This window comes from Mytilus trossulus, chromosome 14, assembly GCF_036588685.1.
Source record: "Mytilus trossulus isolate FHL-02 chromosome 14, PNRI_Mtr1.1.1.hap1, whole genome shotgun sequence".
Taxonomy (NCBI): Eukaryota; Metazoa; Mollusca; class Bivalvia; order Mytilida; family Mytilidae; genus Mytilus; species Mytilus trossulus.
The window spans coordinates 65,670,279-65,742,367 of record NC_086386.1 but is presented as its reverse complement, the minus strand read 5'-3'; positions in this window follow the sequence as shown (position 1 = coordinate 65,742,367).

The window sequence follows — 72,089 nt, the reverse complement described above, 5'->3', positions numbered from 1 at the left end:
TTTCTTATGATATATAGGATATACCTGTAATTAGGGGATACGAGGGGTCAAAACTCGATCGTAACGTAATTTGTGGTGTATTTTTTCTTAGGTTCGGCCGATTTCACTTTTCGGTTACTTGTTACCCCTTAAATCGCATCTGTGCCACATATTCACTATATAGGTTTTGTTCCCCCTTCTATAACCTGTCTTATGATATATAGGATATACCTGTGATTAGGGAATACGAGGGGTCAAAACTCGATCGTTACGCAATCTGTGGTATATTTTTTCTCAGGTTCGGGCGTTTTCGGTTTTCGGTCACTTGTAACCCCTTAAATCGAATCTGTGCCACATATTCACTATATAGGTTTTGTTCCCCCTTCTATTACCTTTCTTAGGATATATAGGATATACCTGTAATTAGGTGATACGGGGGTTCAAAACTCGATCGTAACGTAATTTGTGGTGTATTTTTTCTTAGGTTCGGCCGTTTTCGATCACTTGTAACCCCTTAAATCGCATCTGTGCCACATATTAACTATATAGGGTTTGTTACTCCTTCTATTACCTTTCTTAGGATATATAGGATATACCTGTAAGTGGGGGATACGAGGGGTCAAAACTCGATCGTAACATAATTTGTGGTGTATTTTTTCTTAGGTTCGGCCGATTTCGCTTTTCGGTCACTTGTTACCCCTTAAATCGCATCTGTGCCACATATTCACTATATACGTTTTGTTCCCCCTTCTATTACCTTTCTTAGGATATATAGGATATACCTGTAATTAGGGGATACGGGGGTTCAAAACTCGATCGTAACGTAATTTGTGTAGTATTTTTTCTTAGGTTCGGCCGTTTTCGGTCACTTGTAACCCCATAAATCGCATCTGTGCCACATATTAACTATATAGGGTTTGTTACTCCTTCTATTACCTTTCTTAGGATATATAGGATATACCTGTAATTAGGGGATACGAGGGGTCAAAACTCGATCGTAACGTAATTTGTGGTGTATTTTTTCTTAGGTTCGGCCGATTTCGCTTTTCGGTCACTTGTAACCCCTTAAATCGCATCTGTGCCACATATTCACTATATAGGTTTTGTTCCCCCTTCTATTACCTTTCTTAGGATATATAGGATATACCTGTAATTAGGGGATACGGGGGTCAAAACTCGATCGTAACGTAATTTGTGGTGTATTTTTTCTTAGGTTCGGCCGATTTCGCTTTTCGGTCACTTGTTACCCCTTAAATTGCATCTGTGCCACATATTCACTATATAGGTTTTGTTCCCCCTTCTATAACCTGTCTTATGATATATAGGATATACCTGTGATTAGGGAATACGAGGGGTCAAAACTCGATCGTTACGCAATCTGTGGTATATTTTTTCTTAGGTTCGGGCGTTTTCGGTTTTCGGTCACTTGTAACCCCTTAAATCGAATCTCTGCCACATATTCACTATATAGGTTTTGTTCCCCCTTCTAAACCTGTCTTAGGATATATAGGTTATACCTTTAATTAGGGGATACGGGGGTTCAAAACTCGATTGTAACGTAATTTGTGGTGTATTTTTTCTTAGGTTCGGCCGATTTCGCTTTTTGGTCACTTGTTACCCCTTAAATTGCATCTGTGCCACATATTCACTATATACGTTTTGTTCCCCCTTCTAAACCTGTCTTAGGATATATAGGATATACCTTTAATTAGGGGATACGAGGGTTTAAAACTCGATCGTAACGTAATTTGTGGTGTATTTTTTCTTAGGTTCGGCCGTTTTCGGTCACTTGTAACCCCTTAAATCGCATCTGTGCCATATATTAACTATATAGGGTTTGTTACTCCTTCTATTACCTTTCTTATGATATATAGGATATACCTGTAATTAGGGGATACGAGGGGTCAAAACTCGATCGTAACGTAATTTGTGGTGTATTTTTTCTGAGGTTCGGCCGATTTCACTTTTCGGTCACTTGTTACCCCTTAAATCGCATCTGTGCCACATATTCACTATATAGGTTTTGTTCCCCCTTCTATAACCTGTCTTATGATATATAGGATATACCTGTGATTAGGGAATACGAGGGGTCAAAACTCGATCGTTACGCAATCTGTGGTATATTTTTTCTTAGGTTCGGGCGTTTTCGGTTTTCGGTCACTTGTAACCCCTTAAATCGAATCTGTGCCACATATTCACTATATACGTTTTGTTCCCCCTTCTATAACCTGTCTTAGGATATATAGGATATAACTGTAATTAGGGGATACGAGGGTTTAAAACTCGATTGTAACGTAATTTGTGGTGTATTTTTTCTTAGGTTCGGCCGTTTTCGATCACTTGTAACCCCTTAAATCGCATCTGTGCCACATATTAACTATATAGGGTTTGTTACTCCTTCTATTACCTTTCTTAGGATATATAGGATATACCTGTAATTAGGGGATACGAGGGGTCAAAACTCGATTGTAACGTAATTTGTGGTGTATTTTTTCTTAGGTTCGGCCGATTTCGCTTTTTGGTCACTTGTTACCCCTTAAATTGCATCTGTGCCACATATTCACTATATACGTTTTGTTCCCCCTTCTAAACCTGTCTTAGGATATATAGGATATACCTTTAATTAGGGGATACGAGGGTTTAAAACTCGATCGTAACGTAATTTGTGTTGTATTTTTTCTTAGGTTCGGCCGTTTTCGGTCACTTGTAACCCCTTAAATCGCATCTGTGCCATATATTAACTATATAGGGTTTGTTACTCCTTCTATTACCTTTCTTATGATATATAGGATATACCTGTAATTAGGGGATACGAGGGGTCAAAACTCGATCGTAACGTAATTTGTGGTGTATTTTTTCTGAGGTTCGGCCGATTTCACTTTTCGGTCACTTGTTACCCCTTAAATCGCATCTGTGCCATATATTAACTATATAGGGTTTGTTACTCCTTCTATTACCTTTCTTATGATATATAGGATATACCTGTAATTAGGGGATACGAGGGGTCAAAACTCGATCGTAACGTAATTTGTGGTGTATTTTTTCTGAGGTTCGGCCGATTTCACTTTTCGGTCACTTGTTACCCCTTAAATCGCATCTGTGCCACATATTCACTATATAGGTTTTGTTCCCCCTTCTATAACCTGTCTTATGATATATAGGATATACCTGTGATTAGGGAATACGAGGGGTCAAAACTCGATCGTTACGCAATCTGTGGTATATTTTTTCTTAGGTTCGGGCGTTTTCGGTTTTCGGTCACTTGTAACCCCTTAAATCGAATCTGTGCCACATATTCACTATATACGTTTTGTTCCCCCTTCTATAACCTGTCTTAGGATATATAGGATATAACTGTAATTAGGGGATACGAGGGTTTAAAACTCGATTGTAACGTAATTTGTGGTGTATTTTTTCTTAGGTTCGGCCGTTTTCGATCACTTGTAACCCCTTAAATCGCATCTGTGCCACATATTAACTATATAGGGTTTGTTACTCCTTCTATTACCTTTCTTAGGATATATAGGATATACCTGTAATTAGGGGATACGAGGGGTCAAAACTCGATCGTAACATAATTTGTGGTGTATTTTTTCTTAGGTTCGGCCGATTTCGCTTTTCGGTCACTTGTTACCCCTTAAATCGCATCTGTGCCACATATTCACTATATAGGTTTTGTTCCCCCATCTATTACCTTTCTTAGGATATATAGGATATACCTGTATTTAGGGGATACGGGGGTTCAAAACTCGATCGTAACGTAATTTGTGGTGTATTTTTTCTTAGGTTTGGCCGTTTTCGGTCACTTGTTACCCCTTAAATCGCATCTGTGCCACATATTCACTATATATGTTTTGTTCCCCCTTCTATTACCTTTCTTAGGATATATAGGATATACCTGTCATTAGGGGATACGAGGGGTCAAAACTCGATCGTAACGTAATTTGTGGTGTATTTTTTCTTAGGTTCGGCCGATTTTGCTTTTCAGTCACTTGTTACCCCTTAAATTGCATCTGTGCCACATATTCACTATATAGGTTTTGTTCCCCCTTCTATAACCTGTCTTATGATATATAGGATATACCTGTGATTAGGGAATACGAGGGGTCAAAACTCGATCGTTACGCAATCTGTGGTGTATTTTTTCTTAGGTTCGGGCGTTTTCAGTTTTCGGTCACTTGTAACCCCTTAAATCGAATCTGTGCCACATATTCACTATATACGTTTTGTTCCCCCTTCTATAACCTGTCTTAGGATATATAGGATATACCTGTAATTAGGGGATACGAGGGTTTAAAACTCGATCGTAACGTAATTTGTGGTGTATTTTTTCTTAGGTTCGGCCGTTTTCGGTCACTTGTAACCCCTTAAATCGCATCTGTGCCACATATTAACTATATAGGGTTTGTTACTCCTTCTATTACCTTTCTTAGGATATATAGGATATACCTGTAATTAGGGGATACGAGTGGTCAAAACTCGATCGTAACGTAATTTGTGGTGTATTTTTTTCTTAGGTTCGGCCGATTTCGCTTTTCGGTCACTTGTTACCCCTTAAATTGCATCTGTGCCACATATTCACTATATGTTTTGTTCCCCTTTCTATAACCTGTCTTATGATATATAGGATATACCTGTGATTAGGGAATACGAGGGGTCAAAACTCGATCGTAACATAATTTGTGGTGTATTTTTTCTTAGGTTCGGCCTATTTCGCTTTTCGGTCACTTGTTACCCCTTAAATCGCATCTGTGCCACATATTCACTATATAGGTTTTGTTCCCCCTTCTATTACCTTTCTTAGGATATATAGGATATACCTGCAATTAGGGGATACGGGGGTTCAAATCTCGATCGTAACGTAATTTGTGTAGTATTTTTTCTTAGGTTCGGCCGTTTTCGGTCACTTGTAACCCCATAAATCGCATCTGTGCCACATATTAACTATATAGGGTTTGTTACTCCTTCTATTACCTTTCTTAGGATATATAGGATATACCTGTAATTAGGGGATACGAGGGGTCAAAACTCGATCGTAACGTAATTTGTGGTGTATTTTTTCTTAGGTTCGGCCGATTTCGCTTTTCGGTCACTTGTTACCCCTTAACTCGCATCTGTGCCACATATTCACTATATAGGTTTTGTTCCCCCTTCTATTACCTTTCTTATGATATATAGGATATACCTGTAATTAGGGGATACGGGGGTTCAAAACTCGATTGTAACGACGTTACGCACAGTCTTGGTGCCACTTAGCGTTACACGACGTTCCTAATAAAACGACGATTTTCACGTTGTTCCACGGAAAGTTTCAAATGTTGACCTCATATTCTACTCATGTGAAATGCCGCTTAAAGTACAGAGATTTTCGAAGTTGCTTCTGTATATGGTTTTATTTTTTCAAGCCGGTGCAAATACAAAATGTCATTGAATTTGAACAAAATTTTAATTACATGTCATTGAACAATTTTTGATTTTTGCGAAGAATTATATATGCAACAATTACACAAAATAACAATTTGATGTCTTGTTAAATAATTGAAATATATATATAAAAAAAAGATGTGGTACGATTGCCACTGAGACAACTCTCTACAAGAGACCAAAATGACACAGAAATTTAACAACAATATAGGTCACTGTACGGTCTTCAAAAGCAAAGCCCATACCGCATAGTCTGCTATAAAAGGCCCCGAAATGACAACGTAAAACAATTAAGACGAGAAAACTAACTGCCTATTTTTTTTGCTGAGGAGGATAATAAAGAAGATCTCACTTTTGTTTGCATTTCCTTTTTCAATGTATCTTGCTTTTATAAAGTGGGGGTGCGGTCAATAGTAAGTTTTTTCTTTGTTATAGCTCCGGAGCATTGTCTTTTTGGAGTATCCAAGTTAAATATTTCGACATCTTATATCCTTGAAACAATGCAGATCTACATTTTAAGGCATATTAAACGAGAACTTTATTTTATAAACCATTTCATGAAATTATGTTATGCCAAATATGCAAGAAAAAGTCGTATACAGTTTAACGTTATTATAACGCGAACGTCAAATTACGGTTACGGGGACATTTCATTGGACATCTTAGATCGGTTCGGATTGTCCACCTGCAACTCAAACTAAAGTACATATCATATCATTTTAAAGGAAATTAAATGCATTTTCCATTCATATCAGTTACCAGGTGATAAAAATTTGAGATATAGTAGAATTTTGTTTGATAAAAAGCCTTTGAATTATTTTTTGTGTTATTTTGTCCATCGGGACATTTTATTGGACACGGGAAAAATTACGATGTTTTTAAAATAAGACCGCAGTTACATTATGATGTCTTCAGATAGTTTCTTCAGAACATGTATAATTTTTCTGATATTATTGAAATCCATTTTCGTATGTTATATATTATGAAATTGAAGACAGAAAGTTTTTTTACGGGTTGAGCAGCAAATTGGGACATTTTTTCTCTTTTTTATTTAAACTTTTCTGACGATCTTCCTACTCTTAAAGTGAAAAACGTCTATTACTTCATTTAGCGTCAAATGTATACAATGTAGTTGTAAAATTTTAAACCATTCTACTTACTAATGAGACCGCACTGGGATTTCAAGGACGCACATAAAACAAAATTGTAACAGCGGGACACCCTTAAAATGACGTTATAGACATCGAAATGAGCAATTTGTTTCATAAAAAAATAGACAAAACACAAATTCATCTATGTTATTGATTTCTATGGGTTATTTCCTTTCGAATGATATGCATAACATGGCTATTTATTGTATAGGATAAGAGCTTGAATTTGAATAACCCGCCATCTAACCCATATTTCCAAAGTGACACCAATATCGTGCGCAACGTCAACGTAATTTGTGGTGTATTTTTTCTTAGGTTCGGCCGTTTTCGGTCACTTGTAACCCCTTAAATCGCATCTGTGCCACATATTAACTATATAGGGTTTGTTACTCCTTCTATTACCTTTCTTAGGATATATAGGATATACCTGTAATTAGGGGATACGAGGGGTCAAAACTCGATCGTAACGTAATTTGTGGTGTATTTTTTCTTAGGTTCGGCCGATTTCGCTTTTCGGTCACTTGTTACCCCCTAAATCGCATCTGTGCCACATATTCACTATATAGGTTTTGTTCCCCCTTCTATTACCTTTCTTAGGATATATAGGATATACCTGTATTTAGGGGATACGGGGGTTCAAAACTCGATCGTAACGTAATTTGTGGTGTATTTTTTCTTAGGTTCGGCCGTTTTCGGTCACTTGTAACCCCTTAAATCGAATCTGTGCCACATATTCACTATATACGTTTTGTTCCCCCTTCTATAACCTGTCTTAGGATATACCTTTAATTAGGGAAAACGAGGGTTTAAAACTCGATCGTAACGTAATTTGTGGTGTATTTTTTCATAGGTTCGGCCGTTTTCGGTCACTTGTAAACCCTGAAATCGCATCTGTGCCACATATTAACTATATAGGATTTGTTACTCCTTCTATTAACTTTCTTAGGATATAAAGGATATACCTGTAATTAGGGGATACGGGGGTTCAAAACTCGATCGTAACGTAATTTGTGGTGTATTTTTTCTTAGGTCCGGCCGTTTTCGGTCACTTGTAAACCCTTAAATCGCATCTGTGCCACATATTAACTATATAGGGTTTGTTACTCCTTCTATAACCTTTCTTAGGATATATAGGATATACCTGTAATTAGGGGATACGAGGGGTCAAAACTCGATCGTAACGTAATTTGTGGTGTATTTTTTCTTAGGTTCGGCCGATTTCGCTTTTCGGTCACTTGTTTCCCCTTAAATTGCATCTGTGCCACATATTCACTATATACGTTTTGTTCCCCCTTCTATAACCTGTCTTAGGATATATAGGATATACCTTTAATTAGGGAATACGAGGGTTTAAAACTCGATCGTAACGTAATTTGTGGTGTATTTTTTCATAGGTTCGGCCGTTTTCGGTCACTTGTAAACCCTGAAATCGCATCTGTGCCACATATTAACTATATAGGATTTGTTACTCCTTCTATTAACTTTCTTAGGATATAAAGGATATACCTGTAATTAGGGGATACGGGGGTTCAAAACTCGATCGTAACGTAATTTGTGGTGTATTTTTTCTTAGGTCCGGCCGTTTTCGGTCACTTGTAACCCCTTAAATCGCATCTGTGCCACATATTAACTATATAGGGTTTGTTACTCCTTCTATTAACTTTCTTAGGATATATAGGATATACCTGTAATTAGGGGATACGAGGGGTCAAAACTCGATCGTAACGTAATTTGTGGTGTATTTTTTCTTAGGTTCGGCCGATTTCGCTTTTCGGTCACTTGTTTCCCCTTAAATTGCATCTGTGCCACATATTCACTATATAGGTTTTGTTCCCCCTTCTATAACCTGTCTTATGATATATAGGATATACCTGTGATTAGGGAATACGAGGGGTCAAAACTCGATCGTTACGCAATCTGTGGTGTATTTTTTCTTAGGTTCGGCCGATTTCGCCTTTCGGTCACTTGTAACCCCTTAAATCGAATCTGTGCCACATATACACTATATACGTTTTGTTCCCCCTTCTATAACCTGTCTTAGGATATATAGGATATACCTTTAATTAGGGGATACGAGGGTTTAAAACTCGATCGTAACGTAATTTGTGGTGTATTTTTTCTTAGGTTCGGCCGTTTTCGGTCACTTGTAACCCCTTAAATCGCATCTGTGCCACATATTAACTATATAGGGTTTGTTACTCCTTCTATTACCTTTCTTAGGATAAATAGGATATACCTGTAATTAGGGGATACGAGGGGTCAAAACTCGATCGTAACGTAATTTGTGGTGTATTTTTTCTTAGGTTCTGCCGATTTCGCTTTTCGGTCACTTGTTACCCCTTAAATCGCATCTGTGCCACATATTCACTATATAGGTTTTGTTCCCCCTTCTATTCCCTTTCTTAGGATATATAGGATATACCTGTAATTAGGGGATACGGGGGTTCAAAACTCGATCGTAACGTAATTTGTGGTGTATTTTTTCTTAGGTTCGGCCGTTTTCGGTCACTTGTAACCCCTTAAATCGAATCTGTGCCACATATTCACTATATACGTTTTGTTCCCCCTTCTATAACCTGTCTTAGGATATATAGGATATACCTTTAATTAGGGGATACGAGGGTTTAAAACTCGATCGTAACGTAATTTGTGGTGTATTTTTTCATAGGTTCGGCCGTTTTCGGTCACTTGTAAACCCTTAAATCGCATCTGTGCCACATATTAACTATATAGGGTTTGTTACTCCTTCTATTACCTTTCTTAGGATATATAGGATATACCTGTAATTTGGGGATACGAGGGGTCAAAACTCGATCGTAACGTAATTTGTGGTGTATTTTTTCTTAGGTTCGGCCGATTTCGCTTTTCGGTCACTTGTTACCCTTTAAATCGCATCTGTGCCACATATTCACTATATAGGTTTTGTTCCCCCTTCTATTACCTTTCTTAGGATATATAGGATATACCTGTAATTAGGGGATACGGGGGTTCAAAACTCGATTGTAACGTAATTTGTGGTGTATTTTTTCTTAGGTTCGGCCGTTTTCGGTCACTTGTAACCCCTTAAATCGCATCTGTGCCACATATTAACTATATAGGGTTTGTTACTCCTTCTATTACCTTTCTTAGGATATATAGGATATACCTGTAATTAGGGGATACGAGGGGTCAAAACTCGATCGTAACGTAATTTGTGGTGTATTTTTTCTTAGGTTCGGCCGATTTCGCTTTTCGGTCACTTGTTACCCCCTAAATCGCATCTGTGCCACATATTCACTATATAGGTTTTGTTCCCCCTTCTATTACCTTTCTTAGGATATATAGGATATACCTGTATTTAGGGGATACGGGGGTTCAAAACTCGATCGTAACGTAATTTGTGGTGTATTTTTTCTTAGGTTCGGCCGTTTTCGGTCACTTGTAACCCCTTAAATCGAATCTGTGCCACATATTCACTATATACGTTTTGTTCCCCCTTCTATAACCTGTCTTAGGATATATAGGATATACCTTTAATTAGGGAATACGAGGGTTTAAAACTCGATCGTAACGTAATTTGTGGTGTATTTTTTCATAGGTTCGGCCGTTTTCTGTCACTTGTAAACCCTGAAATCGCATCTGTGCCACATATTAACTATATAGGATTTGTTACTCCTTCTATTAACTTTCTTAGGATATAAAGGATATACCTGTAATTAGGGGATACGGGGGTTCAAAACTCGATCGTAACGTAATTTGTGGTGTATTTTTTTCTTAGGTCCGGCCGTTTTCGGTCACTTGTAACCCCTTAAATCGCATCTGTGCCACATATTAACTATATAGGGTTTGTTACTCCTTCTATTACCTTTCTTAGGATATATAGGTTATACCTGTAATTAGGGGATACGAGGGGTCAAAACTCGATCGTAACGTAATTTGTGGTGTATTTTTTCTTAGGTTCGGCCGATTTCGCTTTTCGGTCACTTGTTTCCCCTTAAATTGCATCTGTGCCACATATTCACTATATACGTTTTGTTCCCCCTTCTATAACCTGTCTTAGGATATATAGGATATACCTGTGATTAGGGAATACGAGGGGTCAAAACTCGATCGTTACGCAATCTGTGGTGTATTTTTTCTTAGGTTCGGGCGTTTTCGGTTTTCGGTCACTTGTAACCCCTTAAATCGAATCTGTGCCACATATTCACTATATAGGTTTTGTCCCCCCTTCTATAACCTGTCTTAGGATATATAGGATATACCTTTAATTAGGGGATACGAGGGTTTAAAACTCGATCGTAACGTAATTTGTGGTGTATTTTTTCTTAGGTTCGGCCGTTTTCGGTCACTTGTAACCCCTTAAATCGCATCTGTTTCACATATTAACTATATAGGGTTTGTTACTCCTTCTATTACCTTTCTTAGGATATATAGGATATACCTGTAATTAGGGGATACGAGGGGTCAAAACTCGATCGTAACGTAATTTGTGGTGTATTTTTTCTTAGGTTCTGCCGATTTTGCTTTTCGGTCACTTGTTACCCCTTAAATCGCATCTGTGCAACATATTCACTATATAATTTTTGTTCCCCCTTCTATTACCTTTCTTAGGATATATAGGATATACCTGTAATTAGGGGATACGTGGGTTCAAAACTCGATCGTAACGTAATTTGTGGTGTATTTTTTCTTAGGTTCGGCCGTTTTCGGTCACTTGTAACCCCTTAAATCGAATCTGTGCCACATATTCACTATATACGTTTTGTTCCCCCTTCTATAACCTGTCTTAGGATATATAGGATATACCTTTAATTAGGGAATACGAGGGTTTAAAACTCGATCGTAACGTAATTTGTGGTGTATTTTTTCATAGGTTCGGCCGTTTTCGGTCACTTGTAACCCCTTAAATCGCATCTGTGCCACATATTAACTATATAGGGTTTGTTACTCCTTCTATTACCTTTCTTAGGATATATAGGATATACCTGTAATTTGGGGATACGAGGGGTCAAAACTCGATCGTAACGTAATTTGTGGTGTATTTTTTCTTAGGTTCGGCCGATTTCGCTTTTCGGTCACTTGTTACCCCTTAAATCGCATCTGTGCCACATATTCACTATATAGGTTTTGTTCCCCCTTCTATTACCTTTCTTAGGATATATAGGATATACCTGTAATTAAGGGATACGGGGGTTCAAAACTCGATCGTAACGTAATTTGTGGTGTATTTTTTCATAGGTTCGGCCGTTTTCGGTCACTTATAACCCCTTAAATCGCATCTGTGCCACATATTAACTATATAGGGTTTGTTACTCCTTCTATTACCTTTCTTAGGATATATAGGATATACCTGTAATTAGGGGATACGAGGGGTCAAAACTCGATCGTAACGTAATTTGTGGTGTATTTTTTCTTAGGTTCGGCCGATTTTGCTTTTCGGTCACTTGTTACCCCTTAAATTGCATCTGTGCCACATATTCACTATATAGGTTTTGTTCCCCCTTCTATAACCTGTCTTATGATATATAGGATATACCTGTGATTAGGGAATACGAGGGGTCAAAACTCGATCGTTACGCAATCTGTGGTGTATTTTTTCTTAGGTTCGGGCGTTTTCGGTTTTCGGTCACTTGTAACCCCTTAAATTGAATCTGTGCCACTTATTCACTATATACGTTTTGTTCCCCCTTCTATAACCTGTCTTAGGATATATAGGATATAACTGTAATTAGGGGATACGAGGGTTTAAAACTCGATTGTAACGTAATTTGTGGTGTATTTTTTCTTAGGTTCGGCCGTTTTCGGTCACTTGTAACCCCTTAAATCGCATCTGTGCCACATATTAACTATATAGGGTTTGTTACTCCTTCTATTACCTTTCTTATGATATATAGGATATACCTGTAATTAGGGGATACGAGGGGTCAAAACTCGATCGTAACGTAATTTGTGGTGTATTTTTTCTTAGGTTCGGCCGATTTCGCTTTTCGGTCACTTGTTACCCCTTAAATTGCAACTGTGCCACATATTCACTATATATGTTTTGTTCCCCTTTCTATAACCTGTCTTATGATATATAGAATATACCTGTGATTAGGGAAAACGAGGGGTCAAAACTCGATCGTTACGCAATCTGTAGTGTATTTTTTCTTAAGTTCGGCCGATTTCGCTTTTCGGTCACTTGTAACCCCTTAAATCGAATCTGTGCCACATATTCACTATATACGTTTTGTTCCCCCTTCTATAACCTGTCTTAGAATATATAGGATATACCTTTATTTAGGGGATACGAGGGTTTAAAACTCGATCGTAACGTAATTTGTGGTGTATTTTTTCTTAGGTTCGGCCGTTTTCGGTCACTTGTAACCCCTTAAATCGCATCTGTGCCACATATTAACTATATAGGGTTTGTTACTCCTTCTATTACCTTTCTTAGGATATATAGGATATACCTGTAATTAGGGGATACGAGGGGTCAAAACTCGATCGTAACGTAATTTGTGGTGTATTTTTTCTTAGGTTCTGCCGATTTTGCTTTTCGGTCACTTGTTACCCCTTAAATCGCATCTGTGCCACATATTCACTATATAGGTTTTGTTCCCCCTTCTATTACCTTTCTGAGGATATATAGGATATACCTGTAATTACGGGATACGGGGGTTCAAAACTCGATCGTAACGTAATTTGTGGTGTATTTTTTCTTAGGTTCGGCCGTTTTCGGTCACTTGTAACCCCTTAAATCGAATCTGTGCCACATATTCACTATATACGTTTTGTTCCCCCTTCTATAACCTGTCTTAGGATATATAGGATATACCTTTACTTAGGGAATACGAGGGTTTAAAACTCGATCGTAACGTAATTTGTGGTGTATTTTTTCATAGTTTCGGCCGTTTTCTGTCACTTGTAAACCCTTAAATCGCATCTGTGCCACATATTAACTATATAGGGTTTGTTACTCCTTCTATTACATTTCTTAGGATATATAGGATATACCTGTAATTTGGGGATACGAGGGGTCAAAACTCGATCGTAACGTAATTTGTGGTGTATTTTTTCTTAGGTTCGGCCGATTTCGCTTTTCGGTCACTTGTTACCCCTTAAATCGCATCTGTGCCACATATTCACTATAAAGGTTTTGTTCCCCCTTCTATTACCTTTCTAAGGATATATAGGATATACCTGTAATTAAGGGATACGGGGGTTCAAAACTCGATCGTAACGTAATTTGTGGTGTATTTTTTCTTAGGTTCGGCCGTTTTCGGTCACTTGTAACCCCTTAAATCGCATCTGTGCCACATATTAACTATATAGGGTTTGTTACTCCTTCTATTACCTTTCTTAGGATATATAGGATATACCTGTAATTAGGGGATACGAGGGGTCAAAACTCGATCGTAACGTAATTTGTGGTGTATTTTTTCTTAGGTTCTGCCGATTTTGCTTTTCGGTCACTTGTTACCCCTTAAATTGCATCTGTGCCACATATTCACTATATAGGTTTTGTTCCCCCTTCTATTACCTTTCTTAGGATATATAGGATATACCTGTAATTAGGGGATACGGGGGTTCAAAACTCGATCATAACGTAATTTGTGGTGAATTTTTTCTTAGGTTCGGCCGTTTTCGGTCACTTGTAACCCCTTAAATCGAATCTGTGCCACATATTCACTACAAAAGTTTTGTTCCCCCTTCTATAACCTGTCTTAGGATATATAGGATATACCTTTAATTAGGGGATACGAGGGTTTAAAACTCGATCGTCACGTAATTTGTGGTGTATTTTTTCTTAGGTTCGGCCGTTTTCGGTCACTTGTAACCCCTTAAATCGCATCTGTGTCACATATTAACTATATAGGGTTTGTTACTCCTTCTATTACCTTTCTTAGGATATATAGGATATACCTGTAATTAGGGGATACGAGGGGTCAAAACTCGATCGTAACGTAATTTGTGGTGTATTTTTTCTTAGGTTCGGCCGATTTCGCTTTTCGGTCACTTGTTACCCCTTAAATTGCATCTGTGCCACATATTCACTATATAGGTTTTGTGTCCCCTTCTATAACCTGTCTTATGATATATAGGATATACCTGTGATTAGGGAATACGAGGGGTCAAAACTCGATCGTTACGCAATCTGTGGTGTATTTTTTTTTAGGTTCGGGCGTTTTCGGTTTTCGGTCACTTGTAACCCCTTAAATCGAATCTGTGCCACATATTCACTATATACGTTTTGTTCCCCCTTCTATAACCTGTCTTAGGATATATAGGATATACCTTTAATTAGGGGAAACGAGGGTTTAAAACTCGATCGTAACGTAATCTGTGGTGTATTTTTGCATAGGTTCGGCCGTTTTCGGTCACTTGTAACCCCTTAAATCGCATCTGTGCCACATATTAACTATATAGGGTTTGTTACTACTTCTATTACCTTTCTTAGGATATATAGGATATACCTGTAATTAGGGGATACGAGGGGTCAAAACTCGATCGTAACGTAATTTGTGGTGTATTTTTTCTTAGGTCCGGCCGTTTTCGGTCACTTGTAACCCCTTAAATCGCATCTGTGCCACATATTAACTATATAGGGTTTGTTACTCCTTCTATTACCTTTCTTAGGATATATAGGATATACCTGTAATTAGGGGATACGAGGGGTCAAAACTCGATCGTAACGTAATTTGTGGTGTATTTTTTCTTAGGTTCGGCCGATTTTGCTTTTCGGTCACTTGTTACCCCTTAAATTGCATCTGTGCCACATATTCACTATATAGGTTTTGTTCCCCCTTCTATAACCTGTCTTATGATATATAGGATATACCTGTGATTAGGGAATACGAGGGGTCAAAACTCGATCGTTACGCAATCTGTGGTGTATTTTTTCTTAGGTTCGGGCGTTTTCGGTTTTCGGTCACTTGTAACCCCTTAAATCGAATCTGTGCCACATATTCACTATATAGGTTTTGTTCCCCCTTCTATAACCTGTCTTAGGATATATAGGATATACCTTTAATTAGGGGATACGAGGGTTTAAAACTCGATCGTAACGTAATTTGTGGTGTATTTTTTCTTAGGTTCGGCCGTTTTCGGTCACTTGTAACCCCTTAAATCGCATCTGTGCCACATATTAACTATATAGGGTTTGTTACTCCTTCTATTACCTTTCTTAGGATATATAGGATATACCTGTAATTAGGGGATACGAGGGGTCAAAACTCGATCGTAACGTAATTTGTGGTGTATTTTTTCTTAGGTTCTGCCGATTTCGCTTTTCGGTCACTTGTTACCCCTTAAATCGCATCTGTGCCACATATTCACTATATAATTTTTGTTCCCCCTTCTATTACCTTTCTTAGGATATATAGGATATACCTGTAATTAGGGGATACGGGGGTTCAAAACTCGATCGTAACGTAATTTGTGGTGTATTTTTTCTTAGGTTCGGCCGTTTTCGGTCACTTGTAACCCCTTAAATCGAATCTGTGCCACATATTCACTATATACGTTTTGTTCCCCCTTCTATAACCTGTCTTAGGATATATAGGATATAACTGTAATTAGGGGATACGAGGGTTTAAAACTCGATCGTAACGTAATTTGTGGTGTATTTTTTCTGAGGTTCGGCCGTTTTCGGTCACTTGTAACCCCTTAAATCGCATCTGTGCCACATATTAACTATATAGGGTTTGTTACTCCTTCTATTACCTTTCTTAGGATATATAGGATATACCTGTAATTAGGGGATACGAGGGGTCAAAACTCGATCGTAACGTAATTTGTGGTGTATTTTTTCTTAGGTTCGGCCGATTTCGCTTTTCGGTCACTTGTTACCCCTTAAATTGCATCTGTGCCACATATTCACTATATAGGTTTTGTTCCCCCTTCTATTACCTTTCTTAGGATATATAGGATATACCTGTAATTAGGGGATACGGGGGTTCAAAACTCGATCATAACGTAATTTGTGGTGTATTTTTTCTTAGGTTCGGTCGTTTTCGGTCACTTGTAACCCCTTAAATCGAATCTGTGCCACATATTCACTACAAAAGTTTTGTTCCCCCTTCTATAACCTGTCTTAGGATATATAGGATATACCTTTAATTAGGGGAAACGAGGGTTTAAAACTCGATCGTAACGTAATTTGTGGTGTATTTTTTCTTAGGTTCGGCCGTTTTCGGTCACTTGTAACCCCTTAAATCGCATCTGTGCCACATATTAACTATATAGGGTTTGTTACTCCTTCTATTACCTTTCTTAGGATATATAGGATATACCTGTAATTAGGGGATACGAGGGGTCAAAACTCGATCGTAACGTAATTTGTGGTGTATTTTTTCTTAGGTTCGGCCGATTTCGCTTTTCGGTCACTTGTTACTCCTTAAATCGCATCTGTGCCACATATTCACTATATACGTTTTGTTCCCCCTTCTATTAACTTTCTTAGGATATATAGGATATACCTTTAATTAGGGAATACGAGGGTTTAAAACTCGATCGTAACGTAATTTGTGGTGTATTTTTTCAGAGGTTCGGCCGTTTTCGGTCACTTGTAAACCCTTTAATCGCATCTGTGCCACATATTAACTATATAGGATTTGTTACTCCTTCTATTACCTTTCTTAGGATATAAAGGATATACCTGTAATTAGGGGATACGGGGGTTCAAAACTCGATCGTAACGTAATTTGTAGTGTATTTTTTCTTAGGTCCGGCCGTTTTCGGTCACTTGTAACCCCTTAAATCGCATCTGTGCCACATATTAACTATATAGGGTTTGTTACTCCTTTTATTACCTTTCTTAGGATATATAGGATATACCTGTAATTAGGGGATACGAGGGGTCAAAACTCGATCGTAACGTAATTTGTGGTGTATTTTTTCTTAGGTTCGGCCGATTTCGCTTTTCGGTCACTTGTTACCCCTTAAACTGCATCTGTGCCACATATTCACTATATATGTATTGTTCCCCTTTCTATAACCTGTCTTATGATATATAGAATATACCTGTGATTAGGGAAAACGAGGGGTCAAAACTCGATCGTTCCGCAATCTGTAGTGTATTTTTTCTTAAGTTCGGCCGATTTCGCTTTTCGGTCACTTGTAACCCCTTAAATCGAATCTGTGCCACATATTCACTATATACGTTTTGTTCCCCCTTCTATAACCTGTCTTAGAATATATAGGATATACCTTTATTTAGGGGATACGAGGGTTTAAAACTCGATCGTAACGTAATTTGTGGTGTATTTTTTCTTAGGTTCGGCCGTTTTCGGTCACTTGTAACCCCTTAAATCGCATCTGTGCCACATATTAACTATATAGGGTTTGTTACTCCTTCTATTACATTTCTTAGGATATATAGGATATACCTGTAATTAGGGGATACGAGGGGTCAAAACTCGATCGTAACGTAATTTGTGGTGTATTTTTTCTTAGGTTCTGCCGATTTTGCTTTTCGGTCACTTGTTACCCCTTAAATCGCATCTGTGCCACATATTCACTATATAGGTTTTGTTCCCCCTTCTATTACCTTTCTGAGGATATATAGGATATACCTGTAATTACGGGATACGGGGGTTCAAAACTCGATCGTAACGTAATTTGTGGTGTATTTTTTCTTAGGTTCGGCCGTTTTCGGTCACTTGTAACCCCTTAAATCGAATCTGTGCCACATATTCACTATATACGTTTTGTTCCCCCTTCTATAACCTGTCTTAGGATATATAGGATATACCTTTAATTAGGGAATACGAGGGTTTAAAACTCGATCGTAACGTAATTTGTGGTGTATTTTTTCATAGTTTCGGCCGTTTTCTGTCACTTGTAAACCCTTAAATCGCATCTGTGCCACATATTAACTATATAGGGTTTGTTACTCCTTCTATTACATTTCTTAGGATATATAGGATATACCTGTAATTTGGGGATACGAGGGGTCAAAACTCGATCGTAACGTAATTTGTGGTGTATTTTTTCTTAGGTTCGGCCGATTTCGCTTTTCGGTCACTTGTTACCCCTTAAATCGCATCTGTGCCACATATTCACTATAAAGGTTTTGTTCCCCCTTCTATTACCTTTCTTAGGATATATAGGATATACCTGTAATTAAGGGATACGGGGGTTCAAAACTCGATCGTAACGTAATTTGTGGTGTATTTTTTCTTAGGTTCGGCCGTTTTCGGTCACTTGTAACCCCTTAAATCGCATCTGTGCCACATATTAACTATATAGGGTTTGTTACTCCTTCTATTACCTTTCTTAGGATATATAGGATATACCTGTAATTAGGGGATACGAGGGGTCAAAACTCGATCGTAACGTAATTTGTGGTGTATTTTTTCTTAGGTTCTGCCGATTTTGCTTTTCGGTCACTTGTTACCCCTTAAATTGCATCTGTGCCACATATTCACTATATAGGTTTTTTTCCCCCTTCTATTACCTTTCTTAGGATATATAGGATATACCTGTAATTAGGGGATACGGGGGTTCAAAACTCGATCATAACGTAATTTGTGGTGTATTTTTTCTTAGGTTCGGCCGTTTTCGGTCACTTGTAACCCCTTAAATCGAATCTGTGCCACATATTCACTACAAAAGTTTTGTTCCCCCTTCTATAACCTGTCTTAGGATATATAGGATATACCTTTAATTAGGGGATACGAGGGTTTAAAACTCGATCGTCACGTAATTTGTGGTGTATTTTTTCTTAGGTTCGGCCGTTTTTGGTCACTTGTAACCCCTTAAATCGCATCTGTGCCACATATTAACTATATAGGGTTTGTTACTCCTTCTATTACCTTTCTTAGGATATATAGGATATACCTGTAATTAGGGGATACGAGGGGTCAAAACTCGATCGTAACGTAATTTGTGGTGTATTTTTTCTTAGGTTCGGCCGATTTCGCTTTTCGGTCACTTGTTACCCCTTAAATTGCATCTGTGCCACATATTCACTATATAGGTTTTGTGTCCCCTTCTATAACCTGTCTTATGATATATAGGATATACCTGTGATTAGGGAATACGAGGGGTCAAAACTCGATCGTTACGCAATTTGTGGTGTATTTTTTTTTAGGTTCGGGCGTTTTCGGTTTTCGGTCACTTGTAACCCCTTAAATCGAATCTGTGCCACATATTCACTATATACGTTTTGTTCCCCCTTCTATAACCTGTCTTAGGATATATAGGATATACCTTTAATTAGGGGAAACGAGGGTTTAAAACTCGATCGTAACGTAATCTGTGGTGTATTTTTTCATAGGTTCGGCCGTTTTCGGTCACTTGTAACCCCTTAAATCGCATCTGTGCCACATATTAACTATATAGGGTTTGTTACTACTTCTATTACCTTTCTTAGGATATATAGGATATACCTGTAATTAGGGGATACGAGGGGTCAAAACTCGATCGTAACGTAATTTGTGGTGTATTTTTTCTTAGGTTCATCCGATTTCGCTTTTCGGTCACTTGTTACCCCTTAAATCACATCTGTGCCACATATTCACTATATACGTTTTGTTCCCCCTTCTATTAACTTTCTTAGGATATATAGGATATACCTTTAATTAGGGAATACGAGGGTTTAAAACTCGATCGTAACGTAATTTGTGGTGTATTTTTTCAGAGGTTCGGCCGTTTTCGGTCACTTGTAAACCCTTAAATCGCATCTGTGCCACATATTAACTATATAGGATTTGTTACTCCTTCTATTACCTTTCTTAGGATATAAAGGATATACCTGTAATTAGGGGATACGGGGGTTCAAAACTCGATCGTAACGTAATTTGTAGTGTATTTTTTCTTAGGTCCGGCTGTTTTCGGTCACTTGTAACCCCTTAAATCGCATCTGTGCCACATATTAACTATATAGGGTTTGTTACTCCTTCTATTACCTTTCTTAGGATATATAGGATATACCTGTAATTAGGGCATACGAGGGGTCAAAACTCGATCGTAACGTAATTTGTGGTGTATTTTTTCTTAGGTTCGGCCGATTTTGCTTTTCGGCCACTTGTTACCCCTTAAATTGCATCTGTGCCACATATTCACTATATAGGTTTTGTTCCCCCTTCTATAACCTGTCTTATGATATATAGGATATACCTGTGATTAGGGAATACGAGGGGTCAAAACTCGATCGTTACGCAATCTGTGGTGTATTTTTTCTTAGGTTCGGGCGTTTTCGGTTTTCGGTCACTTGTAACCCCTTAAATCGAATCTGTGCCACATATTCACTATATAGGTTTTGTTCCCCCTTCTATAACCTGTCTTAGGATATATAGGATATACCTTTAATTAGGGGATACGAGGGTTTAAAACTCGATCGTAACGTAATTTGTGGTGTATTTTTTCTTAGGTTCGGCCGTTTTCGGTCACTTGTAACCCCTTAAATCGCATCTGTGCCACATATTAACTATATAGGGTTTGTTACTCCTTCTATTACCTTTCTTAGGATATATAGGATATACCTGTAATTAGGGGATACGAGGGGTCAAAACTCGATCGTAACGTAATTTGTGGTGTATTTTTTCTTAGGTTCTGCCGATTTCGCTTTTCGGTCACTTGTTACCCCTTAAATCGCATCTGTGCCACATATTCACTATATAATTTTTGTTCCCCTTTCTATTACCTTTCTTAGGATATATAGGATATACCTGTAATTAGGGGATACGGGGGTTCAAAACTCGATCGTAACGTAATTTGTGGTGTATTTTTTCTTAGGTTCGGCCGTTTTCGGTCACTTGTAACCCCTTAAATCGAATCTGTGCCACATATTCACTATATACGTTTTGTTCCCCCTTCTATAACCTGTCTTAGGATATATAGGATATACCTTTAATTAGGGAATACGAGGGTTTAAAACTCGATCGTAACGTAATTTGTGGTGTATTTTTTCATAGGTTCGGGCGTTTTCGGTCACTTGTTAACCTTAAATCGCATCTGTGCCACATATTAACTATATAGGGTTTGTTACTCCTTCTATTACCTTTCTTAGGATATATAGGATATACCTGTAATTTGGGGATACGAGGGGTCAAAACTCGATCGTAACGTAATTTGAGGTGTATTTTTTCTTAGGTTCGGCCGATTTCGCTTTTCGGTCACTTGTTACCCCTTAAATCGCATCTGTGCCACATATTCACTATATAGGTTTTGTTCCCCCTTCTATTACCTTTCTTAGGATATATAGGATATACCTGTAATTAAGGGATACGGGGGTTCAAAACTCGATCGTAACGTAATTTGTGGTGTATTTTTTCATAGGTTCGGCCGTTTTCGGTCACTTATAACCCCTTAAATCGCATCTGTGCCACATATTAACTATATAGGGTTTGTAACTCCTTCTATAACCTTTCTTAGGATATATAGGATATACCTGTAATTAGGGGATACGAGGGGTCAAAACTCGATCGAAACGTAATTTGTGGTGTATTTTTTCTTAGGTTCGGCCGATTTCGCTTTTCGGTCACTTGTTACCCCTTAAATTGCATCTGTGCCACATATTCACTATATAGGTTTTGTTCCCCCTTCTATAACCTGTCTTATGATATATAGGATATACCTGTGATTAGGGAATACGAGGGGTCAAAACTCGATCGTTACGCAATCTGTGGTGTATTTTTTCTTAGGTTCGGGCGTTTTCTGTTTTCGGTCACTTGTAACCCCTTAAATCGAATCTGTGCCACATATTCACTATATACGTTTTGTTCCCCCTTCTATAACCTGTCTTAGGATATATAGGATATAACTGTAATTAGGGGATACGAGGGTTTAAAACTCGATCGTAACGTAATTTGTGGTGTATTTTTTCTTAGGTTCGGCCGTTTTCGGTCACTTGTAACCCCTTAAATCGCATCTGTGCCACATATTAACTATATAGGGTTTGTTACTCCTTCTATTACCTTTCTTAGGATATATAGGATATACCTGTAATTAGGGGATACGAGGGGTCAAAACTCGATCGTAACGTAATTTGTGGTGTATTTTTTCTTAGGTTCGGCCGATTTCGCTTTTCGGTCACTTGTTACCCCTTAAATTGCATCTGTGCCACATATTCACTATATATGTTTTGTTCCCCTTTCTATAACCTGTCTTATGATATATAGGATATACCTGTGATTAGGGAATACGAGGGGTCAAAACTCGATCGTTACGCAATCTGTAGTGTATTTTTTCTTAGGTTCGGCCGATTTCGCTTTTCGGTCACTTGTAACCCCTTAAATCGAATCTGTGCCACATATTCACTATATACGTTTTGTTCCCCCTTCTATAACCTGTCTTAGAATATATAGGATATACCTTTATTTAGGGGATACGAGGGTTTAAAACTCGATCGTAACGTAATTTGTGGTGTATTTTTTCTTAGGTTCGGCCGTTTTCGGTCACTTGTAACCCCTTAAATCGCATCTGTGCCACATATTAACTATATAGGGTTTGTTACTCCTTCTATTACCTTTCTTAGGATATATAGGATATACCTGTAATTAGGGGATACGAGGGGTCAAAACTCGATCGTAACGTAATTTGTGGTGTATTTTTTCTTAGGTTCGGCCGATTTCGCTTTTCGGTCACTTGTTACCCCTTAAATCGCATCTGTGCCACTATATAGGTTTTGTTCCCCCTTCTATTACCTTTCTTAGGATATATAGGATATACCTGTAATTACGGGATACGGGGGTTCAAAACTCGATCGTAACGTAATTTGTGGTGTATTTTTTCTTAGGTTCGGCCGTTTTCGGTCACTTGTAACCCCTTAAATCGAATCTGTGCCACATATTCACTATATACGTTTTGTTCCCCCTTCTATAACCTTTTTTAGGATATATAGGATATACCTTTAATTAGGGAATACGAGGGTTTAAAACTCGATCGTAACTTAATTTGTGGTGTATTTTTTCATAGTTTCGGCCGTTTTCGGTCACTTGTAAACCCTTAAATCGCATCTGTGCCACATATTAACTATATAGGGTTTGTTACTCCTTCTATTACATTTCTTAGGATATATAGGATATACCTGTAATTTGGGGATACGAGGGGTCAAAACTCGATCGTAACGTAATTTGTGGTGTATTTTTTCTTAGGTTCGGCCGATTTCGCTTTTCGGTCACTTGTTACCCCTTAAATCGCATCTGTGCCACATATTCACTATAAAGGTTTTGTTCCCCCTTCTATTACCTTTCTTAGGATATATAGGATATACCTTTAATTAGGGGATACGAGGGTTTAAAACTCGATCGTCACGTAATTTGTGGTGTATTTTTTCATAGTTTCGGCCGTTTTCGGTCACTTGTAAACCCTTAAATCGCATCTGTGCCACATATTCACTATATAGGTTTTTTTCCCCCTTCTATTACCTTTCTTAGGATATATAGGATATACCTGTAATTAGGGGATACGGGGGTTCAAAACTCGATCATAACGTAATTTGTGGTGTATTTTTTCTTAGGTTCGGTCGTTTTCGGTCACTTGTAACCCCTTAAATCGAATCTGTGCCACATATTCACTACAAAAGTTTTGTTCCCCCTTCTATAACCTGTCTTAGGATATATAGGATATACCTTTAATTAGGGGATACGAGGGTTTAAAACTCGATCGTCACGTAATTTCTGGTGTATTTTTTCTTAGGTTCGGCCGTTTTCGGTCACTTGTAACCCCTTAAATCGCATCTGTGCCACATATTAACTATATAGGGTTTGTTACTCCTTCTATTACCTTTCTTAGGATATATAGGATATACCTGTAATTAGGGGATACGAGGGGTCAAAACTCGATCGTAACGTAATTTGTGGTGTATTTTTTCTTAGGTTCGGCCGATTTCGCTTTTCGGTCACTTGTTACCCCTTAAATTGCATCTGTGCCACATATTCACTATATAGGTTTTGTTCCCCCTTCTATAACCTGTCTTATGATATATAGGATATACCTGTGATTAGGGAATACGAGGGGTCAAAACTCGATCGTTACGCAATCTGTGGTGTATTTTTTTTTAGGTTCGGGCGTTTTCGGTTTTCGGTCACTTGTAACCCCTTAAATCGAATCTGTGCCACATATTCACTATATACGTTTTGTTCCCCCTTCTATAACCTGTCTTAGGATATATAGGATATACCTTTAATTAGGGGAAACGAGGGTTTAAAACTCGATCGTAACGTAATTTGTGGTGTATTTTTTCTTAGGTTCGGCCGTTTTCGGTCACTTGTAACCCCTTAAATCGCATCTGTGCCACATATTAACTATATAGGGTTTGTTACTCCTTCTATTACCTTTCTTAGGATATATAGGATATACCTGTAATTAGGGGATACGAGGGGTCAAAACTCGATCGTAACGTAATTTGTGGTGTATTTTTTCTTAGGTTCGGCCGATTTCGCTTTTCGGTCACTTGTTACCCCTTAAATCGCATCTGTGCCACATATTCACTATATACGTTTTGTTCCCCCTTCTATTAACTTTCTTAGGATATATAGGATATACCTTTAATTAGGGAATACGAGGGTTTAAAACTCGATCGTAACGTAATTTGTGGTGTATTTTTTCAGAGGTTCGGCCGTTTTCGGTCACTTGTAAACCCTTTAATCGCATCTGTGCCACATATTAACTATATAGGATTTGTTACTCCTTCTATTACCTTTCTTAGGATATAAAGGATATACCTGTAATTAGGGGATACGGGGGTTCAAAACTCGATCGTAACGTAATTTGTAGTGTATTTTTTCTTAGGTCCGGCCGTTTTCGGTCACTTGTAACCCCTTAAATCGCATCTGTGCCACATATTAACTATATAGGGTTTGTTACTCCTTTTATTACCTTTCTTAGGATATATAGGATATACCTGTAATTAGGGGATACGAGGGGTCAAAACTCGATCGTAACGTAATTTGTGGTGTATTTTTTCTTAGGTTCGGCCGATTTCGCTTTTCGGTCACTTTTTACCCCTTAAATTGCATCTGTGCCACATATTCACTATATAGGTTTTGTTCCCCCTTCTATAACCTGTCTTATGATATATAGGATATACCTGTGATTAGGAAATACGAGGGGTCAAAACTCGATCGTTACGCAATCTGTGGTGTATTTTTTCTTAGGTTCGGCCGATTTCGCTTTTCGGTCACTTGTAACCCCTTAAATCGAATCTGTGCCACATATTCACTATATACGTTTTGTTCCCCCTTCTATAACCTGTCTTATGATATATAGGATATACCTTTAATTAGGGGATACGAGGGTTTAAAACTCGATCGTAACGTAATTTTTTGTGTATTTTTTCTTAGGTTCGGCCGTTTTCGATCACTTGTAACCCCTTAAATCGCATCTGTGCCTCATATTAACTATATAGGGTTTGTTACTCCTTCTATTACCTTTCTTAGGATATATAGGATATACCTGTAATTAGGGGATACGAGGGGTCAAAACTCGATCGTAACGTAATTTGTGGTGTATTTTTTCTTAGGTTCTGCCGATTTCGCTTTTCGGTCACTTGTTACCCCTTAAATCGCGTCTGTGCCACATATTCACTATATATGTTTTGTTCCCCCTTCTGTTACCTTTCTTAAGATATATAGGATATACCTGTAATTAGGGGATACGGGGGTTCAAAACTCGATCGTAACGTAATTTGTGGTGTATTTTTTCTTAGGTTCGGCCGTTTTCGGTCACTTGTAACCCCTTAAATCGAATCTGTGCCACATATTCACTATATACGTTTTGTTCCCCCTTCTATAACCTGTCTTAGGATATATAGGATATACCTTTAATTAGGGAATACGAGGGTTTAAAACTCGATCGTAACGTAATTTGTGGTGTATTTTTTCATAGGTTCGGCCGTTTTCGGTCACTTGTAAACCCTTAAATCGCATCTGTGCCACATATTAACTATATAGGGTTTGTTACTCCTTCTATTACCTTTCTTAGGATATATAGGATATACCTGTAATTTGGGGATACGAGGGGTCAAAACTCGATCGTTACGTAATTTGTGGTGTATTTTTTCTTAGGTTCGGCCGATTTCGCTTTTCGGTCACTTGTTACCCCTTAAATTGCATCTGTGCCACATATTCACTATATATGTTTTGTTCCCCTTTCTATAACCTGTCTTATGATATATAGGATATACCTGTAATTAGGGGATACGGGGGTTCAAAACTCGATCGTAACGTAATTTGTGGTGTATTTTTTCTTAGGTTCGGCCGTTTTCGGTCACTTGTAACCCCTTAAATCGAATCTGTGCCACATATTCACTATATACGTTTTGTTCCCCCTTCTATAACCTGTCTTAGGATATATAGGATATACCTGTAATTTGGGGATACGAGGGGTCAAAACTCGATCGTAACGTAATTTGTGGTGTATTTTTTCTTATGTTCGGCCGATTTCGCTTTTCGGTCACTTGTTACCCCTTAAATTGCATCTGTGCCACATATTCACTATATATGTTTTGTTCCCCTTTCTATAACCTGTCTTATGATATATAGGATATATCTGTAATTAGGGGATACGGGGGTTCAAAACTCGATCGTAACGTAATTTGTGGTGTATTTTTTCTTAGGTTCGGCCGTTTTCGGTCACTTTTAACCCCTTAAATCGAATCTGTGCCACATATTCACTATATACGTTTTGTTCCCCCTTCTATAACCTGTCTTAGGATATATAGGATATACCTTTAATTAGGGAATACGAGGGTTTAAAACTCGATCGTAACGTAATTTGTGCTGTATTTTTTCATAGGTTCGGCCGTTTTCGGTCACTTGTAAACCCTTAAATCGCATCTGTGCCACATATTAACTATATAGGGTTTGTTACTCCTTCTATTACCTTTCTTAGGATATATAGGATATACCTGTAATTTGGGGATACGAGGGGTCAAAACTCGATCGTAACGTAATTTGTGGTGTATTTTTTCTTAGGTTCTGCCGATTTCGCTTTTCGGTCACTTGTTTCCCCTTAAATCGCATCTGTGCCACATATTCACTATATAGGTTTTGTTCCCCCTTCTTTTACCTTTCTTAGGATATATAGGATATACCTGTAATTAAGGGATACGGGGGTTCAAAACTCGATCGTAACGTAATTTGTGGTGTATTTTTTCTTAGGTTCGGCCGTTTTCGGTCACTTGTAACCCCTTACATCGCATCTGTGCCACATATTAACTATATAGGGTTTGTTTCTCCTTCTATTACCTTTCTAAGGATATATAGGATATACCTTTAATTAGGGGATACGAGGGGTCAAAACTCGATCGTTACGCAATCTCTGGTGTATTTTTTCTTAAGTTCGGCCGATTTTGCTTTTCGGTCACTTGTAACCCCTTAAATCGAATCTGTGTCACATATTCACTATATACGTTTTGTACCCGCTTCTATGACCTGTCTTAGGATATATAGGATATACCTTTAATTAGGGGATACGAGGGTTTAAAACTCGATCGTAACGTAATTTGTGGTGTATTTTTTCTTAGGTTCGGCCGTTTTCGGTCACTTGTAACCCCTTAAATCGCATCTGTGCCACATATTCACTACAAAAGTTTTGTTCCCCCTTCTATAACCTGTCTTAGGATATATAGGATATACCTTTAATTAGGGGATACGAGGGTTTAAAACTCGATCGTCACGTAATTTGTGGTGTATTTTTTCTTAGGTTCGGCCGTTTTCGGTCACTTGTAACCCCTTAAATCGCATCTGTGCCACATATTAACTATATAGGGTTTGTTACTCCTTCTATTACCTTTCTTATGATATATAGGATATACCTTTAATTAGGGGATACGAGGGGTCAAAACTCGATCGTAACGTAATTTGTGGTGTATTTTTTCTTAGGTTCGGCCGATTTCGCTTTTCGGTCACTTGTTACCCCTTAAATTGCATCTGTGCCACATATTCACTATATAGGTTTTGTTCCCCCTTCTATAACCTGTCTTATGATATATAGGATATACCTGTGATTAGGGAATACGAGGGGTCAAAACTCGATCGTTACGCAATCTGTGGTGTATTTTTTTTTAGGTTCGGGCGTTTTCGGTTTTCGGTCACTTGTAACCCCTTAAATCGAATCTGTGCCACATATTCACTATATACGTTTTGTTCCCCTTTCTATAACCTGTCTTAGGATATATAGGATATACCTTTAATTAGGGGAAACGAGGGTTTAAAACTCGATCGTAACGTAATTTGTGGTGTATTTTTTCTTAGGTTCGGCCGTTTTCGGTCACTTGTAACCCCTTAAATCGTATCTGTGCCACATATTAACTATATAGGGTTTGTTACTCCTTCTATTACCTTTCTTAGGATATATAGGATATACCTGTAATTAGGGGATACGAGGGGTCAAAACTCGATCGTAACGTAATTTGTGGTGTATTTTTTCTTAGGTTCGGCCGATTTCGCTTTTCGGTCACTTGTTACCCCTTAAATTGCATCTGTGCCACATATTCACTATATAGGTTTTGTTCCCCCTTCTATAACCTGTCTTATGATATATAGGATATACCTGTGATTAGGGAATACGAGGGGTCAAAACTCGATCGTTACGCAATCTGTGGTGTATTTTTTTTTAGGTTCGGGCGTTTTCGGTTTTCGGTCACTTGTAACCCCTTAAATCGAATCTGTGCCACATATTCACTATATACGTTTTGTTCCCCCTTCTATAACCTGTCTTAGGATATATAGGATATACCTTTAATTAGGGGAAACGAGGGTTTAAAACTCGATCGTAACGTAATTTGTGGTGTATTTTTTCTTAGGTTCGGCCGTTTTCGGTCACTTGTAACCCCTTAAATCGTATCTGTGCCACATATTAACTATATAGGGTTTGTTACTCCTTCTATTACCTTTCTTAGGATATATAGGATATACCTGTAATTAGGGGATACGAGGGGTCAAAACTCGATCGTAACGTAATTTGTGGTGTATTTTTTCTTAGGTTCGGCCGATTTCGCTTTTCTATCACTTGTTACCCCTTAAATCGCATCTGTGCCACATATTCACTATATACGTTTTGTTCCCCCTTCTATTACCTTTCTTAGGATATATAGGATATACCTGTAATTAGGGGATACGGGGGTTCAAAACTCGATCGTAACGTAATTTGTGGTGTATTTTTTCTTAGGTTCGGCCGTTTTCGGTCACTTGTAACCCCTTAAATCGCATCTGTGCCACATATTAACTATATAGGGTTTGTTACTCCTTCTATTGCCTTTCTTAGGATATATAGGATATACCTGTAATTAGGGGATACGAGGGGTCAAAACTCGATTGCAACGTAATTTGTGGTGTATTTTTTCTTAAGTTCGGCCGATTTCGCTTTTCGGTCACTTGTTACCCCTTAAATTGCATCTGTGCCACATATTCACTATATAGGTTTTGTTCTCCCTTCTATAACCTGTCTTATGATATATAGGATATACCTGTGATTAGGGAATACGAGGGGTCAAAACTCGATCGTTACGCAATCTGTGGTGTATTTTTTCTTAGGTTCGGGCGTTTTCGGTTTTCGGTCACTTGTAACCCCTTAAATCGAATCTGTGCCACATATTCACTATATACGTTTTGTTCCCACTTCTATAACCTGTCTTAGGATATATAGGATATACCTTTAATTGGGGGATACGAGGGTTTAAAACTCGATCGTAACGTAATTTGTGGTGTATTTTTTCTTAGGTTCGGCCGTTTTCGGTCACTTGTAACCCCTTAAATCGCATCTGTGCCACATATTAACTATATAGGGTTTGTTACTCCTTCTATTACCTTTCGTAGGATATATAGGATATACCTGTAATTATTGGATACGAGGGGTCAAAACTCGATCGTAACGTAATTTGTGGTGTATTTTTTCTTAGGTTCGGCCGATTTCGCTTTTCGGTCACTTGTTACCCCTTAAATCGCATCTGTGCCATATATTCACTATATAGGTTTTGTTCCCCCTTCTATTACCTTTCTTAGGATATAAAGGATATACCTGTAATAAGGGGATACGGGGGTTCAAAACTCGATCGTAACGTAATTTGTGGTGTATTTTTTCTTAGGTCCGGCCGTTTTCGGTCACTTGTAACCCCTTAAATCGAATCTGTGCCACATATTAACTATATAGGGTTTGTTACTCCTTCTATTACATTTCTTAGGATATATAGGATATACCTGTAATTAGGGGATACGAGGGGTCAAAACTCGATCGTAACGTAATTTGTGGTGTATTTTTTCTTAGGTTCGGCCGATTTCGCTTTTCGGTCACTTGTTACCCCTTAAATTGCATCTATGCCACATATTCACTATATAGGTTTTGTTCCCCCTTCTATAACCTGTCTTATGATATATAGGATATACCTGTGATTAGGGAATACGAGGGGTCAAAACTCGATCGTTACGCAATCTGTGGTGTATTTTTTCTTTGGTTCGGGCGTTTTCGGTTTTCGGTCACTTGTAACCCCTTAAATCGAATCTGTGCCACATATTCACTATATACGTTTTGTTCCCCCTTCTATAACCTGTCTTAGGATATATAGGATATACCTTTAATTAGGGGATACGAGGGTTTAAAACTCGATCGTAACGTAATTTGTGCTGTATTTTTTCTTAGGTTCGGCCGTTTTCGGTCACTTGTAACCCCTTAAATCGCATCTGTGCCACATATTCACTATATACGTTTTGTTCCCCCTTCTATAACCTGTCTTATGATATATAGGATATACCTGTGATTAGGGAATACGAGGGGTCAAAACTCGATCGTTACGCAATCTGTGGTGTATTTTTTCTTAGGTTCGGGCGTTTTCGGTTTTCGGTCACTTGTAACTCTTTAAATCGAATCTGTGCCACATATTCACTATATACGTTTTGTTCCCACTTCTATAACCTGTCTTAGGATATATAGGATATACCTTTAATTGGGGGATACGAGGGTTTAAAACTCGATCGTAACGTAATTTGTGGTGTATTTTTTCTTAGGTTCGGCCGTTTTCGGTCACTTGTAACCCCTTAAATCGCATCTGTGCCACATATTAACTATATAGGGTTTGTTACTCCTTCTATTACCTTTCGTAGGATATATAGGATATACCTGTAATTAGGGGATACGAAGGGTCAAAACTCGATCGTAACGTAATTTGTGGTGTATTTTTTCTTAGGTTCGGCCGATTTCGCTTTTCGGTCACTTGTTACCCCTTAAATCGCATCTGTGCCATATATTCACTATATAGGTTTTGTTCCCCCTTCTATTACCTTTCTTAGGATATAAAGGATATACCTGTAATAAGGGGATACGGGGGTTCAAAACTCGATCGTAACGTAATTTTTGGTGTATTTTTTCTTAGGTCCGGCCGTTTTCGGTCACTTGTAACCCCTTAAATCGAATCTGTGCCACATATTAACTATATAGGGTTTGTTACTCCTTCTATTACATTTCTTAGGATATATAGGATATACCTGTAATTAGGGGATACGAGGGGTCAAAACTCGATCGTAACGTAATTTGTGGTGTATTTTTTCTTAGGTTCGGCCGATTTCGCTTTTCGGTCACTTGTTACCCCTTAAATTGCATCTATGCCACATATTCACTATATAGGTTTTGTTCCCCCTTCTATAACCTGTCTTATGATATATAGGATATACCTGTGATTAGGGAATACGAGGGGTCAAAACTCGATCGTTACGCAATCTGTGGTGTATTTTTTCTTTGGTTCGGGCGTTTTCGGTTTTCGGTCACTTGTAACCCCTTAAATCGAATCTGTGCCACATATTCACTATATACGTTTTGTTCCCCCTTCTATAACCTGTCTTAGGATATATAGGATATACCTTTAATTAGGGGATACGAGGGTTTAAAACTCGATCGTAACGTAATTTGTGCTGTATTTTTTCTTAGGTTCGGCCGTTTTCGGTCACTTGTAACCCCTTAAATCGCATCTGTGCCACATATTCACTATATACGTTTTGTTCCCCCTTCTATTACCTTTCTTAGGATATATAGGATATACCTGTAATTAGGGGATACGGGGGTTCAAAACTCGATCGTAACGTAATTTGTGGTGTATTTTTTCTTAGGTTCGGCCGTTTTCGGTCACTTGTAACCCCTTAAATCGCATCTGTGCCACATATTAACTATATAGGGTTTGTTACTCCTTCTATTGCCTTTCTTAGGATATATAGGATATACCTGTAATTAGGGGATACGAGGGGTCAAAACTCGATTGCAACGTAATTTGTGGTGTATTTTTTCTTAAGTTCGGCCGATTTCGCTTTTCGGTCACTTGTTACCCCTTAAATTGCATCTGTGCCACATATTCACTATATAGGTTTTGTTCCCCCTTCTATAACCTGTCTTATGATATATAGGATATACCTGTGATTAGGGAATACGAGGGGTCAAAACTCGATCGTTACGCAATCTGTGGTGTATTTTTTCTTAGGTTCGGGCGTTTTCGGTTTTCGGACACTTGTAACCCCTTAAATCGAATCTGTGCCACATATTCACTATATACGTTTTGTTCCCACTTCTATAACCTGTCTTAGGATATATAGGATATACCTTTAATTGGGGGATACGAGGGTTTAAAACTCGATCGTAACGTAATTTGTGGTGTATTTTTTCTTAGGTTCGGCCGTTTTCGGTCACTTGTAACCCCTTAAATCGCATCTGTGCCACATATTAACTATATAGGGTTTGTTACTCCTTCTATTACCTTTCGTAGGATATATAGGATATACCTGTAATTAGGGGATACGAGGGGTCAAAACTCGATCGTAACGTAATTTGTGGTGTATTTTTTCTTAGGTTCGGCCGATTTCGCTTTTCGGTCACTTGTTACCCCTTAAATCGCATCTGTGCCATATATTCACTATATAGGTTTTGTTCCCCCTTCTATTACCTTTCTTAGGATATAAAGGATATACCTGTAATAAGGGGATACGGGGGTTCAAAACTCGATCGTAACGTAATTTGTGGTGTATTTTTTCTTAGGTCCGGCCGTTTTCGGTCACTTGTAACCCCTTAAATCGAATCTGTGCCACATATTAACTATATAGGGTTTGTTACTCCTTCTATTACATTTCTTAGGATATATAGGATATACCTGTAATTAGGGGATACGAGGGGTCAAAACTCGATCGTAACGTAATTTGTGGTGTATTTTTTCTTAGGTTCGGCCGATTTCGCTTTTCGGTCACTTGTTACCCCTTAAATTGCATCTATGCCACATATTCACTATATAGGTTTTGTTCCCCCTTCTATAACCTGTCTTATGATATATAGGATATACCTGTGATTAGGGAATACGAGGGGTCAAAACTCGATCGTTACGCAATCTGTGGTGTATTTTTTCTTTGGTTCGGGCGTTTTCGGTTTTCGGTCACTTGTAACCCCTTAAATCGAATCTGTGCCACATATTCACTATATACGTTTTGTTCCCCCTTCTATAACCTGTCTTAGGATATATAGGATATACCTTTAATTAGGGGATACGAGGGTTTAAAACTCGATCGTAACGTAATTTGTGCTGTATTTTTTCTTAGGTTCGGCCGTTTTCGGTCACTTGTAACCCCTTAAATCGCATATGTGCCACATATTAACTATATAGGGTTTGTTACTCCTTCTATTACCTTTCTTATGATATATAGGATATACCTGTAATTAGGGGATACGAGGGGTCAAAACTCGATCGTAACGTAATTTGTGGTGTATTTTTTCTTAGGTTCGGCCGATTTCGCTTTTCGGTCACTTGTTACCCTTTAAATTGTATCTGTGCCACATATTCACTATATAGGTTTTGTCCCCCCTTCTATAACCTGTCTTATGATATATAGGATATACCTGTGATTAGGGAATACGAGGGGTCAAAACTCGATCGTTACGCAATCTGTGGTGTATTTTTTCTTAGGTTCGGGCGTTTTCTGTTTTCGGTCACTTGTAACCCCTTAAATCGAATCTGTGCAACATATTCACTATATACGTTTTGTTCCCCCTTCTATAACCTGTCTTAGGATATATAGGATATACCTGTGATTAGGGAATACGAGGGGTCAAAACTCGATCGTTACGCAATCTGTGGTGTATTTTTTTTTAGGTTCGGGCGTTTTCGGTTTTCGGTCACTTGTAACCCCTTAAATCGAATCTGTGCCACATATTCACTATATACGTTTTGTTCCCCCTTCTATAACCTGTCTTAGGATATATATGATATACCTTTAATTAGGGGAAACGAGGGTTTAAAACTCGATCGTAACGTAATTTGTGGTGTATTTTTTCTTAGGTTCGGCCGTTTTCGGTCACTTGTAACCCCTTAAATCGTATCTGTGCCACATATTAACTATATAGGGTTTGTTACTCCTTCTATTACCTTTCTTAGGATATATAGGATATACCTGTAATTAGGGGATACGAGGGGTCAAAACTCGATCGTAACGTAATTTGTGGTGTATTTTTTCTTAGGTTCGGCCGATTTCGCTTTTCGGTCACTTGTTACCCCTTAAATTGCATCTGTGCCACATATTCACTATATAGGTTTTGTTCCCCCTTCTATAACCTGTCTTATGATATATAGGATATACCTGTGATTAGGGAATACGAGGGGTCAAAACTCGATCGTTACGCAATCTGTGGTGTATTTTTTTTTAGGTTCGGGCGTTTTCGGTTTTCGGTCACTTGTAACCCCTTAAATCGAATCTGCGCCACATATTCACTATATACGTTTTGTTCCCCCTTCTATAACCTGTCTTAGGATATATAGGATATACCTTTAATTAGGGGAAACGAGGGTTTAAAACTCGATCGTAACGTAATTTGTGGTGTATTTTTTCTTAGGTTCGGCCGTTTTCGGTCACTTGTAACCCCTTAAATCGTATCTGTGCCACATATTAACTATATAGGGTTTGTTACTCCTTCTATTACCTTTCTTAGGATATATAGGATATACCTGTAATTAGGGGATACGAGGGGTCAAAACTCGATCGTAACGTAATTTGTGGTGTATTTTTTCTTAGGTTCGGCCGATTTCGCTTTTCGGTCACTTGTTACCCCTTAAATCGCATCTGTGCCACATATTCACTATATACGTTTTGTTCCCCCTTCTATTACCTTTCTTAGGATATATAGGATATACCTGTAATTAGGGGATACGGGGGTTCAAAACTCGATCGTAACGTAATTTGTGGTGTATTTTTTCTTAGGTTCGGCCGTTTTCGGTCACTTGTAACCCCTTAAATCGCATCTGTGCCACATATTAACTATATAGGGTTTGTTACTCCTTCTATTGCCTTTCTTAGGATATATAGGATATACCTGTAATTAGGGGATACGAGGGGTCAAAACTCGATTGCAACGTAATTTGTGGTGTATTTTTTCTTAAGTTCGGCCGATTTCGCTTTTCGGTCACTTGTTACCCCTTAAATTGCATCTGTGCCACATATTCACTATATAGGTTTTGTTCCCCCTTCTATAACCTGTCTTATGATATATAGGATATACCTGTGATTAGGGAATACGAGGGGTCAAAACTCGATCGTTACGCAATCTGTGGTGTATTTTTTCTTAGGTTCGGGCGTTTTCGGTTTTCGGTCACTTGTAACCCCTTAAATCGAATCTGTGCCACATATTCACTATATACGTTTTGTTCCCACTTCTATAACCTGTCTTAGGATATATAGGATATACCTTTAATTGGGGGATACGAGGGTTTAAAACTCGATCGTAACGTAATTTGTGGTGTATTTTTTCTTAGGTTCGGCCGTTTTCGGTCACTTGTAACCCCTTAAATCGCATCTGTGCCACATATTAACTATATAGGGTTTGTTACTCCTTCTATTACCTTTCGTAGGATATATAGGATATACCTGTAATTAGGGGATACGAGGGGTCAAAACTCGATCGTAACGTAATTTGTGGTGTATTTTTTCTTAGGTTCGGCCGATTTCGCTTTTCGGTCACTTGTTACCCCTTAAATCGCATCTGTGCCATATATTCACTATATAGGTTTTGTTCCCCCTTCTATTACCTTTCTTAGGATATAAAGGATATACCTGTAATAAGGGGATACGGGGGTTCAAAACTCGATCGTAACGTAATTTGTGGTGTATTTTTTCTTAGGTCCGGCCGTTTTCGGTCACTTGTAACCCCTTAAATCGAATCTGTGCCACATATTAACTATATAGGGTTTGTTACTCCTTCTATTACCTTTCTTAGGATATATAGGATATACCTGTAATTAGGGGATACGAGGGGTCAAAACTCGATCGTAACGTAATTTGTGGTGTATTTTTTCTTAGGTTCGGCCGATTTCGCTTTTCGGTCACTTGTTACCCCTTAAATTGCATCTATGCCACATATTCACTATATAGGTTTTGTTCCCCCTTCTATAACCTGTCTTATGATATATAGGATATACCTGTGATTAGGGAATACGAGGGGTCAAAACTCGATCGTTACGCAATCTGTGGTGTATTTTTTCTTTGGTTCGGGCGTTTTCGGTTTTCGGTCACTTGTAACCCCTTAAATCGAATCTGTGCCACATATTCACTATATACGTTTTGTTCCCCCTTCTATAACCTGTCTTAGGATATATAGGATATACCTTTAATTAGGGGATACGAGGGTTTAAAACTCGATCGTAACGTAATTTGTGCTGTATTTTTTCTTAGGTTCGGCCGTTTTCGGTCACTTGTAACCCCTTAAATCGCATCTGTGCCACATATTAACTATATAGGGTTTGTTACTCCTTCTATTACCTTTCTTAGGATATATAGGATATACCTGTAATTAGGGGATACGAGGGGTCAAAACTCGATCGTAACGTAATTTTTGGTGTAATTTTTCTTAGGTTCGGCCGATTTCGCTTTTCGGTCACTTGTTAACCCTTAAATTGCATCTGTGCCACATATTCACTATATAGGTTTTGTTCTCCCTTCTATAACCTGTCTTATGATATATAGGATATACCTGTGATTAGGGAATACGAGGGGTCAAAACTCGATCGTTACGTAATTTTTGGTGTAATTTTTCTTAGGTTCGGCCGATTTCGCTTTTCGGTCACTTGTTACCCCTTAAATTGCATCTGTGCCACATATTCACTATATAGGTTTTGTTCTCCCTTCTATAACCTGTCTTATGATATATAGGATATACCTGTGATTAGGGAATACGAGGGGTCAAAACTCGATCGTTACGTAATCTGTGGTGTATTTTTTATTAGGTTCGGGCGTTTTCGGTTTTCGGTCACTTGTAACCCCTTAAATCGAATCTGTGCCACATATTCACTATATACGTTTTGTTCCCCCTTCTATAACCTGTCTTAGGATATATAGGATATACCTTTAATTAGGGGATACGAGGGTTTAAAACTCGATCGTAACGTAATTTGTGGTGTATTTTTTCTTAGGTTCGGCCGTTTTCGGTCACTTGTAACCCCTTAAATCGCATCTCTGCCACATATTAACTATAAAGGGTTTGTTACTCCTTCTATTACCTTTCTTAGGATATATAGGATATACCTGTAATTAGGGGATACGAGGGGTCAAAACTCGATCGTAACGTAATTTTTGGTGTATTTTTTCTTAGGTTCGGCTGATTTCGCTTTTCGGTCACTTGTTACCCCTTAAATCGCATCTGTGCCACATATTCACTATATAGGTTTTGTTCCCACTTCTATTACCTTTCTGAGGATATATAGGATATACCTGTAATTAGGGGATACGGGGGTTCAAAACTCGATCGTAACGTAATTTGTGGTGTATTTTTTCTTAGGTTCGGCCGTTTTCGGTCACTTGTAACCCCTTAAATCGCATCTGTGCCACATATTAACTATATAGGGTTTGTTACTCCTTCTATTACCTTTCTTAGGATATATAGGATATACCTGTAATTAGGGGATACGAGGGGTCAAAACTCGATCGTAACGTAATTTGTGGTGTATTTTTTCTTAGGTTCGGCCGATTTCGCTTTTCGGTCACTTGTTACCCCTTAAATTGCATCTGTGCCACATATTCACTATATAGGTTTTGTTCCCCCTTCTATAACCTGTCTTATGATATATAGGATATACCTGTGATTAGGGAATACGAGGGGTCAAAACTCGATCGTTACGCAATCTGTGGTGTATTTTTTCTTAGGTTCGGGAGTTTTCGGTTTTCGGTCACTTGTAACCCCTTAAATCGAATCTGTGCCACATATTCACTATATACGTTTTGTTCCCCCTTCTATAACCTGTCTTAGGATATATAGGATATACCTTTAATTAGGGGATACGAGGGTTTAAAACTCGATCGTAACGTAATTTGTGGTGTATTTTTTCTTAGGTTCGGCCGTTTTCGGTCACTTGTAACCCCTTAAATCGCATCTGTGCCACATATTAACTATATAGGGTTTGTTACTCCTTCTATTACCTTTCTTAGGATATATAGGATATACCTGTAATTAGGGGATACGAGGGGTCAAAACTCGATCGTAACGTAATTTTTGGTGTAATTTTTCTTAGGTTCGGCCGATTTCGCTTTTCGGTCACTTGTTAACCCTTAAATTGCATCTGTGCCACATATTCACTATATAGGTTTTGTTCTCCCTTCTATAACCTGTCTTATGATATATAGGATATACCTGTGATTAGGGAATACGAGGGGTCAAAACTCGATCGTTACGTAATTTTTGGTGTAATTTTTCTTAGGTTCGGCCGATTTCGCTTTTCGGTCACTTGTTACCCCTTAAATTGCATCTGTGCCACATATTCACTATATAGGTTTTGTTCTCCCTTCTATAACCTGTCTTATGATATATAGGATATACCTGTGATTAGGGAATACGAGGGCTCAAAACTCGATCGTTACGTAATCTGTGGTGTATTTTTTATTAGGTTCGGGCGTTTTCGGTTTTCGGTCACTTGTAACCCCTTAAATCGAATCTGTGCCACATATTCACTATATACGTTTTGTTCCCCCTTCTATAACCTGTCTTAGGATATATAGGATATACCTTTAATTAGGGGATACGAGGGTTTAAAACTCGATCGTAACGTAATTTGTGGTGTATTTTTTCTTAGGTTCGGCCGTTTTCGGTCACTTGTAACCCCTTAAATCGCATCTCTGCCACATATTAACTATAAAGGGTTTGTTACTCCTTCTATTACCTTTCTTAGGATATATAGGATATACCTGTAATTAGGGGATACGAGGGTCAAAACTCGATCGTAACGTAATTTTTGGTGTATTTTTTCTTAGGTTCGGCTGATTTCGCTTTTCGGTCACTTGTTACCCCTTAAATCGCATCTGTGCCACATATTCACTATATAGGTTTTGTTCCCACTTCTATTACCTTTCTGAGGATATATAGGATATACCTGTAATTAGGGGATACGGGGGTTCAAAACTCGATCGTAACGTAATTTGTGGTGTATTTTTTCTTAGGTTCGGCCGTTTTCGGTCACTTGTAACCCCTTAAATCGCATCTGTGCCACATATTAACTATATAGGGTTTGTTACTCCTTCTATTACCTTTCTTAGGATATATAGGATATACCTGTAATTAGGGGATACGAGGGGTCAAAACTCGATCGTAACGTAATTTGTGGTGTATTTTTTCTTAGGTTCGGCCGATTTCGCTTTTCGGTCACTTGTTACCCCTTAAATTGCATCTGTGCCACATATTAACTATATAGGTTTTGTTTCCCCTTTTATAACCTGTCTTATGATATATAGGATATACCTGTGATTAGGGAATACGAGGGGTCAAAACTCGATCGTTACGCAATTTGTGGTGTCTTTTTTCTTAGGTTCGGGCGTTTTCGGTTTTCGGTCACTTGTAACCCCTTAAATCGAATCTGTGCCACATATTCACTATATACGTTTTGTTCCCCCTTCTATAACCTGTCTTAGGATATATAGGATATACCTTTAATTAGGGGATACGAGGGTTAAAAACTCGATCGTAACGTAATTTGTGGTGTATTTTTTCTTAGGTTTGGCCGTTTTCGGTCCCTTGTAACCCCTTAAATCGCATCTGTGCCACATATCAAGTACAGCTCTTTGTAAGAACCAGGCAGGGTGCCATATACATGTGATTTATGAGGGTTTCAGATTTTATCTATAAATGGCCTAGAAGAAGCAGTAACTAAATACTGCTCAAAAAATAAATATGAGTGGGAAAAAACGAGTGGTTGCCATGGTAACGGACACTCTATTTTTTGGTTGTTAGACATAATAGCATCTTTCAAAAATCAGCTAAATCACTACAATTCAGAGCCTGATTAGGAATAGAATCAAGCATTTTTAATTAATTTTCATATGTAACATTGATACAACTTTGTTTAAGCATCATTTTACTTAAGATTGCATGTAAATTAAATTTGTAAATTTTTTGAAAAAGTTTGCCAAAAAATGCATATTTTCAACTTTTCTGAATTTGGGATTTTTGCGAAATTATCAAATTTTCTATGGTGTTTTTCAGAAAATAGCAACTGTGTATAGCATAGTTAGCACTATAGTTATGAAGTTTGGATACTACTTTATCAAATTAAATAGAAAAAAGCTTGGGACTTTCTTCAGTTTTATCACCATAGCAACCGAATTTTTCCTTGGAAACGGAGTTATTATTTGCAAAATATTGCAGTTTTAGAGTTTAAATGTACCGAATTGTTTCATAACTGATTAAAAAATTACATTTCAGCATAAGCTTACTCTAAATTACCATCGTTAATAGTTGCTGACTTCAAAAGCTACCATGGAAATGCACATTACCCATAGCAACATCTATTTTGAAATGTATCAAAAGAAATTTATGTAAAAAAATACATATATTATATATAGACGCTGTTTATATTCAAGATGGAATATGACCGCATGCTTTGCTTCACTTACAGTCTTGTCTGTTCTTTTCAGAAGGTTCAACATATGTAATATATAATGAAACATTGGGATTAGTACCGAAGGTTAGGAAAAAAGGGGGGTACGTTTATTAAAAAAAATCATACATGTAGATTCTTGAAAAGATAACGTTTGGTCGGAAAGCCTGGTTATGAATAGAATAATGATTATATTAAGAATAGAATCAATTTTATTTTCAGAAATTTCATATGCAAGAATAAGAATAACAGCTTTGGTTTAGTTTCAGAGCTTAGTTAATATTGCAGTTCAACCCCGACTATTAGATTTTTTGTTAAAAAATAATAAAAAAACATTTATTTTTTTCGGAATCATGCAGTATTGTGAAATTGTCCAATTTTCTAGAGCGTTTTTCCAAAAATTGAAAATATGTAAATCATAGCTAGCATTATAGTTACAAGTTTGAATACTACCTTACCAAAAAAAACATAGCGTGGTGCTCTCTTAAATTTTATCACCACATTAACGTATTTTCTCCTTGGAAACAGAGTTATTATTTGTTGAATTCTGCAGTATAGGGAATTCAACGTTCTCAACTGTTTCCAAACCTTTATGAAAAGACATGCATTGAAGCATATAAAAGTTCTAAACTACAATCGTTAAGTATTATTACAACAGTTGCCATGGTAACACATATCACCCATACCAGACAATCATATTTGAATCATATAGTTTATGTAAAAAATTACATATAATTCTGTTGATAGTGTTCAGTTTTCTAAGGGGAATATAACTGCATGCTTTGCTTTGTTTCACTCTCAGTACTGTCATGACTGTCTTTGCTTATTGAAAAGACTCAACAAATTTAAATATATACACTGTTGCATTTTGGGGGAGGAGTGGAGGTTGAGTCGTTTTTGTTTGAATCTTTCATAGATCAGGATCATGCACAGCTAAGGTGTACATAATAATCATTAACTACCTCAGATATACTGCAAAGTTCAAATGTACTCTTAACTGATCCTAACAGTGTAATTCCATAAAATAAAAATAAACAGCGCATGTTACGCCCGTCGCTTTTTCTAAGAATAATAACTTCTCAGTGTCATCTATACTACTACACGAGAAGACCTCATTTCGTCTGTTGCTTCCCCTCCTTCCACAATAAATTAATCATCATGCCTCTGTGTCCTAAAGGTAACATTTAACGTCGCATTTGTCATCCATTCTTATGATCATTCAGTTTGGGTAATTTTGGATAAAAATGAAAAAGAAAGTGTCCAAATATTTTCCCGTCATTGGACAAAACTTTAAGCCAGATTAGACTTCCAGTTTGAGTTTTTCTGTTCTTTGACATACAAAGACTATGAATAAAGTATATAAATTTGCTTTCTGCTATCATTTTGAGTTCTAGCATGTATCATCCTTGCTTAATGTGTTTCAGTTTGGGTTATTTTAGGAGGAAAACGAAAATGAATAATATTTGCTATTCACTATCAATTAGTTTACAGTTTCATAAGGTAGGGGGCGCTGACTGGCCTAAGAGGGAAGGGCGTTCCTCTTATGCTTCAGTGATTCCCCATAAAAGCAACAATTTTCTTTCAAAGAAATTGGGAACAGGGCCCCAAGGACCCCTGGGATCTGCCTATGGTTTACTATCAACGGCTGTCACTGCGGATATATTTCTGTATGCTTACATACATTTACTATGAATAATATGAATAATTGTATTTGTTATAATTTACTATAAATTCCAATGGTTATCTATAATAGGTTCATAGAGTACAGAAAAACAGAAGGTATAAAAACCGGTATTTGAAAAATAGGGGGAGGGGAAAAAAATGTTCCCAGTCCCTAAGTACCTTTTGACTTTTGATACCTCTCCTGAAATTCTCCAGTCAGAATATTTCCCAACGATTTCACGGGTGTGTTCTAGTATCACAAATTCATGAAAACTAAAGGGAGGTTATGATTTATGATATAAACCCGTCAACAAAGTTTGATAACTGTTCAAAGCATTGTCTGAAAACTGGAATATCCCCCCTTTTTATACGAACGCAAATATTGAAATTTTTTGGTCGTATATTGGTATAACGGTGGCGTCGTCGTCCAGCGTCGTCTTCTTCTGAAGACATTTGGTTTTCGCACTATAACTTTAGTATAAGTATATAGAAATCTATGACCTTTAACACAGGGTTTATGACCATAAAAAGATTGTTGAGATTGATTTTTGGAGTTTTGGTCCCAAAAGTTTAGGAATTAGGGGGCTAAAAAGGGCCCAAATAAGCATTTTCATGGTTTTCGCACTATAATTTTAGTTTAAGTAAATAGAAATCTATGAAATTTTGACACAAGGTTTAGGACCACAAAAGGAAGGTTGGGATTGATTTTATGAGTTTTGGTCCCAACAGCTTAGGAATTAGGGGCCAAAAATGGCCCAGATAAGCATTATTCTTGGTTTTTGCACAATAGCTTTAGTATAAGTGAATGAACATCAATGAAATTTAAACACAAGGTTTATGAACACAAAAGGAAGGTTAGGATTGCCTTTGGGGGTTGCAGTTCCAACAATTTATGAATTAGGGGCCAAATAAGCATTTTTCTTGGTTTTAGCACCATAACTTAAATAGAAATTTATGAAATTTAAACAAAAGGTTTATGACCATGAAAGGTAGATTGGGATTGATTTAGGGAGTTTTTGTCCCAACAGGGTCCAAAAATTAAACTTTGTTTGATTTCATCAAAAATTGTATAATTGGGGTTCTTTAATAATCCGGAATATAACTGTGTATGTAGATTCTTAATGTTTTGGTCCCGTTTTCAAATTGGTCTACATTAAGGTCCAAAGGGTCCAAAATTAAACTAAGTCAAAAATTAATAATTGAGGTGCTTTGATATGCTGAATCTAAACATGTACTTAAATTTTTGATTATTGGCCCAGTTTTCAAATTGGTCCAAATCGGGGTCCAAAATTAAACTTTGTTTGATTTCAACAAAAATTGAATTCTTGGGGTTCTTTGATGTGCTGAATCTAAACATGTACTTAGGTTTTGATTATTGGCCCAGTTTTCAAGTTAGTCCAAATCGTTGTCAAGAAAGTTTTTCCTTCAAGATCAAATGGTCACTTTTAGAAATTTCTTCACTTAATCAGGTCATTTAAGGTAAACTATACAGTTCTAAACTCAGTGGCGGATCCATAACTTTTTATAAGGGGGGGACGCTCCAGTCACACTTCAGTGATTCCCTATATAAAACCAAATTTTACCCACAAAAGGGGGCCTGGGCAACCCAGGATTCGCCTATATAACTGATCTGTTTCTCGGTTTTAACAATTTTTGAAGTATCAAACAAAGAAAAGTAACGCATAACGGGCATATCTCGGGAACAGTTAAAGTGACGCCAACTAAATTCAAACTTGATCTCTGGTTTGTGGTAATAAGCATTGTGTATATGTTTCATAACATTTGGTTGAGGCAAACTAAAATTAGAAAATGACAGACATGCGTGAAATTTATGATATAACCCCCCTTTTTTGACGATCAATGCATTTGAATGGGGACATGTACTTAGACCCCCCCCCTTTTGTCTGGGTTAGGAACCCCCTTTTTTAAAATGGCTGGATCCGCCCCTGGCAAATGACCCTTCCATAAAATCAAATGTATATAAAGAGAAATATAATTGCTTGTTGATAATGTAAGAGTAGTTCGGGAGTAGACCAAGTGACCATATTTCTATTCCCCAGTCACCCTTAGTGGTTCTTTTGTGAAGAGCAGAAGCTCTAAAAGTATCAGTAGGAGACAAAAATCATTTTGAAACCGCTGTTGTTTATTATATTGATTGTCATTAAGCATAGTTTTAAATATTAGTGACTTGAAATAGCAGTTAAATTCATTTCATTTACATTTTCAAAATTTAAGGTTTTTGTTGCCATGACAACAAAAACAGGTTTTATATTCTACCTTTTGTAGTGGGTTCATATATGTCTTAAACTTTAATCAATTTAAGGCACACCACCAATTTCATGTTATGATTTTGTGACAAAGTAAAATGTTACTAGGAAAAGTAGTGTTATTCATGTGTCTTTCAACATTTGATAACATAGATTTTGTTGCCATGGAAACTGAAATGGTTCTAAAATTATTTTTTCTAAATAAATTTCAAATAGTGTCTGTACTTAAATCATTATTATGAACACCACCAATTGCATAATATTATCTAATGACAAAATATAATCTACTGAAAATAGAAGGGAATTTCACTTTTTTACAATTATCTCAAATATGAGGTTTTTGTTGCCACGTCAACGGAAATTTGTAATTTAACACATTTTTAAAGAGCTTTCTGTGATATCTATATTTAAATTATTATTAGGCACACTTCTTATTTTTATACTATTATTTTGTGACAAAATATAGGTTTTCTTGGAATAGTAGTGAAATTCACATTTTTGGAGATTTTCAAAAATAAGAGATTTTTGTTGCCATTGCAACAAAAAATGGGCGCAGATCCCAAAATTTTAAAAGTTTTTGTTAAACAAGTATACCTTGGATAGTATCATGCACAGCATCAATTAAGTAATTGAATCTGGTAACTGAAGAAATTAAACGATCTTAAGCCTAAAAAATCACAGATTTTGAGAAATAGCAAATTTGCATTTTTTTCACATTTTCACATCTATTATTTCATTTTATTGATATCGATTACTTAAATGTTGATAATATAATATGAAAATGTATGAATTGGTTTGCTCAAAACATATTTTGTTTTATTTTTATTGTCAATTTTAATAAAATATACTGACATTTGAAATTTGTTATTCTTTGACATATTTAGCCCTCCATTTTAGGTAAAAGTACTGCCCTGGTTACCATGGCAACCAGTACAATTTTTGGAAAAAAAGTCCCAATTTTTTTTTTCAGGGGTTAATCCTACTACTGTGATAAAATCTCATGTCTTTTTGAAAGGGTCATGAATCACCCCCTGCCTGCATTTTACAAAGAGCTGTACTTAACTATATAGGGTTTGTTACTCCTTCTATTTTCTTTCTTAGGATATATAGGATATACCTGTAATTAGGGGATACGAGGGGTCAAAACTCGATCGTAACGTAATTTGTGGTGTATTTTTTCTTAGGTTCGGCCGATTTCGCTTTTCGGTCACTTGTTACCCCTTAAATTGCATCTGTGCCACATATTCACTATATAGGTTTTATTCCCCCTTCTATAACCTGTCTTATGATATATAGGATATACCTGTGATTAGGGAATACGAGGGGTCAAAACTCGGTCGTTACGCAATCTGTGGTGTATTTTTTCTTAGGTTCGGGCGTTTTCTGTTTTCGGTCACTTGTAACCCCTTAAATCGAATCTGTGCCACATATTCACTATATACGTTTTGTTCCCCCTTCTATAACCTGTCTTAGGATATATAGGATATACCTTTAATTAGGGGATACGAGGGTTTAAAACTCGATCGTAACGTAATTTGTGGTGTATTTTTTCTTAGGTTCGGCCGTTTTCGGTCACTTGTAACCCCTTAAATCGCATCTCTGCCACATATTAACTATATAGGGTTTGTTACTCCTTCTATAACCTTTCTTAGGATATATAGGATATACCTGTAATTAGGGGATACGAGGGGTCAAAACTCGATCGTAACGTAATTTTTGGTGTATTTTTTCTTAGGTTCGGCCGATTTCGCTTTTCGGTCACTTGTTACCCCTTAAATTGCATCTGTGCCACATATTCACTATATAGGTTTTATTCCCCCTTCTATAACCTGTCTTATGATATATAGGATATACCTGTGATTAGGGAATACGAGGGGTCAAAACTCGGTCGTTACGCAATCTGTGGTGTATTTTTTCTTAGGTTCGGGCGTTTTCTGTTTTCGGTCACTTGTAACCCCTTAAATCGAATCTGTGCCACATATTCACTATATACGTTTTGTTCCCCCTTCTATAACCTGTCTTAGGATATATAGGATATACCTTTAATTAGGGGATACGAGGGTTTAAAACTCGATCGTAACGTAATTTGTGGTGTATTTTTTCTTAGGTTCGGCCGTTTTCGGTCACTTGTAACCCCTTAAATCGCATCTCTGCCACATATTAACTATATAGGGTTTGTTACTCCTTCTATTACCTTTCTTAGGATATATAGGATATACCTGTAATTAGGGGATACGAGGGGTCAAAACTCGATCGTAACGTAATTTGTGGTGTATTTTTTCTTAGGTTCAGCCGATTTCGCTTTTCGGTCACTTGTTACCCCTTGAATTGCATCTGTGCCACATATTCACTATATAGGTTTTGTTCCCCCTTCTATAACCTGTCTTATGATGTATAGGATATACCTGTGATTAGGAAATACGAGGGGTCAAAACTCGATCGTAACGTAATTTGTGGTGTATTTTTTCTTAGGTTCGGCCGTTTTCGGTCACTTAAAACCCCTTAAATCGCATCTGTGCCACATATTAACTATATAGGGTTTGTTACTCCTTCTATTACCTTTCTTGGGATATATAGGATATACCTGTAATTAGGGGATACGAGGGGTCAAAACTCGATCGCAACGTAATTTGTGGTGTATTTTTTCTTAGGTTCAGCCGATTTCGCTTTTCGGTCACTTGTTACCCCTTGAATTGCATCTGTGCCACATATTCACTATATAGGTTTTGTTCCCCCTTCTATAACCTGTCTTATGATGTATAGGATATACCTGTGATTAGGAAATACGAGGGGTCAAAACTCGATCGTAACGTAATTTGTGGTGTATTTTTTCTTAGGTTCGGCCGTTTTCGGTCACTTGTAACCCCTTAAATCGCATCTCTGCCACATATTAACTATGTAGGGTTTGTTACTCCTTCTATTACCTTTCTTAGGATATATAGGATATACCTGTAATTAGGGGATACGAGGGTCAAAACTCGATCGTAACGTAATTTTTGGTGTATTTTTTCTTAGGATCGGCCGATTTCGCTTTTCGGTCACTTGTTACCCCTTAAATCGCATCTGTGCCACATATTCATTATAAAGGTTTTGTTCCCACTTCTATTACCTTTCTTAGGATATATAGGATATACCTGTAATTAGGGGATACGGGGGTTCAAAACTCGATCGTAACGTAATTTGTGGTGTATTTTTTCTTAGGTTCGGCCGTTTTCGGTCACTTGTAACCCCTTAAATCGCATCTGTGCCAATATTAACTATAAAGGGTTTGTTACTCCTTCTATCACCTTTCTTAGGATATATAGGATGTACCTTTAATTAGGGGATACGAGGGGTCAAAACTCGATCGTAACGTAATTTGTGGTGTATTTTTTCTTAGGTTCGGCCGATTTCGCTTTTCGGTCACTTCTTACCCCTTAAATTGCATCTGTGCCACATATTCACTATATAGGTTTTGTTCCCCCTTCTATAAACTGTCTTATGATATGTAGGATATACCTGTGATTAGGGAATACGAGGGGTCAAAACTCGATCGTTACGCAATCTGTGGTGTATTTTTTCTTAGGTTCGGGCGTTTTCGGTTTTCGGTCACTTGTAACCCCTTAAATCGCATCTGTGCCACATATTAACTATATAGGGTTTGTTACTCCTTCTATTACCTTTCTTAGGATATATAGGATATACCTGTAATTAGGGGATACGAGGGGTCAAAACTCGATCGTAACGTAATTTGTGGTGTATTTTTTCTTAGGTTCGTCCGATTTCGCTTTTCGGTCACTTGTTACCCCTTAAATTGCATCTGTGCCACATATTCACTATATAGGTTTTATTCCCCCTTCTATAACCTGTCTTATGATATATAGGATATACCTGTGATTAGGGAATACGAGGGGTCAAAACTCGGTCGTTACGCAATCTGTGGTGTATTTTTTCTTAGGTTCGGGCGTTTTCTGTTTTCGGTCACTTGTAACCCCTTAAATCGAATCTGTGCCACATATTCACTATATACGTTTTGTTCCCCCTTCTATAACCTGTCTTAGGATATATAGGATATACCTTTAATTAGGGGATACGAGGGTTTAAAACTCGATCGTAACGTAATTTGTGGTGTATTTTTTCTTAGGTTCGGCCGTTTTCGGTCACTTGTAACCCCTTAAATCGCATCTCTGCCACATATTAACTATATAGGGTTTGTTACTCCTTCTATTACCTTTCTTAGGATATATAGGATATACCTGTAATTAGGGGATACGAGGGGTCAAAACTCGATCGTAACGTAATTTTTGGTGTATTTTTTCTTAGGTTCGGCCGATTTCGCTTTTCGGTCACTTGTTACCCCTTAAATTGCATCTGTGCCACATATTCACTATATAGGTTTTATTCCCCCTTCTATAACCTGTCTTATGATATATAGGATATACCTGTGATTAGGGAATACGAGGGGTCAAAACTCGGTCGTTACGCAATCTGTGGTGTATTTTTTCTTAGGTTCGGGCGTTTTCTGTTTTCGGTCACTTGTAACCCCTTAAATCGAATCTGTGCCACATATTCACTATATACGTTTTGTTCCCCCTTCTATAACCTGTCTTAGGATATATAGGATATACCTTTAATTAGAGGATACGAGGGTTTAAAACTCGATCGTAACGTAATTTGTGGTGTATTTTTTCTTAGGTTCGGCCGTTTTCGGTCACTTGTAACCCCTTAAATCGCATCTGTGCCACATATTAACTATATAGGGTTTGTTACTCCTTCTATTACCTTTCTTAGGATATATAGGATATACCTGTAATTAGGGGATACGAGGGGTCAAAACTCGATCGTAACGTAATTTGTGGTGTATTTTTTCTTAGGTTCGGCCGATTTCGCTTTTCGGTCACTTGTTACCCCTTAAATTGCATCTGTGCCACATATTCACTATATAGGTTTTGTTCCCCCTTCTATAACCTGTCTTATGATATATAGGATATACCTGTGATTAGGGAATACGAGGGGTCAAAACTCGATCGTTACGTAATCTGTGGTGTATTTTTTCTTAGGTTCGGGCGTTTTCTGTTTTCGGTCACTTGTAACCCCTTAAATCGAATCTGTGCCACATATTCACTATATACGTTTTGTTCCCCCTTCTATAACCTGTCTTAGGATATATAGGATATACCTTTAATTAGGGGATACGAGGGTTTAAAACTCGATCGTAACGTAATTTGTGGTGTATTTTTTCTTAGGTTCGGCCGTTTTAGGTCACTTGTAACCCGGCCTTAAATCGCATCTGTGCCACATATTAACTATATAGGGTTTGTTACTCCTTCTATTACCTTTCTTAGGATATATAGGATATACCTGTAATTAGGGGATACGAGGGGTCAAAACTCGATCGTAACGTAATTTTTGGTGTAATTTTTTTTAGGTTCGGCCGATTTCGCTTTTCGGTCACTTGTTACCCCTTAAATCGCATCTGTGCCACATATTCACTATATCGGTTTTGTTCCCACTTCTATTACATTTCTTAGGATAAATAGGATATACCTGTAATTAGGGGATACGGGGGTTCAAAACTCGATCGTAACGTAATTTGTGGTGTATTTTTTCTTAGGTTCGGCCGTTTTCGGTCACTTGTAACCCCTTAAATCGCATCTGTGCCACATATTAACTATATAGGGTTTGTTACTCCTTCTATTACCTTCCTTGGGATATATAAGATGTACCTGTAATTAGGGGATACGAGGGGTCAAAACTCGATCGTAACGTAATTTGTGGTGTATTTTTTCTTAGGTTCAGCCGATTTCGCTTTTCGGTCACTTGTTACCCCTTAAATTGCATCTGTGCCACATATTCACTATATAGGTTTTGTTCCCCCTTCTATAACCTGTCTTATGATGTATAGGATATACCTGTGATTAGAGAATACGAGGGGTCAAAACTGGATCGTAACGTAATTTGTGGTGTATTTTTTCTTAGGTTCGGCCGTTTTCGGTCACTTGTAACCCCTTAAATCGCATCTGTGCCACATATTAACTATATAGGGTTTGTTACTCCTTCTATTACCTTTCTTGGGATATATAAGATATACCTTTAATTAGGGGATACGAGGGTTTAAAACTCGATCGTAACGTAATTTGTGGTGTATTTTTTCTTAGGTTCGGCCGTTTTCGGTCACTTGTAACCCCTTAAATCGCATCTGTGCCACATATTAACTATATAGGGTTTGTTACTCCTTCTATTACCTTCCTTGGGATATATAAGATGTACCTGTAATTAGGGGATACGAGGGGTCAAAACTCGATCGTAACGTAATTTGTGGTGTATTTTTTCTTAGGTTCGGCCGATTTCGCTTTTCGGTCACTTGTTACCCCTTAAATTGCACCTGTGCCACATATTCACTATATAGGTTTTGTTCCCCCTTCAATAACCTGTCTTATGATATATAGGATATACCTGTGATTAGGGAATACGAGGGGTCAAAACTCGATCGTTACGCAATCTGTGGTGTATTTTTTCTTAGGTTCGGGCGTTTTCTGTTTTCGGTCACTTGTAACCCCTTAAATCGAATCTGTGCCACATATTCACTATAAACGTTTTGTTCCCCCTTCTATAACCTGTCTTAGGATATATAGGATATACCTTTAATTAGGGGATACGAGGGTTTAAAACTCGATCGTAACGTAATTTGTGGTGTATTTTTTCTTAGGTTCGGCCGTTTTCGGTCACTTGTAAACCGGCCTTAAATCGCATCTGTGCCACATATTAACTATATAGGGTTTGTTACTCCTTCTATTACCTTTCTTAGGATATATAGGATATACCTGTAATTAGGGGATACGAGGGGTCAAAACTCGATCGTAACGTAATTTGTGGTGTATTTTTTCTTAGGTTCGGCCGATTTCGCTTTTCGGTCACTTGTTACCCCTTAAATTGCATCTGTGCCACATAATCACTATAAAAGTTTTGTTCCGCCTTCTATAACCTGTCTTATGATATATAGGATATACCTGTGATTAGGGAATACGAGGGGTCAAAACTCGATCGTTACGCAATCTGTGGTGTATTTTTTCTTAGGTTCGGGCGTTTTCTGTTTTCGGTCACTTGTAACCCCTTAAATCGAATCTGTGCCACATATTTACTATATACGTTTTGTTCCCCCTTCTATAACCTGTCTTAGGATATATAGGATATACCTTTAATTAGGGGATACGAGGGTTTAAAACTCGATCGTAACGTAAATTGTGGTGTATTTTTTCTTAGGTTCGGCCGTTTTCGGTCACTTGTAACCCCTTAAATCGCATCTGTGCCACATATTAACTATAAAAGGTTTGTTACTCCTTCTATTACCTTTCTTAGGATATATAGGATATACCTGTAATTAGGGGATACGAGGGGTCAAAACTCGATCGTAAGGTAATTTGTGGTGTATTTTTTCTTAGGTTCGGCCGATTTCGCTTTTCGGTCACTTGTTTCCCCTTAAATCGCATCTGTGCCACATATTCACTATATAGGTTTTGTTTCCACTTCTATTACCTTTCTTAGGATATATAGGATATACCTGTAATTAGGGGATACGAGGGGTCAAAACTCGATCGTAACGTAATTTGTGGTGTATTTTTTCTTAGGTTCGGCCGATTTCGCTTTTCGGTCACTTGTTACCCCTTAAATTGCATCTGTGCCACATATTCACTATATATGTTTTGTTCCCCCTTCTATAACCTGTCTTATGATTTATAGTATATACTTGTGATTAGGGAATACGAGGGGTCAAAACTCGATCGTTACGCAATCTGTGGTGTATTTTTTCTTAGGTTCGGGCGTTTTCGGTTTTCGGTCATTTGTAACCCCTTAAATCGAATCTGTGCCACATATTCACTATATACGTATTGTTCCCCCTTCTATAACCTGTCTTAGGATATATAGGATATACCTTTAATAAGGGGATACGAGGGTTTAAAACTCGATCGTAACGTAATTTGTGGTGTATTTTTTCTTAGGTTCGGCCGTTTTCGGTCACTTGTAACCCCTTAAATCGCATCTGTGCCACATATTAACTATATAGGGTTTGTTACTCCTTCTATTACCTTTCTTAGGATATAGAGGATAAACCTGTAATTAGGGGATACGAGGGGTCAAAACTCGATCGTAATGTAATTTGTGGTGTATTTTTTCTTAGGTTCGGCCGATTTCGCTTTTCGGTCACTTGTTACCCCTTAAATTGCATCTGTGCCACATATTCACTATATAAGTTTTGTTCCCCCTTCTATAACCTGTCTTATGATATATAGGATATACCTGTGATTAGGGAATACGAGGGGTCAAAACTCGATCGTTACGCAATCTGTGGTGTATTTTTTCTTAGGTTCGGGCGTTTTCTGTTTTCGGTCACTTGTAACCCCTTAAATCGAATCTGTGCCACATATTCACTATATACGTTTAGTTCCCCCTTCTATAACCTGTCTTAGGATATATAGGATATACCTTTAATTAGGGGATACGAGGGTTTAAAACTCGATCGTAACGTAATTTGTGGTGTATTTTTTCTTAGGTTCGGCCGTTTTCGGTCACTTGTAACCCCTTAAATCGCATCTGTGCCACATATTAACAATAAAGGGTTTGCTACTCCTTCTATTACCTTTCTTATGATATATAGGATATACCTGTAATTAGGGGATACGAGGGGTCAAAACTTGATCGTAACGTAATTTGTGGTGTATTTTTTCTTAGGTTCGGCCGATTTCGCTTTTAGGTCACTTGTTACCCCTTAAATCGCATCTGTGCCACATATTCACTATATAGGTTTTGTTTCCACTTCTATTACCTTTCTTAAGATATATAGGATATACCTGTAATTAGGGGATAGGGGGTTCAAAACTCGATCGTAACGTAATTTGTGGTGTATTTTTTCTTGGGTTCGGCCGTTTTCGGTCACTTGTAACCCCTTAAATCGCATCTGTGCCACATATTAACTATATAGGGTTTGTTACTCCTTCTATTACCTTTCTTAGGATATATAGGATATACCTGTAATTAGGGGATACGAGGGGTCAAAACTCGATCGTAACGTAATTTGTGGTGTATTTTTTCTTAGGTTCGGCCGATTTCGCTTTTCAGTCACTTGTTACCCCTTAAATTGCATCTGTGCCACATATTCACTATATAGGTTTTGTTCCCCCTTCTATAACCTGTCTTATGATTTATATGATATACCTGTGATTAGGGAATACGAGGGGTCAAAACTCGATCGTTACGCAATCTGTGGTGTATTTTTTCTTAGGTTCGGGCGTTTTCGGTTTTCGGTCACTTGTAACCCCTTAAATCGAATCTGTGCCACATATTTACTATATACGTTTTGTTCCCCCTTCTATAACCTGTCTTAGGATATATAGGATATACCTTTAATTAGGGGATACGAGGGTTTAAAACTCGATCGTAACGTAATTTGTGGTGTATTTTTTCTGAGGTTCGGCCGTTTTCGGTCACTTGTAACCCCTTAAATCGCATCTGTGCCACATATTAACTATATAGGGTTTGTTACTCCTTCTATTACCTTTCTTAGGATATATAGGATATACCTGTAATTAGGGGATACGAGGGATCAAAACTCGATCGTAACGTAATTTGTGGTGTATTTTTTCTTAGTTTCGGCCGATTTCGCTTTTCGGTCACTTGTTACCCCTTAAATCGCATCTGTGCCACATATTCACTATATAGGTTTTGTTCCCCCTTCTATTACCTTTCTTAGGATATATAGGATATACCTGTAATTAGGGGATACGGGGGTTCAAAACTCGATCGTAACGTAATTTGTGGTGTATTTTTTCTTAGGTTCGGCCGTTTTCGGTCACTTGTAACCCCTTAAATCGCATCTGTGCCACATATTAACTATAAAGGGTTTGTTACTCCTTCTATTACCTTTCTTAGGATATATAGGATATACCTGTAATTAGGGGATACGAGGGGTCAAAACTCGATCGTAACGTAATTTGTGGTGTATTTTTTCTTAGGTTCGGCCGATTTCGCTTTTCGGTCACTTGTTACCCCTTAAATCGCATCTGTGCCACATATTCACTATATACCTGTAATTAGGGGATACGAGGGATCAAAACTCGATCGTAACGTAATTTGTGGTGTATTTTTTCTTAGGTTCGGACGATTTCGCTTTTCGGTCACTTGTTACCCCTTAAATTGCATCTGTGCCACATATTCACTATATAGGTTTTGTTCCCCCTTCTATAACCTGTCTTATGATATATAGGATATACCTGTGATTAGGGAATACGAGGGGTCAAAACTCGATCGTTACGCAATCTGTGGTGTATTTTTTCTTAGGTTCGGGCGTTTTCGGTTTTCGGTCACTTGTAACCCCTTAAATCGAATCTGTGCCACATATTCACTATATAAGTTTTGTTCCCACTTCTATAACCTGTCTTAGGATATATAGGATATACCTTTAATTAGGGGATACGAGGGTTTAAAACTCGATCGTAACGTAATTTGTGGTGTATTTTTTCTTAGGTTCGGCCGTTTTCGGTCACTTGTAACCCCTTAAATCGCATCTGTGCCACATATTAACTATATAGGGTTTGTTACTCCTTCTATTACCTTTCTTAGGATATATAGGATATACCTGTAATTAGGGGATACGAGGGGTCAAAACTCGATCGTAACGTAATTTGTGGTGTATTTTTTCTTAGGTTCGGCCGATTTCGCTTTTCGGTCACTTGTTACCCCTTAAATTGCATCTGTGCCACATATTCACTATATAGGTTTTGTTCCCCCTTCTATAACCTGTCTTATGATATATAGGATATACCTGTGATTAGGGAATACGAGGGGTCAAAACTCGATCGTTACGCAATCTGTGGTGTATTTTTTCTTAGGTTCGGGCGTTTTCGGTTTTCGGTCACTTGTAACCCCTTAAATCGAATCTGTGCCACATATTCACTATATACGTTTTGTTCTCCCTTCTATAACCTGTCTTATGATATATAGGATATACCTGTGATTAGGGAATACGAGGGGTCAAAACTCGATCGTTACGTAATCTGTGGTGTATTTTTTATTAGGTTCGGGCGTTTTCGGTTTTCGGTCACTTGTAACCCCTTAAATCGAATCTGTGCCACATATTCACTATATACGTTTTGTTCCCCCTTCTATAACCTGTCTTAGGATATATAGGATATACCTTTAATTAGGGGATACGAGGGTTTAAAACTCGATCGTAACGTAATTTGTGGTGTATTTTTTCTTAGGTTCGGCCGTTTTCGGTCACTTGTAACCCCTTAAATCGCATCTCTGCCACATATTAACTATAAAGGGTTTGTTACTCCTTCTATTACCTTTCTTAGGATATATAGGATATACCTGTAATTAGGGGATACGAGGGTCAAAACTCGATCGTAACGTAATTTTTGGTGTATTTTTTCTTAGGTTCGGCTGATTTCGCTTTTCGGTCACTTGTTACCCCTTAAATCGCATCTGTGCCACATATTCACTATATAGGTTTTGTTCCCACTTCTATTACCTTTCTGAGGATATATAGGATATACCTGTAATTAGGGGATACGGGGGTTCAAAACTCGATCGTAACGTAATTTGTGGTGTATTTTTTCTTAGGTTCGGCCGTTTTCGGTCACTTGTAACCCCTTAAATCGCATCTGTGCCACATATTAACTATATAGGGTTTGTTACTCCTTCTATTACCTTTCTTAGGATATATAGGATATACCTGTAATTAGGGGATACGAGGGGTCAAAACTCGATCGTTACGTAATTTTTGGTGTAATTTTTCTTAGGTTCGGCCGATTTCGCTTTTCGGTCACTTGTTACCCCTTAAATTGCATCTGTGCCACATATTCACTATATAGGTTTTGTTCTCCCTTCTATAACCTGTCTTATGATATATAGGATATACCTGTGATTAGGGAATACGAGGGGTCAAAACTCGATCGTTACGTAATCTGTGGTGTATTTTTTATTAGGTTCGGGCGTTTTCGGTTTTCGGTCACTTGTAACCCCTTAAATCGAATCTGTGCCACATATTCACTATATACGTTTTGTTCCCCCTTCTATAACCTGTCTTAGGATATATAGGATATACCTTTAATTAGGGGATACGAGGGTTTAAAACTCGATCGTAACGTAATTTGTGGTGTATTTTTTCTTAGGTTCGGCCGTTTTCGGTCACTTGTAACCCCTTAAATCGCATCTGTGCCACATATTAACTATATAGGGTTTGTTACTCCTTCTATTACCTTTCTTAGGATATATAGGATATACCTGTAATTAGGGGATACGAGGGGTCAAAACTCGATCGTAACGTAATTTTTGGTGTAATTTTTCTTAGGTTCGGCCGATTTCGCTTTTCGGTCACTTGTTAACCCTTAAATTGCATCTGTGCCACATATTCACTATATAGGTTTTGTTCTCCCTTCTATAACCTGTCTTATGATATATAGGATATACCTGTGATTAGGGAATACGAGGGGTCAAAACTCGATCGTTACGTAATCTGTGGTGTAATTTTTCTTAGGTTCGGCCGATTTCGCTTTTCGGTCACTTGTTACCCCTTAAATTGCATCTGTGCCACATATTCACTATATAGGTTTTGTTCTCCCTTCTATAACCTGTCTTATGATATATAGGATATACCTGTGATTAGGGAATACGAGGGCTCAAAACTCGATCGTTACGTAATCTGTGGTGTATTTTTTATTAGGTTCGGGCGTTTTCGGTTTTCGGTCACTTGTAACCCCTTAAATCGAATCTGTGCCACATATTCACTATATACGTTTTGTTCCCCCTTCTATAACCTGTCTTAGGATATATAGGATATACCTTTAATTAGGGGATACGAGGGTTTAAAACTCGATCGTAACGTAATTTGTGGTGTATTTTTTCTTAGGTTCGGCCGTTTTCGGTCACTTGTAACCCCTTAAATCGCATCTCTGCCACATATTAACTATAAAGGGTTTGTTACTCCTTCTATTACCTTTCTTAGGATATATAGGATATACCTGTAATTAGGGGATACGAGGGTCAAAACTCGATCGTAACGTAATTTTTGGTGTATTTTTTCTTAGGTTCGGCTGATTTCGCTTTTCGGTCACTTGTTACCCCTTAAATCGCATCTGTGCCACATATTAACTATATAGGTTTTGTTCCCACTTCTATTACCTTTCTGAGGATATATAGGATATACCTGTAATTAGGGGATACGGGGGTTCAAAACTCGATCGTAACGTAATTTGTGGTGTATTTTTTCTTAGGTTCGGCCGTTTTCGGTCACTTGTAACCCCTTAAATCGCATCTGTGCCACATATTAACTATATAGGGTTTGTTACTCCTTCTATTACCTTTCTTAGGATATATAGGATATACCTGTAATTAGGGGATACGAGGGGTCAAAACTCGATCGTAACGTAATTTGTGGTGTATTTTTTCTTAGGTTCGGCCGATTTCGCTTTTCGGTCACTTGTTACCCCTTAAATTGCATCTGTGCCACATATTCACTATATAGGTTTTGTTTCCCCTTTTATAACCTGTCTTATGATATATAGGATATACCTGTGATTAGGGAATACGAGGGGTCAAAACTCGATCGTTACGCAATTTGTGGTGTCTTTTTTCTTAGGTTCGGGCGTTTTCGGTTTTCGGTCACTTGTAACCCCTTAAATCGAATCTGTGCCACATATTCACTATATACGTTTTGTTCCCCCTTCTATAACCTGTCTTAGGATATATAGGATATACCTTTAATTAGGGGATACGAGGGTTAAAAACTCGATCGTAACGTAATTTGTGGTGTATTTTTTCTTAGGTTTGGCCGTTTTCGGTCCCTTGTAACCCCTTAAATCGCATCTGTGCCACATATCAAGTACAGCTCTTTGTAAGAACCAGGCAGGGTGCCATATACATGTGATTTATGAGGGTTTCAGATTTTATCTATAAATGGCCTAGAAGAAGCAGTAACTAAATACTGCTCAAAAAATAAATATGAGTGGGAAAAAACGAGTGGTTGCCATGGTAACGGACACTCTATTTTTTGGTTGTTAGACATAATAGCATCTTTCAAAAATCAGCTAAATCACTACAATTCAGAGCCTGATTAGGAATAGAATCAAGCATTTTTAATTAATTTTCATATGTAACATTGATACAACTTTGTTTAAGCATCATTTTACTTAAGATTGCATGTAAATTAAATTTGTAAATTTTTTGAAAAAGTTTGCCAAAAAATGCATATTTTCAACTTTTCTGAATTTGGGATTTTTGCGAAATTATCAAATTTTCTATGGTGTTTTTCAGAAAATAGCAACTGTGTATAGCATAGTTAGCACTATAGTTATGAAGTTTGGATACTACTTTATCAAATTAAATAGAAAAAAGCTTGGGACTTTCTTCAGTTTTATCACCATAGCAACCGAATTTTTCCTTGGAAACGGAGTTATTATTTGCAAAATATTGCAGTTTTAGAGTTTAAATGTACCGAATTGTTTCATAACTGATTAAAAAATTACATTTCAGCATAAGCTTACTCTAAATTACCATCGTTAATAGTTGCTGACTTCAAAAGCTACCATGGAAATGCACATTACCCATAGCAACATCTATTTTGAAATGTATCAAAAGAAATTTATGTAAAAAAATACATATATTATATATAGACGCTGTTTATATTCAAGATGGAATATGACCGCATGCTTTGCTTCACTTACAGTCTTGTCTGTTCTTTTCAGAAGGTTCAACATATGTAATATATAATGAAACATTGGGATTAGTACCGAAGGTTAGGAAAAAAGGGGGGTACCTTTATTAAAAAAAATCATACATGTAGATTCTTGAAAAGATAACGTTTGGTCGGAAAGCCTGGTTATGAATAGAATAATGATTATATTAAGAATAGAATCAATTTTATTTTCAGAAATTTCATATGCAAGAATAAGAATAACAGCTTTGGTTTAGTTTCAGAGCTTAGTTAATATTGCAGTTCAACCCCGACTATTAGATTTTTTGTTAAAAAATAATAAAAAAACATTTATTTTTTTCGGAATCATGCAGTATTGTGAAATTGTCCAATTTTCTAGAGCGTTTTTCCAAAAATTGAAAATATGTAAATCATAGCTAGCATTATAGTTACAAGTTTGAATACTACCTTACCAAAAAAAACATAGCGTGGTGCTCTCTTAAATTTTATCACCATATTAACGTATTTTCTCCTTGGAAACAGAGTTATTATTTGTTGAATTCTGCAGTATAGGGAATTCAACGTTCTCAACTGTTTCCAAACCTTTATGAAAAGACATGCATTGAAGCATATAAAAGTTCTAAACTACAATCGTTAAGTATTATTACAACAGTTGCCATGGTAACACATATCACCCATACCAGACAATCATATTTGAATCATATAGTTTATGTAAAAAATTACATATAATTCTGTTGATAGTGTTCAGTTTTCTAAGGGGAATATAACTGCATGCTTTGCTTTGTTTCACTCTCAGTACTGTCATGACTGTCTTTGCTTATTGAAAAGACTCAACAAATTTAAATATATACACTGTTGCATTTTGGGGGAGGAGTGGAGGTTGAGTCGTTTTTGTTTGAATCTTTCATAGATCAGGATCATGCACAGCTAAGGTGTACATAATAATCATTAACTACCTCAGATATACTGCAAAGTTCAAATGTACTCTTAACTGATCCTAACAGTGTAATTCCATAAAATAAAAATAAACAGCGCATGTTACGCCCGTCGCTTTTTCTAAGAATAATAACTTCTCAGTGTCATCTATACTACTACACGAGAAGACCTCATTTCGTGTGTTGCTTCCCCTCCTTCCACAATAAATTAATCATCATGCCTCTGTGTCCTAAAGGTAACATTTAACGTCGCATTTGTCATCCATTCTTATGATCATTCAGTTTGGGTAATTTTGGATAAAAATGAAAAAGAAAGTGTCCAAATATTTTCCCGTCATTGGACAAAACTTTAAGCCAGATTAGACTTCCAGTTTGAGTTTTTCTGTTCTTTGACATACAAAGACTATGAATAAAGTATATAAATTTGCTTTCTGCTATCATTTTGAGTTCTAGCATGTATCATCCTTGCTTAATGTGTTTCAGTTTGGGTTATTTTAGGAGGAAAACGAAAATGAATAATATTTGCTATTCACTATCAATTAGTTTACAGTTTCATAAGGTAGGGGGCGCTGACTGGCCTAAGAGGGAAGGGCGTTCCTCTTATGCTTCAGTGATTCCCCATAAAAGCAACAATTTTCTTTCAAAGAAATTGGGAACAGGGCCCCAAGGACCCCTGGGATCTGCCTATGGTTTACTATCAACGGCTGTCACTGCGGATATATTTCTGTATGCTTACATACATTTACTATGAATAATATGAATAATTGTATTTGTTATAATTTACTATAAATTCCAATGGTTATCTATAATAGGTTCATAGAGTACAGAAAAACAGAAGGTATAAAAACCGGTATTTGAAAAATAGGGGGAGGGGAAAAAAATGTTCCCAGTCCCTAAGTACCTTTTGACTTTTGATACCTCTCCTGAAATTCTCCAGTCAGAATATTTCCCAACGATTTCACGGGTGTGTTCTAGTATCACAAATTCATGAAAACTAAAGGGAGGTTATGATTTATGATATAAACCCGTCAACAAAGTTTGATAACTGTTCAAAGCATTGTCTGAAAACTGGAATATCCCCCCTTTTTATACGAACGCAAATATTGAAATTTTTTGGTCGTATATTGGTATAACGGTGGCGTCGTCGTCCAGCGTCGTCTTCTTCTGAAGACATTTGGTTTTCGCACTATAACTTTAGTATAAGTATATAGAAATCTATGACCTTTAACACAGGGTTTATGACCATAAAAAGATTGTTGAGATTGATTTTTGGAGTTTTGGTCCCAAAAGTTTAGGAATTAGGGGGCTAAAAAGGGCCCAAATAAGCATTTTCATGGTTTTCGCACTATAATTTTAGTTTAAGTAAATAGAAATCTATGAAATTTTGACACAAGGTTTAGGACCACAAAAGGAAGGTTGGGATTGATTTTATGAGTTTTGGTCCCAACAGCTTAGGAATTAGGGGCCAAAAATGGCCCAGATAAGCATTATTCTTGGTTTTTGCACAATAGCTTTAGTATAAGTGAATGAACATCAATGAAATTTAAACACAAGGTTTATGAACACAAAAGGAAGGTTAGGATTGCCTTTGGGGGTTGCAGTTCCAACAATTTATGAATTAGGGGCCAAATAAGCATTTTTCTTGGTTTTAGCACCATAACTTAAATAGAAATTTATGAAATTTAAACAAAAGGTTTATGACCATGAAAGGTAGATTGGGATTGATTTAGGGAGTTTTTGTCCCAACAGGGTCCAAAAATTAAACTTTGTTTGATTTCATCAAAAATTGTATAATTGGGGTTCTTTAATAATCCGGAATATAACTGTGTATGTAGATTCTTAATGTTTTGGTCCCGTTTTCAAATTGGTCTACATTAAGGTCCAAAGGGTCCAAAATTAAACTAAGTCAAAAATTAATAATTGAGGTGCTTTGATATGCTGAATCTAAACATGTACTTAAATTTTTGATTATTGGCCCAGTTTTCAAATTGGTCCAAATCGGGGTCCAAAATTAAACTTTGTTTGATTTCAACAAAAATTGAATTCTTGGGGTTCTTTGATGTGCTGAATCTAAACATGTACTTAGGTTTTGATTATTGGCCCAGTTTTCAAGTTAGTCCAAATCGTTGTCAAGAAAGTTTTTCCTTCAAGATCAAATGGTCACTTTTAGAAATTTCTTCACTTAATCAGGTCATTTAAGGTAAACTATACAGTTCTAAACTCAGTGGCGGATCCATAACTTTTTATAAGGGGGGGACGCTCCAGTCACACTTCAGTGATTCCCTATATAAAACCAAATTTTACCCACAAAAGGGGGCCTGGGCAACCCAGGATTCGCCTATATAACTGATCTGTTTCTCGGTTTTAACAATTTTTGAAGTATCAAACAAAGAAAAGTAACGCATAACGGGCATATCTCGGGAACAGTTAAAGTGACGCCAACTAAATTCAAACTTGATCTCTGGTTTGTGGTAATAAGCATTGTGTATATGTTTCATAACATTTGGTTGAGGCAAACTAAAATTAGAAAATGACAGACATGCGTGAAATTTATGATATAACCCCCCTTTTTTGACGATCAATGCATTTGAATGGGGACATGTACTTAGACCCCCCCCCTTTTGTCTGGGTTAGGAACCCCCTTTTTTAAAATGGCTGGATCCGCCCCTGGCAAATGACCCTTCCATAAAATCAAATGTATATAAAGAGAAATATAATTGCTTGTTGATAATGTAAGAGTAGTTCGGGAGTAGACCAAGTGACCATATTTCTATTCCCCAGTCACCCTTAGTGGTTCTTTTGTGAAGAGCAGAAGCTCTAAAAGTATCAGTAGGAGACAAAAATCATTTTGAAACCGCTGTTGTTTATTATATTGATTGTCATTAAGCATAGTTTTAAATATTAGTGACTTGAAATAGCAGTTAAATTCATTTCATTTACATTTTCAAAATTTAAGGTTTTTGTTGCCATGACAACAAAAACAGGTTTTATATTCTACCTTTTGTAGTGGGTTCATATATGTCTTAAACTTTAATCAATTTAAGGCACACCACCAATTTCATGTTATGATTTTGTGACAAAGTAAAATGTTACTAGGAAAAGTAGTGTTATTCATGTGTCTTTCAACATTTGATAACATAGATTTTGTTGCCATGGAAACTGAAATGGTTCTAAAATTATTTTTTCTAAATAAATTTCAAATAGTGTCTGTACTTAAATCATTATTATGAACACCACCAATTGCATAATATTATCTAATGACAAAATATAATCTACTGAAAATAGAAGGGAATTTCACTTTTTTACAATTATCTCAAATATGAGGTTTTTGTTGCCACGTCAACGGAAATTTGTAATTTAACACATTTTTAAAGAGCTTTCTGTGATATCTATATTTAAATTATTATTAGGCACACTTCTTATTTTTATACTATTATTTTGTGACAAAATATAGGTTTTCTTGGAATAGTAGTGAAATTCACATTTTTGGAGATTTTCAAAAATAAGAGATTTTTGTTGCCATTGCAACAAAAAATGGGCGCAGATCCCAAAATTTTAAAAGTTTTTGTTAAACAAGTATACCTTGGATAGTATCATGCACAGCATCAATTAAGTAATTGAATCTGGTAACTGAAGAAATTAAACGATCTTAAGCCTAAAAAATCACAGATTTTGAGAAATAGCAAATTTGCATTTTTTTCACATTTTCACATCTATTATTTCATTTTATTGATATCGATTACTTAAATGTTGATAATATAATATGAAAATGTATGAATTGGTTTGCTCAAAACATATTTTGTTTTATTTTTATTGTCAATTTTAATAAAATATACTGACATTTGAAATTTGTTATTCTTTGACATATTTAGCCCTCCATTTTAGGTAAAAGTACTGCCCTGGTTACCATGGCAACCAGTACAATTTTTGGAAAAAAAGTCCCAATTTTTTTTTTCAGGGGTTAATCCTACTACTGTGATAAAATCTCATGTCTTTTTGAAAGGGTCATGAATCACCCCCTGCCTGCATTTTACAAAGAGCTGTACTTAACTATATAGGGTTTGTTACTCCTTCTATTTTCTTTCTTAGGATATATAGGATATACCTGTAATTAGGGGATACGAGGGGTCAAAACTCGATCGTAACGTAATTTGTGGTGTATTTTTTCTTAGGTTCGGCCGATTTCGCTTTTCGGTCACTTGTTACCCCTTAAATTGCATCTGTGCCACATATTCACTATATAGGTTTTATTCCCCCTTCTATAACCTGTCTTATGATATATAGGATATACCTGTGATTAGGGAATACGAGGGGTCAAAACTCGGTCGTTACGCAATCTGTGGTGTATTTTTTCTTAGGTTCGGGCGTTTTCTGTTTTCGGTCACTTGTAACCCCTTAAATCGAATCTGTGCCACATATTCACTATATACGTTTTGTTCCCCCTTCTATAACCTGTCTTAGGATATATAGGATATACCTTTAATTAGGGGATACGAGGGTTTAAAACTCGATCGTAACGTAATTTGTGGTGTATTTTTTCTTAGGTTCGGCCGTTTTCGGTCAATTGTAACCCCTTAAATCGCATCTCTGCCACATATTAACTATATAGGGTTTGTTACTCCTTCTATAACCTTTCTTAGGATATATAGGATATACCTGTAATTAGGGGATACGAGGGGTCAAAACTCGATCGTAACGTAATTTTTGGTGTATTTTTTCTTAGGTTCGGCCGATTTCGCTTTTCGGTCACTTGTTACCCCTTAAATTGCATCTGTGCCACATATTCACTATATAGGTTTTATTCCCCCTTCTATAACCTGTCTTATGATATATAGGATATACCTGTGATTAGGGAATACGAGGGGTCAAAACTCGGTCGTTACGCAATCTGTGGTGTATTTTTTCTTAGGTTCGGGCGTTTTCTGTTTTCGGTCACTTGTAACCCCTTAAATCGAATCTGTGCCACATATTCACTATATACGTTTTGTTCCCCCTTCTATAACCTGTCTTAGGATATATAGGATATACCTTTAATTAGGGGATACGAGGGTTTAAAACTCGATCGTAACGTAATTTGTGGTGTATTTTTTCTTAGGTTCGGCCGTTTTCGGTCACTTGTAACCCCTTAAATCGCATCTCTGCCACATATTAACTATATAGGGTTTGTTACTCCTTCTATTACCTTTCTTAGGATATATAGGATATACCTGTAATTAGGGGATACGAGGGGTCAAAACTCGATCGTAACGTAATTTTTGGTGTATTTTTTCTTAGGTTCGGCCGATTTCGCTTTTCGATCACTTGTTACCCCTTAAATCGCATCTGTGCCACATATTCACTATATAGGTTTTGTTCCCACTTCTATTACCTTTCTTAGGATAAATAGGATATACCTGTAATTAGGGGATACGGGGGTTCAAAACTCGATCGTAACGTAATTTGTGGTGTATTTTTTCTTAGGTTCGGCCGTTTTCGGTCACTTAAAACCCCTTAAATCGCATCTGTGCCACATATTAACTATATAGGGTTTGTTTCTCCTTCTATTACCTTTCTTGGGATATATAGGATATACCTGTAATTAGGGGATACGAGGGGTCAAAACTCGATCGTAACGTAATTTGTGGTGTATTTTTTCTTAGGTTCAGCCGATTTCGCTTTTCGGTCACTTGTTACCCCTTGAATTGCATCTGTGCCACATATTCACTATATAGGTTTTGTTCCCCCTTCTATAACCTGTCTTATGATGTATAGGATATACCTGTGATTAGGAAATACGAGGGGTCAAAACTCGATCGTAACGTAATTTGTGGTGTATTTTTTCTTAGGTTCGGCCGTTTTCGGTCACTTAAAACCCCTTAAATCGCATCTGTGCCACATATTAACTATATAGGGTTTGTTACTCCTTCTATTACCTTTCTTGGGATATATAGGATATACCTGTAATTAGGGGATACGAGGGGTCAAAACTCGATCGCAACGTAATTTGTGGTGTATTTTTTCTTAGGTTCAGCCGATTTCGCTTTTCGGTCACTTGTTACCCCTTGAATTGCATCTGTGCCACATATTCACTATATAGGTTTTGTTCCCCCTTCTATAACCTGTCTTATGATGTATAGGATATACCTGTGATTAGGAAATACGAGGGGTCAAAACTCGATCGTAACGTAATTTGTGGTGTATTTTTTCTTAGGTTCGGCCGTTTTCGGTCACTTGTAACCCCTTAAATCGCATCTCTGCCACATATTAACTATGTAGGGTTTGTTACTCCTTCTATTACCTTTCTTAGGATATATAGGATATACCTGTAATTAGGGGATACGAGGGTCAAAACTCGATCGTAACGTAATTTTTGGTGTATTTTTTCTTAGGATCGGCCGATTTCGCTTTTCGGTCACTTGTTACCCCTTAAATCGCATCTGTGCCACATATTCATTATATAGGTTTTGTTCCCACTTCTATTACCTTTCTTAGGATATATAGGATATACCTGTAATTAGGGGATACGGGGGTTCAAAACTCGATCGTAACGTAATTTGTGGTGTATTTTTTCTTAGGTTCGGCCGTTTTCGGTCACTTGTAACCCCTTAAATCGCATCTGTGCCAATATTAACTATAAAGGGTTTGTTACTCCTTCTATCACCTTTCTTAGGATATATAGGATGTACCTTTAATTAGGGGATACGAGGGGTCAAAACTCGATCGTAACGTAATTTGTGGTGTATTTTTTCTTAGGTTCGGCCGATTTCGCTTTTCGGTCACTTCTTACCCCTTAAATTGCATCTGTGCCACATATTCACTATATAGGTTTTGTTCCCCCTTCTATAAACTGTCTTATGATATGTAGGATATACCTGTGATTAGGGAATACGAGGGGTCAAAACTCGATCGTTACGCAATCTGTGGTGTATTTTTTCTTAGGTTCGGGCGTTTTCGGTTTTCGGTCACTTGTAACCCCTTAAATCGCATCTGTGCCACATATTAACTATATAGGGTTTGTTACTCCTTCTATTACCTTTCTTAGGATATATAGGATATACCTGTAATTAGGGGATACGAGGGGTCAAAACTCGATCGTAACGTAATTTGTGGTGTATTTTTTCTTAGGTTCGTCCGATTTCGCTTTTCGGTCACTTGTTACCCCTTAAATTGCATCTGTGCCACATATTCACTATATAGGTTTTATTCCCCCTTCTATAACCTGTCTTATGATATATAGGATATACCTGTGATTAGGGAATACGAGGGGTCAAAACTCGGTCGTTACGCAATCTGTGGTGTATTTTTTCTTAGGTTCGGGCGTTTTCTGTTTTCGGTCACTTGTAACCCCTTAAATCGAATCTGTGCCACATATTCACTATATACGTTTTGTTCCCCCTTCTATAACCTGTCTTAGGATATATAGGATATACCTTTAATTAGGGGATACGAGGGTTTAAAACTCGATCGTAACGTAATTTGTGGTGTATTTTTTCTTAGGTTCGGCCGTTTTCGGTCACTTGTAACCCCTTAAATCGCATCTCTGCCACATATTAACTATATAGGGTTTGTTACTCCTTCTATTACCTTTCTTAGGATATATAGGATATACCTGTAATTAGGGGATACGAGGGGTCAAAACTCGATCGTAACGTAATTTTTGGTGTATTTTTTCTTAGGTTCGGCCGATTTCGCTTTTCGGTCACTTGTTACCCCTTAAATTGCATCTGTGCCACATATTCACTATATAGGTTTTATTCCCCCTTCTATAACCTGTCTTATGATATATAGGATATACCTGTGATTAGGGAATACGAGGGGTCAAAACTCGGTCGTTACGCAATCTGTGGTGTATTTTTTCTTAGGTTCGGGCGTTTTCTGTTTTCGGTCACTTGTAACCCCTTAAATCGAATCTGTGCCACATATTCACTATATACGTTTTGTTCCCCCTTCTATAACCTGTCTTAGGATATATAGGATATACCTTTAATTAGAGGATACGAGGGTTTAAAACTCGATCGTAACGTAATTTGTGGTGTATTTTTTCTTAGGTTCGGCCGTTTTCGGTCACTTGTAACCCCTTAAATCGCATCTGTGCCACATATTAACTATATAGGGTTTGTTACTCCTTCTATTACCTTTCTTAGGATATATAGGATATACCTGTAATTAGGGGATACGAGGGGTCAAAACTCGATCGTAACGTAATTTGTGGTGTATTTTTTCTTAGGTTCGGCCGATTTCGCTTTTCGGTCACTTGTTACCCCTTAAATTGCATCTGTGCCACATATTCACTATATAGGTTTTGTTCCCCCTTCTATAACCTGTCTTATGATATATAGGATATACCTGTGATTAGGGAATACGAGGGGTCAAAACTCGATCGTTACGTAATCTGTGGTGTATTTTTTCTTAGGTTCGGGCGTTTTCTGTTTTCGGTCACTTGTAACCCCTTAAATCGAATCTGTGCCACATATTCACTATATACGTTTTGTTCCCCCTTCTATAACCTGTCTTAGGATATATAGGATATACCTTTAATTAGGGGATACGAGGGTTTAAAACTCGATCGTAACGTAATTTGTGGTGTATTTTTTCTTAGGTTCGGCCGTTTTAGGTCACTTGTAACCCGGCCTTAAATCGCATCTGTGCCACATATTAACTATATAGGGTTTGTTACTCCTTCTATTACCTTTCTTAGGATATATAGGATATACCTGTAATTAGGGGATACGAGGGGTCAAAACTCGATCGTAACGTAATTTTTGGTGTAATTTTTTTTAGGTTCGGCCGATTTCGCTTTTCGGTCACTTGTTACCCCTTAAATCGCATCTGTGCCACATATTCACTATATCGGTTTTGTTCCCACTTCTATTACATTTCTTAGGATAAATAGGATATACCTGTAATTAGGGGATACGGGGGTTCAAAACTCGATCGTAACGTAATTTGTGGTGTATTTTTTCTTAGGTTCGGCCGTTTTCGGTCACTTGTAACCCCTTAAATCGCATCTGTGCCACATATTAACTATATAGGGTTTGTTACTCCTTCTATTACCTTCCTTGGGATATATAAGATGTACCTGTAATTAGGGGATACGAGGGGTCAAAACTCGATCGTAACGTAATTTGTGGTGTATTTTTTCTTAGGTTCAGCCGATTTCGCTTTTCGGTCACTTGTTACCCCTTAAATTGCATCTGTGCCACATATTCACTATATAGGTTTTGTTCCCCCTTCTATAACCTGTCTTATGATGTATAGGATATACCTGTGATTAGAGAATACGAGGGGTCAAAACTGGATCGTAACGTAATTTGTGGTGTATTTTTTCTTAGGTTCGGCCGTTTTCGGTCACTTGTAACCCCTTAAATCGCATCTGTGCCACATATTAACTATATAGGGTTTGTTACTCCTTCTATTACCTTTCTTGGGATATATAAGATATACCTTTAATTAGGGGATACGAGGGTTTAAAACTCGATCGTAACGTAATTTGTGGTGTATTTTTTCTTAGGTTCGGCCGTTTTCGGTCACTTGTAACCCCTTAAATCGCATCTGTGCCACATATTAACTATATAGGGTTTGTTACTCCTTCTATTACCTTCCTTGGGATATATAAGATGTACCTGTAATTAGGGGATACGAGGGGTCAAAACTCGATCGTAACGTAATTTGTGGTGTATTTTTTCTTAGGTTCGGCCGATTTCGCTTTTCGGTCACTTGTTACCCCTTAAATTGCACCTGTGCCACATATTCACTATATAGGTTTTGTTCCCCCTTCTATAACCTGTCTTATGATATATAGGATATACCTGTGATTAGGGAATACGAGGGGTCAAAACTCGATCGTAACGTAATTTGTGGTGTATTTTTTCTTAGGTTCGGCCGTTTTCGGTCACTTGTAACCCCTTAAATCGCATCTGTGCCAATATTAACTATAAAGGGTTTGTTACTCCTTCTATCACCTTTCTTAGGATATATAGGATGTACCTTTAATTAGGGGATACGAGGGGTCAAAACTCGATCGTAACGTAATTTGTGGTGTATTTTTTCTTAGGTTCGGCCGATTTCGCTTTTCGGTCACTTCTTACCCCTTAAATTGCATCTGTGCCACATATTCACTATATAGGTTTTGTTCCCCCTTCTATAAACTGTCTTATGATATGTAGGATATACCTGTGATTAGGGAATACGAGGGGTCAAAACTCGATCGTTACGCAATCTGTGGTGTATTTTTTCTTAGGTTCGGGCGTTTTCGGTTTTCGGTCACTTGTAACCCCTTAAATCGCATCTGTGCCACATATTAACTATATAGGGTTTGTTACTCCTTCTATTACCTTTCTTAGGATATATAGGATATACCTGTAATTAGGGGATACGAGGGGTCAAAACTCGATCGTAACGTAATTTGTGGTGTATTTTTTCTTAGGTTCGTCCGATTTCGCTTTTCGGTCACTTGTTACCCCTTAAATTGCATCTGTGCCACATATTCACTATATAGGTTTTATTCCCCCTTCTATAACCTGTCTTATGATATATAGGATATACCTGTGATTAGGGAATACGAGGGGTCAAAACTCGATCGTTACGTAATCTGTGGTGTATTTTTTCTTAGGTTCGGGCGTTTTCTGTTTTCGGTCACTTGTAACCCCTTAAATCGAATCTGTGCCACATATTCACTATATACGTTTTGTTCCCCCTTCTATAACCTGTCTTAGGATATATAGGATATACCTTTAATTAGGGGATACGAGGGTTTAAAACTCGATCGTAACGTAATTTGTGGTGTATTTTTTCTTAGGTTCGGCCGTTTTAGGTCACTTGTAACCCGGCCTTAAATCGCATCTGTGCCACATATTAACTATATAGGGTTTGTTACTCCTTCTATTACCTTTCTTAGGATATATAGGATATACCTGTAATTAGGGGATACGAGGGGTCAAAACTCGATCGTAACGTAATTTTTGGTGTAATTTTTTTTAGGTTCGGCCGATTTCGCTTTTCGGTCACTTGTTACCCCTTAAATCGCATCTGTGCCACATATTCACTATATCGGTTTTGTTCCCACTTCTATTACATTTCTTAGGATAAATAGGATATACCTGTAATTAGGGGATACGGGGGTTCAAAACTCGATCGTAACGTAATTTGTGGTGTATTTTTTCTTAGGTTCGGCCGTTTTCGGTCACTTGTAACCCCTTAAATCGCATCTGTGCCACATAT